Genomic DNA, 59,323 nt, shown 5'->3' on the forward strand with positions numbered 1-59,323 from the left:
GGCAGAAGTACCCTGTCTTGATGGGAGCAGAGGCTCCATTCATCCTTGGCATAGACTATCTCAGAGGATATTCAAGGATTCAAAAGGTTGTTGGTGGACATTCAGTATACCTGCCCTCTAGATGGAAGAAATTTCAGATGTCCCGTTTGTTCTGGGGATGAATAACAGCAGGTGCCAGTTGCCACCACAACAGTGCACCAGAAGCAGTGTCTCACAGTCTAGACTCTGTAATTCCAATTTATAAACTAGTTTGTCACCTAGAGAGCCAAGGAATGATCAGCAAGACCTGCTTACTGTTTAACAGCCCCATATGGCCAGTATAAAAGTCCAATGGAGACTGGAGGCTGACAGTAAACTATTGTGGCCTGAATGAAGTCATACCACCTCTGAGTCCTGGTGTGCTGGACATACTGAAACTTCCATATGAGCTGGAATCAAAGGCAGCCACATGCTGCCACATTCATCAGTCCGTGGCAGATGATACAGCTGTGTTTCCTTCCCACCAGTAGTAGATTCCAGGTACTATGGACACGGCTTTAAACAAAAGCAAACTGTGGCCTACACTCTATTGCCAAAGGAATTGATAAAAACAACAGCAGTATCATCTGCCATAGACTGATGAAGACTGGGACAAGGTAGAGCTCTGGAATACCTCTAATATATTAATGATACCACTTTGTGAGAAGATACAGCGGAAGTTTTTGAGCAAAGGAAGCAAATGATCCAATCCTTTTAAAAGCTGGTTTTGCCATAAAACAGAGTAAGATAAAGGGACCTACACACAGATCCAGCTTTTAGGAGTCAAATGGCAAGATGGACACTGTCAGAATCCTATGGTTGTTGTTAAGATAACAGATAACTCCACAAACAAACAAGGAAAAGACACAAGATTTTTTTTAGGTGTTGTGGGATTTTGGAGAATGAACATTCGAATTTACAGTCTGGTTGTAAGCCCACTCTATCAAATGACCTGGAAGAAGAATGGTTTCAAATAGCCACCTGAGCAGCAACAACTGAACAAGTCAAGTAGGAAATAGTTTATGCTGTAGCCCTCAGGCCAGTCTGTACAGGGCAGGATGTAAAACATTTTCTTTTCATTGCAACTGGAGAGAATGGACCTACCTGGAGCCTCAGGCAGAAATCACCAGAGGCTGACCTCTAGGTTTTTGGAGCTGAGCATACAGAGGATCTGAACACACTCTATTCTAACTGAAGGGGGGATATTGGCAGTTTCAAAGTGTCTGAGCCATTTCAGAGATGATTGGTGCTGAAATACAGCTTCTGACACCACGGTTACCTGCATTGAGTTGAATACTCAAAGGGAGGGTCTCCTCTACACATCATGCAGCAGATGCTACGTGGAGTAAGGGGGTTGCACTGATCTCGTAAAGAGTTTGGATAGGAAACTTAGAATTAATCATGGATTGGCCAGAAGGCAAAGATTTTTGGAATGGTACGAGGCTTGTACTGAAGAGACCCCACTACTCAATAAATTCCCAGAAACTGAGAAGCAATATGGCTTGTTTACTGATGAGTACTTCTGTCTTGTGGGAAAGCAGCTATATGGAATCCCCTATGACAAGTAACAGAAATTGCTGGAGGAGAACATGAATTGAATCAATATGCAGAGATGAAAGCCCTCCTAGTTGTCCTTGGACATTGCTGAAGGAGAGGAGTGGCCAATGCATTTTTTTTTTTTACCTTTGTGTGGTGGCAGCAATGGAAGCACAGTAACTGGCGGCCTAGGGGTAAGCCCAAATGGGCTGCTAAGTTGTGGCAAGACATCACTGTCTGGTTGGAAAGGCTATTACCAAGGGTGAAAGCCAAAGTCACAGAATGCATGGATTCAACAGTCATTTTTTTTTTGTGTGCATTTTATCAACATTTGACAGAGGTGTTCCACAGACTAGGGGATCATAATGATGTCTGTATATCTATCAAAACAGATAAGTAGGGAAGGTGGTGGGATATTGAGAAGCTTGAAACTTGGTGTGACTTAAGAGGGTATGGAATAAGTGGTAGATAAATGTTAGCTTTGGCTAGGGTAGAGTCAACCTTCTTCACAGTGACTGGTATGGGGCTGTGTTTTGGATTTGTGCTGAACATGGGGTTGATAATATGGAGATGTTTTTGTTGTTCCTGATCAGGGCTTACATGCAGTCAAGGCCTTTCATGTAGAAACTGCATGTATGTGGGATGTTGGGAAGAGACACAGCAGAGGCAGGTGACCCAAACTGTGCCCCAAAAGGATATTTCATACCATAAGACATCATGCTCCATATATAAAGTTGGGGGAAAAAGTGGAAGGAAGGGTGGACATTTGTAGTGATGGTGTTTGTCTTCTCAAGTTACTGTTACCTGTGATAGGGGCCCTTGCTATCCTGGAGATGGCTGAACACCCACCTGCCCATGGAAGCAGTGAAATAGTTCCTTGTTTTGCTCTGCTTGTGTGTGTGGCTTTTGCTTTCCCTATTAAACTGCCTTTATCTCAACCCATGAGTTTTCTACCTTATACCCTTCTGATTCTGTCCCTTATCCCTCTGGTGGGAGAGTGAGTGAGCAGCTGTGTGGGGCTTGGATGTCAGCTGGGGTTAAACAATGACACCAGGTTTAAAATCCATAGTAATATCACTGAAGTAGTGTTAATTTAATCTGCTCTGAGGCAAATTAAAGAATAAGCTCATCTAGTGTGGTAAAATGTATAAAGTTCTTGTCCATTCCAGGAAAACTATGTGGAGGTAGGGAAAAAAAAAGATAGAAGGCAAACAACATGAGTCAGAAAGAGAGTGAGAGTCAGTGTTACTGACTGAACTGTTAGTCAGTCTGGTAACTTGCAGTAGAAACTGGTTTGTGATGTTTTGAGAGTAGAAGAGGAAATGTGGTTATTCTGAGCCTCTGCATAGGAATGCCAGGAAAGATAGCCAAGTGGCTTCTGAGTCAGTGTGCTCCTTTCTTTTGATTATTCTGGTATCAAGTTACGATTGAGTTGAAATGCATCCTTCTGGTTAAGTTCCTCTGCTGCAGGATGTAGGAAAACAGCAGAAAACGTACAGGAAGAGTAATGAAACAGGAATGAGGAATTCACTGGTAGAGAAAGTGATTCACTTATCAGAAATAACAGTTTGAGAAAACTAGCTTGCCAAGTTTTATATCTGAAGTGGCAGGGTAACTTCATAAGCATGCTTGATGCAGGGAATAGTAAATACCCTAACTTAAGGAATACTGTTTGCATTGTCTGCAGACTTTGGTCATGTATAGACAGCATCACAGGAAATAGTCTGTAATAGAGGGGAAAAACATGATAGCCAGGTGCTGGAGTGATCTGCTGCTTACCCATTTAACAAAGAAAATGTAGTTTTGGCACGATACCAGGTTGCTTAGGGACCCTTGTATTTGGAATAATTTTGCAAATACTAATATGTACTGTGGTGAAATTTGAGTGGGTTGTATGATGGGATTTGGGAGCCTGATGGCATAGTGTCCACACATGCAGATGAAATACTATCTTGTCTGTCAGTGTGTTAAATGAAATATAGATTAGATTTTCTGTCCAGGGGAAGTTCCAGCAATTCCTGATTGCAGGGTAGCAAGTGTGCAGATTTGCAAAATGCAAGTACATACAAAAGTATTTTTATTCACTAACATGAGGCTTAGTAAAGCAGTTGGAAACAAAACATTGCCATCACACCTTGGTTTTTGCCTTCAGAAAAGTGCTACAGTGGTGGAGTACTGTAATACTGTTTCTCTGCTGTTGCTTCTCACATGAGAAGCATACTCTTTTAAGGCTGAACACAAGTACTTCAAAACAAAGTTTATAAAGCAGTCATCAGTTGTTAAATTACCTGTAGTTACAAGTGATCTGCCTTCCCTTAGATTGTGTTATGAACTGTGTGGTTATGCATGTCTTGCTTGCCATTCTCTTCAGTCTCTTAACTTCAGATGACTGTTCATATTTTCCTTGCTCTGTGAAGTATTGCCATTACAATACTTCCACATTGCATCACATGGGTTTTTCCTGTTCCCATAGTTGACAGACCTCTTGGCCCACCATCAAGTTATGCCTGCAAGGAGGAGAGGACCAAGAGGGCCATTTGTCCTCTGTAGTTTTGCAGATTGCACTCATGTTAGTATCAACCCTGACTTTTGTATGGGAAGAGACTTGGAATAGGCCACTGCTTCAGTGCTAGTCACAAAATAATTGTAGTGTGCAAGTATGAAAAAATAAAAAATAATTATTGGTGTCTAGTAGATGTGAACATTAGTTACTGATTTTTTTTTTATTTGGCCACTAAAGACAACCAGTGCCAGTTTGGTATTTAAGGGAACAAAAATTTCCTTCCCCCACTCTCCTCCCACCCTTTTTTTTTACCTTCCTGAAAAACTTTTGGAAGCAACTAACCCATCCTTCCTAGCAGGAAAGGCAGAGCAAATGGTATGAGTAATCTAACTAGGCATGGACCAACTGAAAGAGTTTTCTTAAACAGGAATGTGAAAAGAGGATTCAGAAGCATGGGAACACCTAGAGGGTAGGGATGGTGTGCTAAGGGACTAACTCAGGTCCTTGCTTGTGTACTAGGAAATAAAATCAGCCTTTACATCTAGCTAAAGATATTTATTTGGCATTTTTTCCCTAGCAGATGCTGTTCCTACAATTAACTAATAAAATTGAATGGTTTAAAAAAAAATTTGGCCTTTATAGGCAAGTATTTTTAAATTTTTTTAACACTTCTTCGGAGAGTGAAAAAATCCCCTGTCCACCTTTGTTTTGTGTGCATTACTGTTAGATTTAGAGCAGCTGCCCTCCTCTGTTGCTCTCTTCTTAAATTACTCCTTTAGAGTTCTTCTCTTCTGGTTAGTACTTAAATATTTATCTCATTGCCATGATCTGTTGCTTACCACCGCTAAACCTTACTTGGAGAAAGCCCATTATCTAGTTTAAACCTGTTGTTTTAAAGCTGTAGGGAGATTATCTTTTTGAGATCCAGCTGTGAACATTGGTGGCTGTGTAGCTTCCAGCTATACGTCACTACCATGATTGTCAGTTTGTCCCCAGTTCACCCTGTGGAATAATTTGTGAGTATATGCTTCTGAGTATTTCAGGCAGAACTAGCCAAATAATGGGTTTGTTGAGGTGGCTTCTGCTTAAGCAAGTGCAAGTGCTTGTACTTGAAGTGAATTAGAATGAACAAAAGCTATTGGCACATCTACAGATTTTTGACAGGACTATTTATAGTGTACCTGTTTGCTGAATTAATGTCTTATTTTCTGCATTTTTTGGATGAACATACTATCCTGTGACCTCTTTTGAGATTCTGATATGAATGCAGAGTCTGTAACAGCATTTCTACTGATGGGAAAGATTGAGAGCTTGGACACAGTGATAAGTTGAGAATTTCTCTGGTAAGAATAGGAGGACAAAACCATAAACATTGCTTAAATAAGCAGAGGGTACATCTGTGTAACATAGGTAAAATGCTAAGCGTATGATTTGGTTCTGAAAAGCTAAGTTTTGAAAACAGAATAAAACAAAATCACTATAAAAGACCTTCTGTGTTACATTAAGGAAAAGACTTCTTCAAATTTTTTGTTTATATTTGCAGTTTAAGTAAGCTAAGAATCTGTTTTTCAGGGCAGCCAAGATGGATCTCAAGTGTGCTCTTGAAGAATGTTCAATGGCACTGAACTTATTTCTAAACAATAAGTTCTCTGAAGCACTGGAACTACTTCGTCCATGGTAATATTCTGTTATTTCCTGAAGTTGTTGTACACGACAATATCTAGTACCTGAAGATTTATTTAAAGTCTCTGAAGATAGTATTTCTAATTTATTCTCTTTTGTCCAAGAGCATTTATCCATATTTGGGGTTTATTTATTTATTTATTTTTGTCATTAAAACCATCTCAAAACTGTTGATGAAGCACTGAATTGTTATGTTAGAGCTTGTCATTCAAACTATCTTCCTCATGCAGAGGGGAGAAGCTGTGAAGCAAGACCTTATTCATTGCATCTTTGATCAAATCATTTGTACAATGAAACTGCTTTTGACAACACTAGAAGAGCTGGAACAAAACTCCAGAGTACTCTTTTTGTTGTGTTTCATATTATGTTTGAGTCTGGTTTTTATCTTTAAGCTCATCTTCCGATTTTCTGAGTAGTTCTCCTTGTTACCTTGTTGCCTTTCTTCCGCTGAGAAGAAAAGCATGGCAGTGCAGATGTAGAGAATTAAAGAATATGGAGAGGTTCACAGGGGAAATCTGTCTTACCTGTGACTTTGTGGGAGGCGGTCTGGGTAGCTGATCTTCAGGCCTGGTATCTTAATCCCATGCACTGTTCTTCTCCTGTCTGTGTCTGAAAGGAGCGCATGGTATTAAGTGGTGTGTTGGCAAGAGGGGTATATGTAGCACCTGTTAATAGAGTGGAGTTAGGTTCCTGCCCTCCAGTTTGGTGCTTGTAAGAATGGATTAAGAGTGATGTGTTGGTGCTCTATGAACAAGTTCAAGGACAGCTTTAAATGAAACATAAAAAGGATGACACAGCTATCAAGTGTTTGCTTTTTGTCCTCTGGAGAGCTTGAGTGAGGAAGGCAGTAGGCCAGGGATATTATCTCTTAAAATCAGCTGTAGTTAAACTCAACCTCGATGTAAGATGATATTACAAGGTTATATTCTCAGATCTGTAGTTTTCCTGCTTAATTCTTCTGTCTTTTCACAAATTAATACAAGTGCCTCTCCATTTAATTTTGTATTGCTTTGTAAAGTGCTGCTTAAATGCACAAGATTCATGTTTTCCCTAGGTCCAAAGATAGTATGTACCATGCACTTGGATACAGCACTATCTTAGTTATGCAAGCTGCAATGACCTTTGAACAGCAGGATATACAAATGGGAATTTCTACAATGAAGGATGCTTTGCAAACCTGCCAAAGGTAAGTCCAAGCGAGCCCAACCATTATGAGGTACTAAACCCAATAAGCATTCTTTGTGAAATATCCCAGTTCTCTGTATGCTTTTAAAGCAGTCTCTTTCTCTAAGATAGTGGTCTAAATTTTAAAGGTGGAGTAAGTCTCACTACACAGTTACTACTGGTAAGGATATTTTTCCACATGATATTGTAGAAACAACAGACTTGTCCTGTATTCTGTATCTGGGTATTGATATCCACTGAAGTTGGGTAAATGGTTTGTCCAATGTGTAGACCTAAACATAAGTTGACTTTACATGATTGAACTATCTGAGCTATTGACAACTGTGACTTTGTTTTCCAACAGTTTAAAGGCCTCTATTTTGAATTGTTCCTCCCAGCATGAAAACAGTCTTCTTTAAAAAGTTATTTCCAAAAGTTGAACCAATAGTCTAATACAATTAGGCTTGTACTAAGGTTTCTTCTGAAAAACAAATAAGTTTTTTTAATTGTTGTTACAAATGTATTTAGCTTACCTTAAAATTAAAGAGCTATTATTTACATCAGAAATTAAGGGAACATTTTGCTTCTGGTCTTTCTTTGAATAGCAAAAAATCCTTAGAAAATGGGTTGTGGAAGCTAAAGTTTTAACAAACCTCTGACAAAAACAGAAAATATTTCTCTTTACTGGTTTCTCATAATATTGGTTAGGCTATATTTTATCACAATGATCTCCCAAGAAATGACTGCCAGATATTAGTTTAGACATTTAACAGCATCATCATTTTAGCCATGGCAAAAAAGAAAAGAAATGCGAAAACGCTATCAGATCCTGTCTGAAGAAGAGAAAGGCTCACCAGTTTCTGCATCTTTTTCAGTGTGCTTTCAATTTGCATTTTCATCTGAACAATGCTGTTTAGTGTGTAGAAAGATTAGATGTCCCTCTAGTCTAGACAGCTGCAGTACAGGATTTCATCTCTGCAGGATATAGACTTTAATTCATGAGTACTCTGGTCTAGTCTGTCATAAAACTCATAAAAATGCAAGAGAAAGTCAATTAAACGTTTGAAGGACCATAACTACGTGTACCCTGATTGATTCTTTTCTTGTGTGCATTGTATTAATGTGTAGTGTCATAATCTTGTTGTCAGGGTCCCACAGTTGTCACTGTGAAAAGTCGAGTAAACAAATGATAAGCTAATGCTTAGTATTTATAATCAGTGACTCCCTATCTTACAGTGCATTCATTTTCTGAATGTAGAATTGTTTCTCTAGCTTCTTCATAAAGCTGAATTGTTTGTAATTTTTTGTCAAAAATTACTTTTTGGAATTAAAATATGTACAGTTGAGATCTCTTGGAAGTTGAGTATGCTATTATTTTGGCATTTTATCTGGCCTAATCCACCCTAAAGTACTGAAGCATTCACGTTGAAAACAGAGCTTGTTTTCATTTTTTAATTCTAGTCCTGAGTGCAAGTTTAAGAAACAGAAAAAACCCATTCATAAAACTTCAAAGTCCAGTTCAAATGTCTTGCCCAGCATCAGAGACACCTCTGCAACTAGTGAGTGGCAGTGGGGTTGAAGCTGTCATACATTTAAAGTAGGTAAATTGAAGCTGCAAGCATGCATTTAATGGCTTGCATAGGCTTTTAGCCTAAACAAGCCTTTAGACTCGTGAAAGAATTGAAACAGTTGACAGATGATAATTTTGATAAGAATCTCTGTAAGTTTTGGTTGGAAATTATTATGAATTCCAGTAATGAAATTCAGGTTTGTGTTGAAATATATGGCTTTCTTTTCTTCCATACACGACTTATTCAGATTCAGGAAGAGAAGCACAGTGGTGGAATCCTTGTCCAATCTAGTGTCTAAACAGACAGTGGACCAGTTGAGTGAAGGTAAGTGGTAAAATAATGCAGTTAAAATTAAAAAGTGAAAAAAGCTCAAAACTCTCCCTACCAATGTGTACAAATACGCTTAACTCTGTGATTTGACTAGTGTCTTACAGTAATAAACATACAAACCACATATATAATCTTTTTTTTCTAATTTGAATGCAAAGCTTCAGTGGAGAATTCAGCCTAATTAATTTTTTTTATCTCTGAGCATGCATGAATTAAGAAAGGAATGCCCTTCACAACACATTATCGAACTGAAGGGAAATTTCCTTTTTTTTTTTTTTGACATAAGACAGCTCCCAAAAATGTAAGAGTCATTGATGTGGATGAGTACATCCTTGTCATTAGTTGCATTGGAATCTGAATATATTAACAAGTTTTGTGCTTGTCTGTTTTGCCTTAAGGTGTTTTGGGAAATGGTATCAGTACATTGTTCATGGCTCTGAAAATGCTGATCTCCTATTTCTGATTCAGGCAGACTCAAGTATGCATTTTTTTCTAACCTGGCACAAGAATCCTCTTTAATACTTGGACACATCAAACTCACCACGTATGCACTGTACATACAACAGCCTTGTGCATGTGGCTGGTCTTGCAGCATGGGTGCGGAGCAACTCGTGTCATGTGTGTTAAATCAAATGTACTTTAATGCATGAAGACAGAAAGTCTGCCTGGAGCTTTCAGTTTGTTAAGCATGTCTTGGTGAAAACCTGTACATAATGTCTCAGTGAATGTAGGAAAAGCCTGAACCTCTGGGAGAGTTACCATTCATTTACAGAAATTTCTTGTAAGACATGGAAGGAGGGCTGAAAGACTGACTTGCTGTGGGCTGTTAAGCTTAGAATCAACGAAAAGTACAGGAGACTATCTACTGGAATGTCAAGTAGCTTTTGCCATAAACTGAGGGTCAGCTCTGCCAATGTTTTGTCTGAGAAAAGGGGAAAGAGAAAAATTCTGTTGGGATTTGCGTGTTACAGCTATTACTCAGCAGTTATCAAAATGGCAACAGCAGAATTTTGCTTTTTTTTTTCTTGTCTTGGCAGCATTTTGTTTGTTCCATTGACCCCAAGAAGACAATATTGACAATGACTTTGCTGATAGTAAATAACTTTTCTTTCTTTTATAGAGGAAATGCATGCTGAAATCTGCTATGCTGAATGCTTATTACAAAAAGCGGCTCTCACCTTTGTACAGGTAAAGTCAACTTTTTTTGTGTGACAGTGTAATGGAGATTAGTACTTGTAAAACGTCATTCCAACAATAAGTGTGATATTTAAAACAAATTTTTGCTAGTGAATGTTATTTCATGGCAGCGATTCAAAGTGTGGTAAATCCTGTGCTGCTCAGCAAAATTCTCTCTTTGTGTGAATAACCAAAGGTGATATTAAGATACCCAGGTATATCACCCAAAGATACATTGCTATGTTATACGAGGTGGTATGTTTAAATGATTTGCATCACAAATCATTTTGTGATGCAAATATTGGACGGCATCCAGCGTATAAAAGTGTATTGTTTGAAAGTGCAAGTCATTTTGCGTGAACGACTAGAATGTTTTCCAGCTAACAAAACTTCAGCTGATACGCACATGTAATTTCCAGTTCAGTCTTGCTCTCTGTGCACATGGTGTCAGGAATAATACGGTGATGAATGTTTATAAAATGGGTATGCCTTAGGATTGCTGAGGTAACAATTCAGCTCAGAAATATTTGGTATTTTATGATGTTTGGTGCTATTGATTTAAGTTGTGGTTCAGGGACTTCATGCTACAGAGTTTTCAAGTTCAGTTTGAAATTTGATTGCTGAAAACAGGAGTAGTTATTAATACTTTTTTAACATATGTGAGTGTTTAACAGGTATTTATTGAATGTGTTTTAGATAATCTCTTCCAGTATAAAGAAAGAAGTGAGGCACATAGATACTAATGTCAGATTAAGTTCCTTTGGCAAATACTTACAAACTACTTGATCCAGTATTTGGCCAGAAGTATCAGGAAATACTATTTAGTGGAATGCTAGTCTCTCCTATAACAGGCTTGCTCCTTTACTAACTGTGTGGAACCAACTTTCTTTATTTTTGTTGGGTGAGTGTGGTCTGTTTTAAAGACCATGAAAAGAATTTTGAAATTGTTGTTGAAGGAGGTGAGTTAGGACTGTATAAAATAATAAAAAAATCCCTTAGATGTATGTTTTCTCTAAAACACCAATCTGCATTGTTTTTGACTATAATACCCCACTCTACTGATGGCCATGCTGCCCCATATTTTTCATCTTTGTCTGACCACAATTCATGTTAGGTTGGTTACTATAACAAAGATGTAACCACTCAGAGGGAAATAGTATTCTTGTACTGAAACACTTGCATTTGGGTGTCCAGACAAGACAGATGACGTCTTTTGAAATAGTGATCCTTTTATGGAAGCCAGAATTTCCTTTGGTTGATCGTTCTGAGGTCTTTTTTTTTGGTACTTTTTAATTTTTTGAATAGTATATACCGTCCCTAAGTATTTAAATGTGCATTTCTGAAATGCCAGCACATTTCTGAAATGTTCCCCTTTTGTATGAATTCTAGCAGGAAAAACAATTCTTTCTGTTGAACTGATAATGTCTTGCTTTTGAGGAATTTAGTTTTGGTGACAAGTACATTTTGGCTTTGTTTTGGTTTTTCTAGAGGTTAGTAAGCACATAAATTTAGTAATACATGTTGTTACTTTTGATCATCAATGGAATTTCATCTGTTCGTGGGATTCTTCAGTTTGTCTTCTGCCTGTTACTGTGGATTTCCTTGTGTGTGTCAGAGTCGCCATTCCCAAATATTCGAAACAGTTCCTGCAGCACCATCTGGTGGAGAGCTTTCTTGGTTCATTTATACACATTGCAAATTCTGCTGAAAGTAACACTTCGACTGTCTCTTTCACTCCTCTCTTCAGTTACGAAATTTGTAATATGCGCTGAACAAATGTTTCCCTGACAACTTAGAGCAAGTGTTAAGATCAGTCTTAGAGACAGATCTGGTAACTGAAAAACATTTTCAGTGTTTCCTATGACATTAACTTATAAATAAATGTAAATGTGGCTGGAGGCTTTTTATATATGTGCTATGTGCAATATGAATACACAATACTTTACAGTTAAATCTTTTTCTTCCAGGATGAAAATATGATCAACTTTATCAAAGGTGGCCTCAAAATTAGGACAAGTTACCAAATATACAAGTAAGCTATTAGATAACACTTGGCTTCAACATCAATATAAGCAGTTGGAGTGGCATTAATGCCTGCAAAATAGAAAGGAATGTTTTTGTATCAATCATAGTCATTAATATAATTTCTATGTCGTGTTTCCCCTTCTCTTCCTTTTGTCTCTGTCACAAGGGAATGTCATCAGGTGCTACAGATGACTCAGGGGAACAAAAGCAAAAATGAAACGTACTTCCAGTTTGAAGGAGGAGTAAAACTTGGAATTGGAGCATTCAACTTGGTATGACTTCTTGGAAGCCAAGACATTTCTTCTGTTACAGAAAGGCCATTGGGATAATTCTGTAGAACTGTCTTCCTTTGTATATACAGTACTGTAACTGATTTAATATTTAAACATTTGTAAAATAGAGATACCGGCTTTGTAGGTTTTATGCGGCATGAAATCAACAACTTCTGTCATGTATGCTTTCTGGGATGTTTCTACTAGTTTATTCTGAACTGTTTCATTCTCTGGGAGTAACTAACGTATGTGTTTCTGAAGAGAAAAAGCAGTTGCATGTACCTGTGTGTAGCAGGATTTTCAAAGGTGCTTACGCTGTGGTTACAGAATACCTGGAACAACCGTTTAGTTCTAACTGCCCCATGTATCCTGTTCTTTTGCTTCAGTGACATACTCTAGATTCACATAGATAATTATAGTTAGAAGATTAAGCAGTAGTTTACTGAGTTGGTGCAAAAGAAAATTGTTTTGTAAAAATGTTTTTTACAAGAAAGATATCTTTTGATACCTTTTCACATCTGTTATGGCAATGGTGAAAGCTGATTTCTGCCAGTGTGATAATTTCTGTATTGTTCTAGATTAGAGATAGCAAATTTTGAGTGTGGTTGGAAGAACTCGGGTCTACCTGCACCAAACTTTTAAAATTCAAGCAACTGTGTTCAGAAGTGCTCTGAACCCTCATATTCTTCATGGAGTCTTCTCAGTAGGAGGCTTAACAGAAAAAGTGTCTGATGGGCAGAATGTATTAGGGAACTTTCTAAAAACTGACCCTCAAGTAGATATGCTTCTTAATGCTCATTGAGAAGGTCATTATGGTGTTTGTATATTTTCTGTTGTGTAGGATGTGGAAGATGCAGTTACAGAGGGAACAAAAATGCCTATAAATTGAGGGCTAAAGTATGATGGCAACAACTAGTATCTCTAAAACCATTATACTCACTGATCTACTGATTCAGTGCTCCCACAGGAGGAACAAGTAGAGCTTCTGTGAGACTCCCAATAAAATGGAATAATAATAAAGGAAGATGTAAGGTTGTAAGTAATACCAAAATAGATAAGACTTTAATTCCAGAAGACCCACAACTTTTGAGCAGTTCTGACCAGCTGAAGATAGAACATCCAAAGAAACACAGCTGGACTCTATTTTCATGCTGGATGATCATCAGAATTCTGAGCATGAATGTTTGCTTTCAAGTTCTTCTGTGTTTTACTTTTTTACTAATGTGTAATAGCATTTAATATAGTAACATGCCTTTTTCCTTCATGTTTATATCAATTTAACTTTTTTTTTAAGTGTACATGTTTTTAATTGTCCTTTTATTTTTAATGTATTTCAGATGCTGTCACTTTTACCAGGAAGGATCCTCCGACTTTTAGAATTCATTGGATTTTCTGGCAATAGGGTATTTGATTTGATACTTGCTTTTTAAATTTATTTTTTTTCTCAGAAAAAAGACTGGATGGATTTCATTTCATATATTCCACACTAGAAGTATAATCTCGATTGTTTACCAGTATTTTAGTGTTGTTAAAGAGATAAATGGGTTAGATGATACAGGCATAAAAGCACATATGGTGATACCCTGCTCTTTAACAACCATGGGAAGTTACTAGTTTACTTAAGAGGAGATTTTGCCAATGCAGTTTCCTTTCTTTTTGCTGATCCTTAAGTAGAGAATATCAGCTTTCTTTTCTAGTTGATGTAGTCAGAAATTGACATTCCTCACCAGTAACTGAGGGAAGAATCACAGTTCTACATTCTTCCACCCAAAATCCCAGCCCATTTCTTTGGAAAAAAGAATCATGTATCACCCTGGAATCTAGGTACATCTTTTTTTCATGGATGAGAAAATTATTTGTACTGTAGCTTGTTTTGTAAGTATTTTACAGCTCTTTAGAACTCTTTGTGATGCCCATAGGAAATGAAAAAACCCAAACAAAACTGAAGCAAAAAACCCTAATGAAATAGCCCACAGAATTATACACAACTGAACCTCAAGTTATTAATACTACAGTCACCATATGGTCTTATTGCTGTTAGATTGGCCACAATTTGGTTCTCCTGTTGTAAAATTAGACTTCAGTAGAGACCTGTTCATTCAGTTTCTTCCTCTGAAAAACCTGGTTCATGCTGAAGCTCTTCCAAAATGCATGTTTTTCCCTGACTAAAAATAAAGTAAAGGCTGAACGAAAAGGAACTATTTTGAAATATCATCACAAGTTCGTTGTTTTTTTTTTTTTTTTTTTTGTCGTGCTTGAATTTTCCTATAATTCCTCAAGTTGGTATGCAATAAAACTGACCTATTAATATTTGTTTCGAGGCAAAATTATGTTTCTGAGAAGTCTCTGCTTTTGATCAGGGAGGCTCTGAGCTCATCTCAACGCCCCCCAAACAAGCTGTTATGTAATGGTCTGAACAGGAGCATAAGGGAAGTCTTATGTATTAAGAGCTGTGTAAGGCTCCATGCATCTGGATCTGTCTTTCGACCTTGATATATCAGCAGAGGTAATATTTTGGTCAGAACCTCAAAGTAATGGCTGACTTGATGGAAGAGAATTGAGTATAAACCAGAGTTTTCTGTGAAGGAAGACACACCAAGTATCACTGGAACAGTTGGGAGAGTTTCCCACTGAACGTAGGTTGAAGGATGTTATTCTGAAAGGCTCCTAGTCAAACATAATGGGGAAGGGTTGTAGACCTGTGTGTCTGCATGGTTCATGTGGTGTTCCCATTTCACCAGAGCACTGAAATGCATGATTTTAAGAGTTAGATTAGTCTTCTCCTTCCTGGGTGCTATGAGCTGTGACAGAAATGTTTTGATAGAGGGTTGTGTTGGATTTGAGATAAGTACTGAATTATGAAGTACTTACATCTGAAAGGAAAACTGAATTTGGTTAGCCAGAAGAAATTAGTAGTAACTCTGTATACTCATAGTTAATTCTGCATGTGTTTGTGATATCTCTTAGGAGTTGGGCCTCTGCCAACTACGGGAAGGCGCATCTGGCAACAGTTTGAGGGCCATTCTGTGTACTTTCACCCTGTTGGTTTATCATACTTACGTCTCCTTAATCCTTGGTGAGACCCACAGTGTAGCTTTTCAGTCATGCTGCACCTTACAGATATTGTGATTGATTTTTATAACTGAATTTCAAAATTGTGGCCAAATAGGAGTCTGTTGTGTACTTAATTATGATCTAAAATTAATATCCATGACAAAGCTGTGTCTGCAGAAACAGTGAGGGTAGATAGCATTATACTAACATCTTGCTCCATTTGCACGGCTGTCTCAACAGCAAAATGTTGAGAAACAGTATTAAGTTCAGAAAAGTCATTATCCATAAATTAACATCAGATGTTGTGAAAACTATCTCCAGAAAAAAAAAGCCTATACACCCAGAATTAATTGCTTTTGCCATTTAGAAGTAAAAGTCATAATTAATTCTATAAGCTTCTTTGCCACGTATTTTCGTATTCTTTAATATTTAAGTGTTTTAGTACTTGTCCCTCTGGCTCATCAGGAAATTAAGGAGAACTTCATTTCTTCCAGTATCACTTGTATTTCATTATGGAGTTCAAAATTAGGAGAAGAGGCAACTGAGCAATGTTTTCCTAACTTGCTAAAGCAATAAAAGGGATTTAAAAATATAACTAGGATCAATAATGGAGCAGTCTAAAAAATATTCCTACAATTCTAGTCTGTTTCTACTTACAGACATTTAGTATTTAAAAATTTAGTATTTTTAAAGTACTTTGTATCTTTGGGACAAGAGTTTAGTTTTATAGAAACACAGTTTGATGAAATAATATAAAGCAATCATCCATAGTTCTGTCAAATATGATTTGAAAACAAAGTCTTAATCTGTGAAACTTGGATTCTTTTAAGTACATTGAGGTTGGTTTGTTACGTTTTCTAGGTACAGGGGAAGCCAATCTTCATGAAGCAGACAGTCTCCTTGAACCCTACCTCCAGAAATTTCCAAATGTGTGTATTTTTAATAATTTTTATGACAGAAATATACTTCCCTAAGCTCAAACTCCTAACTGGTTATTTTTCTCATCTCTTTTCAAGGGTTCCATTATTCTCTTTTATGCTGCCAGAATAGATACATTGAAAGGAAATTTTGAAAAGGTAAGTTATTTTTTTCTTTCTAAGGTTTTTGTTTAGTGTTTGGCCTGAGGGAAAAAAATAACTAATTCATCTGTGTATCAGGTGGACTGATAAGTATGCTGTTACCCTGATCACATTCACTGTCAATGTTGATTCCAGTCCTCTCTAAGTGAAAGTGATGGGGAAGTTTATCTCATTGTACTTGACAGGTGTTCTCCACCTGGGTGTTAGGTAAGAATTTGCTCTGTAATTTGAGATTGCTCTCACATGGAGCTGTAATTGAGCCAGTTTTCATCATTCTTCTTTAACTACTCATAGGCACAATTGAGGTTCCAAGACTGTATAGCAGCCCAGCAAGAGTGGAAACAGATTCATCATCTCTGTTACTGGGAACTGATGTGGTGCTACACCTTCCAGCAGGACTGGCTTAAAGCATATCGGTATGCAGACCTGCTCAGCAAAGAGAGCAGGTGGTCTAAGGTAAATGGACAGGTGGACATTGTTCTGATATACCAGTGGTCTCTACAGTTAAAGTTACTTTTCATTTTGCATAATAGGTGTAATATTTGCCTTCCTGAGAAACTCATAGGCAAAGACACAATGGCACCAAAATGTTTTAACTGGGTGATTAGGGATGAATTTTTATTTCATGTTTTGAAGCAACAGAACCACAATCAACAATGCCTTGGGCCCTCCAAAAATGGAGGTACTTAACCTGAGCTAGGAGAAAGAAGAGGGATAGGAAAACTGTAAACTTGTCTCTCAAGTCAGCTTCTAACACTCACCAGTGAAACTTGGCTGAAGAAACTGTGTTTGGTGTTTATAAACAGGCACACCTGCTCAGCTGATGCTTTGTGACACAGAATGAGCAAGGCTGCTGGGAACTGGACCTCAAGAAAAGCTGGGCTATCAGATAATCTTTTCCTTGTAAAAAGGTTTTTCAGAGAATGAACCATGAACAATGTGTCAATAATCTTTCATGCATTATTGTCTGTTCCTCTATAGATTACTGTTTTATTATATCAATGAAAAAGGGTATATACCTCATTTTTGGCAGAAGAGGAAGAGGATAGTATATTCAACATGAGGTGCAAGTGTCTTTAATAGAATTATGTTTGGGGTTTTTTTCTTCAAAACGCAGTTATTAAACTTCATTTGAATCAGTACTCAGGTATTTCCTTCTGTTTTTTTCAAGCATGTATCTACATATAATAGATGATATAATAACAGTAATGGACTTTCAAACAGTTACTTCTAACTTTCTGACTAGTATAAAGTATTAACAAATACATTAAAGATAGAATTGCAGCATAAACTATATGACCAAGGAAATACTAAACTGTTACAGTTCTACCTGCTTGAGAATTATGGAAACACTGCTGCAGCAATTGGGGTGAAAGAGTTGAGTCTTTAATATATCGATTAAACATAGAAAATTAGATTAGAAAATTAGTAACCTGTTGCTGTTTCTTTTTGAAATAGGCGATATATGTATTCCAGAAGGCAGCAATTCTTTGCATGCTTCCAGAGGATGATTTGAAGAGTACTGGTGAGGACATAGTGTCTTTATTCAGGTAAACTTTTATAAGGCAGCTGAATGTGCACTCTTTCTTCCCCCATGTCTTTATCTTGTATGACTTACTTCTTGCTTATAACCATTACATCTTTTTGTTTTTTCTCTTTGCCTTTAGCATTGGAATTGCTTTTGTCAGCAAAGATATATCCTACAGCTCTGGTCTCTGTGGTGTAGAACAATTTTAAGATGCTATATTTCACAGGAAAACAGTATACCTAACTGAAATGAGATGAAAAAAATACCAATAAACAACTTCCGTTTTCCCTTCTTGTAGACAAGTGGATGGCCTAAAACAGAGAATTGCAGGAAAATCTATCCCAACTGAGAAGTTTGCAGTAAGGAAAGCTCGACGCTATGCATGTCCTCAACCAGTGAAGCTGATACTACCTGCCTTGGTATTTGTTTTTGCTTTGTTTTCATTCTTTTCAAAAAGAAAAAGAAATCAGTATACTTCATTATACAGGGAAGAAAGAGTATTGCCAGGTATTGTCTGTATTTTAATGTTTTTAAAGAACTACTGCATTCATGCAATGCGATTTTTGTGAAAAGTATTAGGGACTGGATCATGGTATCAACTAAGTGGCAGTCTGAAACAACACCAGATTTTTCATGTAGCAATTAAAGCATACAGAAAACTGCATTCATGTTCTTCAGGTTGGCATAATTTTAGTCCTTGTCTTCTAGACTCACTAGGAAGTTAAGGAGTGCTTTGGTACTTTGTTTTTCTGATGAAAATGAAGAGTGGTGGTTGTTTTTTGTTGTGGTTTTTTTTCCCTTGTATTGAGTCTGATTAAAATGTGCAGAAGTTAAAGATACTTTAAGAATGCTATTCTAATTTCCCATATTATAATGATGTCAGTGTCATTAGTATTGCACAGTCTGTTTATATGTGCACAGCAGTGATACTTTTCATATGTATATGCTAAAATTTTTGTACATGCATAATTTACCAACAACTGTACATGAAAAACCTAATTAGACAAGGAATTTTTTATGTTAAAGCTCATTGCTATAGAAATAGGAGTCCAAAGAAAATTAATCCACCTGTTCTAAAATTCATTCTATATTAAATTGCATGTAGAGGACTAAGTAAAATTTATCTTGGGCTTGTACAGCAGAGTGCTTGTAAATTGTGAGTATATATGTTTGGTCTTGCTGTCAAATCCAGTATCCTTTAATTTAGGAATTTTTTCATCATGGATTAGGCATAACCAAATATGGTGTATGGTTTATTTCAGTAGGTATAAATTAAACATGACTGCAGCATTGAAATAAATCTAGCATGATGTAGTTGATAATGTTAATAACACTGTTTCAGACTTCGATAGAGCAAGATTTTTTCTCTGTCTGAAAACCTACATATTTGAGGTACAAATACAAGTGGAATTACTTCACCAATGTATTGTATCACCCTCAGAATGACATTAGGCTTCATATTTCAGAGGTCCAATTTCAGCCATAGTAGAACAAATGATACTCTAGTTTGTGGTATCTGAGTAAAGATGTTGGCAAAGCTCCTTCTTGATTAGCATTAACCCTCATTCTCCTGAAGTTTTAGAATGTGATAATGTTTCAAAACAAGCTTATTGCTGTTGTACTGAGGCCTCTGAGAAGATTTGTTTCCAGGATTTGCCTTGGTTTTTCCAACATGATTTTGTGGAAATTATAGTAAAATCATGTGTTTGATATGCCTACTGGAATCACATTTGTATCCAGAAAGTTGTATCTACTTTCAGTTTTACTTTGTATATATATTTATGTATATAAAATCACACGAGTGTGTTTTTGTGTACATACTTACATAGGTATACTGTGTATACAAGCACACACTCAAATGCAGACCAAATTTACCTATCATCTTTTAGAAAGAAACTACTTGTAATTCATCCTTTAGTTCATGCAGCAGAAGCTACAAGGTGAACCTAATGCTTCAAGTTTTGCTGATATGTTATGTGGGTGGTAGTAAACTGTCCTGATAAAATCTTTTCAGTTTAATTTTTGAAGACCTGTGAAAATGCATGATGTATTAAAAGTTGGATCCATTAAAAAGGTGTCAAAACATTAAAAACATAGAAATCCAGGTCAAATTTAACACATGTTCAACGTAATTTTCTCTTTCCTATTCATAGATTTTTGTACCAAAACAAGCTTTGGTATATTTTTATGTACTCAAAAGCGTTTCACAACAGCATTTTCAGAGGGACTCTTTAGTTAAGTATTTTTGCAATTCTGTGAGCTTTTCTTACCTTTTTGTTTGTTTGGTTGGTTTGTTTGTTTGTTTTTTTAATCAGGAAATGATGTATGTCTGGAATGGATTTGCAATTGTGGGCAAAAGAGCAGATCTCACTGAAAACTTACTGGTTACAATTGAAAAAGAAGAAACTGCTCTACAAAATGAAACTAGTAAGTGATCGATCGAGGTGAAGTTAATAATCTTGTAAGAAATGCTGCCATTTTTATATACTTCTATCTTCGAATATTCTGCAAAGTGAGTGTTGGCTTTGACAATGTGCTAATTAAATCTAAGCGTGGAAGTTTTGGAGCCGCTGAAAGTTAGGAGTGGTTTTTCAATATGTTCTTTATGCAGCTCAATTGATGCTGCAGATGAATACAGGAAGCTCAAGGGCATGAGGTTGTTAATTACAGCATATGACTGGTCTAGCTTAGTTTTTCTTGTCTTTGAGAGTCTTCTTGGACAATAATCTGCTAATGTCTTATGTCTGAAAAGTACATTTTCTAAATCAATTTATATCACACTTTATTACAGAGGACATGTGATGCATAGAATATGAGAAAGTATAAAAGATACAATGAAATGCTGTGCACAAAATGAGTGTTTGTTTTACTTTCTGGCAAAATAAACATGTTTGCCAATTGTAAAATGAAACATACTTAACAAATAAACTTTACCCCAAGATGTAAAACCATGGTCAATGTTCAGAGAATCAGGCGATAACTTACCCCTTAAAGACTTGAAATTCAATTATTGCAACTGGTTTACTGCTCAAGTGCTTGATTTTTATCAGATTTTATCAGGGTGGTTCTGTCACCTGTCATGTTAATTTTTTGGTAAAATTCTCTTTTGAGTTTTTCTATAATAAGTATTACTGCTTTTCATGTGAAACTTTTAAAATTATAATTCACTAAAATAATTTATATTGAACCCAGACTTTAATCACACTTACAAACAATTTAGCAACTTAGTTTTACCAGTGGTTAAAACAGCAATCTAAAATGTAAGATATGTCTAAATATGATTTACAGTATAAATTGAGGCAATGCATAAGAAATTATTCAGGGATGTGGAAGAAATATAGAATATATAATGGTCAAATCTGGACTGTATAAACCAAATGAGAGTAAACTGTGTGGCCATGTTTGAGATGAGTTCCTTTATTTTCTGTGTTGCCCTTCTCTTTTCTGCAGAATCAGTAGTGTGCCTCTTAAATCAGAAGTGTTTTCCTCTTTTGTTGTTGTGGTATTAAAACAAAAGTGTAGTGTTATGCAAGATACTTGCAAATAAAGTAATTGCCATGAGCTCCACATGGAGGGTTCTGGCAGAACCTGTTGGGAATCCAGTGCTGTATTCTGCAGAGGTTTGTACAAGAAGTGCTCATCAGTTTTAACAGTGAAGTAAATTTCCTATCGAATCCCTAAGTAGAGATGTACAAGGTAGCAGAATAAAAGCAACAGAAATAAAACCACTGTGTTTTTCTTATGGAAATTCATTATTTGCAAATAGGATATAGCTGGAAGTGTATATCTTTTCTGTGTATTTTTATAGTAATAACATCAGTCAGATGTCATTTTATTCTGGACTTCACATATGTGATCTTGACCTGCTTTTAAAAATACAGAATCAGTGAAAATAAAAGCTCTGATTACCAGAGTTACTGCTGAGTCCCTAAAAAACAGTGATTAAGGCTTTTAGCAGAGCGTGACAAGTTTACAATACAATTTTAAGAGACAGTTTTTAGTTGTAGTAATGTCAAATGATTGCTAAGGTGCTGTGAAAAAAGGGTGTTGATTATACATGAAGGTCACTTAGGGATTGAGACTTCTTAGAACTGGTTTTGCTTCATTTGCTTCACATGAATAGGCACAGCATGGAATCTCTCAAGGACTGAAAGTAATTTTATATTGTATGGAGCTGAAAATAGAGATGGTAGGAGGAACAAATGAAAAACATTAGAGATGTGTTTTGGCTTTTTTTTTTCCCCCCCAAGATTTCTGGTGGTGATTTTTATTTTTTTTTCCTTTTTTTTGTTTGTTTTGTTTTGTTTGTTTTTTGTTTTGTTTTTTTTTCTTGGTAATGAGAATTCCTTTGCTATAGAGCACTGCGGCTGCAAAGATGGTTCTTCCACATTTATTGAAAGGTTGTCTGTGTTACATTGGCTTGTGCATTTGTTGTCATTTAGTGTCAATTTTTTGGCATAATAGCTTTCATTCTTCTGGGAAATAAGACTGCTAGTTAAAGTTGTTAAAAACTGGCTAGCCCTTACTGACATCAGTGCATGCCCCCATTAATTTCAATGAATGAGTCCTTCAGGAGACAGTCACAGAATCCAATACCTTAGTCTAGCAAAACAGGCTGGAGAGAATACAAAGTACTTGTGTGCTGCACTTCTACTGTCACTAAAAGCGCAGTCTGTCAGTTATGATCTGTCAAGACTTTGTGTTTAAACACAGACAGAAATAAGTCTGAGCATGGTGGCAGAGCACTTTGCAGAATCCTAAAATGCATTAGTCTTGCATGTTTCAGGACTGTTTACGTAGGATTTCTTTGGCAGACTATTAAGGAAAAATTAATGTGACCTTAGAGAGTTGGTAATTAGTTGTAAACAACATGATCTGAAGGGAGAGTGTTTTGCTTCCTGAATTGTTAATGTATGTGGTGCCATCTGTCTATCCATATGTGTTTTCTTTCCTTTCTTTGCCTTCCTTGTAGCCAGCAAATGCTACAAACTAAGGGAACTAACTTGTTAAGTAAATTTGGAATTGATTCAAGCACCCCCTCTTTCATCTGGTATTTTTAGTCCTATTGAACATAAAACTTCATTGAATTTTTCAAATATGATACACTACAACTGAGGCTTATCAAACTTCAGTGATGATAAAAATACCAGTAAACATGGTTTATTGAATTTGTACTGCAAAATGATTCATCTGAAGTGTTCTGTAAGAGTCATGGTGTGGTTTTGCAGGTATTTTTTTAAGTTGCTAGTGCTACTGGAGGTCTGCCAGTGCTCTGTAGCAGGGGGAGGTATTAAGATAATGTGATGGTTTCTGTCTCACTGATAGTTTTAACTACTGGAAGTAAGAATTCTTTAATTAATGGCTGTTTAATTAAGGCAATATATTTAATTAATGACTGTTTAATCTTCAATTAATTAAGTTTATGCCTCTTTGTTGGATGTTTCAGTTTCTTCTTATTTCTTCTTTGCATGTCTTTTAAGCGAAAGATACAGAAGTCATGGACACATCTTCTTTACTAGACAGTATTTTAAATCATGTCTGAAGGTTATGTACATTTTGAGGTATAGAACATGAGAAACAACATCCTGAGTCTGAATATTCCTGAGTATTCCCTACTGAAAATCTAATTTTCCTTTTCATTGTATTTTCAAATTGTTTGACCTGTCTCACTTTTACTGTTAGATCACAATGAATACTATGTGGATGATGCGTGCATGTTGCAGCTACTGAAAGGCCTCTGCCTGAAACACTTGGGAAGACTCATGCAAGCTGAATTATGTTTCAGTAAAGTAATTCAAAGGTAAAAAAAAATAACAGAAATAGATTTCCTAGCTTTTGGTGACATTTCTGATACTGCTGTTGCAGCTGTTATGTTCAAATTTTGAGTAATTAAACACTGTGTTTAGATAAAATACATCTGAAAGTAGTTAGAGAATCAGAAAACTTTGCTTGTATTTTTCTGTAGCAATTTAACACTTATTATTGCTTGATATATGTGGTGTCTGAGGTTAAATAAATCAAACTGCCAGCTAACATACCAAAATACATTTGGATTTGTATTTGCAGAGCTACCTGTAATTAAAAACAATTCATATAGGTTTCCTGTTTGTTTTTAGTTTTAATTTATTACTCAGTACTTCAGTAGTTAATGCTTACCTATGCAGATGAGAAGTTGTTGTTACTTGTTTTAGTTGAAGTCTGGTGTTTCCTGTGCTATGGATTTCCAGGTGTCAGATCCGTATCAGCTGTAATAGCTTTTCTATATAAAACATGAGTCAGGTACAGGTTGCAGTTGAAAACTTCTTATAAGTTTTTAGGTGTTTGGGCTGAAGAAGCACATTTACATATGCAGTGTTTCTAACAAGTGATTTAGAATAATGAACAATGGAATTCGTTATTGAGAATATATTTTAATTCCCTTGCCATCTTGTTTTCTCTTTCTCTTTTCTAAGATCCTATGTGAGTTTAGTCAAGCACATTGCAAGTTATAGGGCAGAGGGGTTTGAGTGGTTGCAAGTTAAAAGAAAACTATTCCTGAAACATCTTTTTTCCAAAGATACTTGGCAATGGCTAGGCTTTTATAGCTGAGATACTTTTAAAAATCTAAAGACAACAGTTCTTCATAAATTGTATGTTTTGCATGGATGAGAGGATAAGTTTTCTGGTGAATTGAGTACCTATATTTAATTAAGCTTTATTTTCTACATGTTTAGAGCTGTTTAGCCCTTTAAGACTGTTTATCAGTATGTACAGAATTAACCAGTAAACATGGCTTCAGAATGTTTTTTCTGGCTGTGTGCTGTTATAGATAGTGATTGCTTTTAAAAGTTAACTGGTCACTCGAGACAGGGCTGTAAGTAACTATTTCTGTATTTTTCTGGTTTTCTAGTGAGAAGCAAATAAAATATGACAGTTACTTGGTGCCATTCACACTGTATGAATTGGGTCTGCTGTACAAACAACAGGACGAGAGAGAAAAAGCAATAAGATACATAGAAACTGCAAAGTAGGTGGATTTTTTTATCACCTTGTACATTATGAATAGGTGTGTATTTGTAGCAATGAAAGCAAGTGTTTTTTCTTCCTTGCAAAATACAAGTAATTTAAAATCTCTGTTTGTGATTTGCAGAACTTCTCTAGTATAGCTGAATTTTGCAGTTTCATGAGACTTCAGACACAGTGGAGTAGACAGATTCGAATAAGATGCGTTATGAAGGGAAAATGTTTCCTTCTTGTATGGGCTACAGAGATGCTGAGGGTCCATTGCATGCATGGGATGAAGCTGGAGAGTCCAGGGAAGGGATATGTACCATTCTGTCCCAGAGGGCAGCTGTGGGAAGTAAATCAGCTCCACTAAAGGTGTTAATAAAAGGAGCTTAAAAGCTGGTATACCAGTGTGACCACGCCCCTTTTTCCTTTCACATATGTTTACAGACCAGCTGAGGTTTAATTTACTCTAGAGCAGCATATTTGCATCATCTGTGGATTGTAGTATGAGAGAGAATCTCCCTTGTGTTTACAGAGGAGTAGCCCAGTCTTGTAGTAGTGTCCCCTCATGGGTTTTTGTTTATTTGTTTGTTTTGGGGGCAATGTGATTTACAGAATACAATTTCTGCAAATACTTTTAGTACTCCAGCTGAATTGTGTTCTGAGTCAGAAACATACATTTTCTACTAAAACCCTTTTCTGTAGTATTTTGGCTTGTCTTTTCATAGCAAATTTTAGTAATAAGGAGGGCTAATGAAAGAATCAAAATAAGTGAAAGAGATTCTGAGACATGGGTTCAGTTTATCAGGACATTTAATTTTAGTACCAGTCTAAGTCTTTGCTCAATTTGTGGATGTAGCTTTAAATGTCTCATAACTCATCTTTGTGTCCATCTCAGTTTCCTGTTGAAAGAATAAGGACTGTTAACTTAAAAACATAGGAAGTAGAAACAATCCAGTCCTAAATGTATTTTGCTTAAAATAAGTTTTCTGTTTTGCAGAAACAACTACAAGGAATACTCTATGGAGTCCAGGTTGCATTTCAGAATTCATGCAGCACTTGACAGCTTGAAGGTGTCACCTGCTTCAACACCTTGAATGAGGAGAAATGCTTTTCATGCATACAATAAATAGCCTACACAATCTTTTTACAATCTTCTTTTAATCATAGAGAACATAATGATTGTTTTCTGTCACTTCTGATTTGATGTATGTCATTCTTTTAGATGTTTTCTGTATAGCGCCTGTACTGTATCTACATGCTATTTTAAAGAAGACCTTATATTTTGTTTGATAAAAGTAATTTAATATTTGACTTGAATGGGGGATATTTAAAAAAAAAGGTGATGGTGCAATAAAGTTTAATGAAAATGCTCTATTTTTTTAATATAAGAATAGATGCAGGTGACACAGTGGAACTGGTGATAATTTCTGCATTTTTCGAAAGTTTGATTTTCTGTAGTACACTTGAGACTATTTTTCTCTCTGGAACAAAAATGCAATGGCTGCAGATAACTTTACCCACATATATTGGCATACTATACTCAGAAATTAGTGTTCCAGAGGAAAAATTAGCAATCTTTGACTTAGTTTCATTTTGGGAACAAAATGAACCTGTCGGAAGTGCAATATTTTTACTCTGTCAGATGAAACTAAGCAGGGTTTCAGACGAAGCTAAGCAGGGCTACAGTTATGATGTCTTTGCAGGTATATTTCACTCAAAAGAAGTGCTTACAGGGGATATTTTTCACTTGTAGCATAGTAGTGCTACAAAGGATATTATGTTCTTGTTCTAAAGTAGAATCAGCAGTCTTAAGTTAATCCTGACAGATTTATATCACCTGTTTAACAAAAATAAAAAAGCACTGAGAACAGTTATTTTGGAACTTACATAGAATGTCTTTCCCAATGAGAAAATACTGGGAAATTTTGCCTGATGTCTACCCCAACTAATTCTTGGCACAACTGAAACTGATTGTTTCCCATTTTCCCTGTCATGGATCTGGGGAAAGGATTGTTCTTTTCCTTCTTGAAGCAATCATTTAATATTTGTAGACTAGTACCCTGGTTGGTATTCCCTGTTCTTGGATCCCAACCAAAGTAAATAAAAAATTGGTGGATTTATGTCGGTTCTTAATAATGAGTTATAATTCATATTAACAGAAGTTGATTGTGCATCAAAAGGTGAATCCATTTTTAAACTTTCAGCTAAGAAAATGTGCATATTCTACTCTAATTTCTACCAAAAATGTGCAGTAAAATTGAGATACTTACAAGTACATGCATTTTTCTTTTCATGCCTATATGCAAACAGCAATATCAAATTAAATTTCACATTTATTTAGATAAACAGATTCTAGCTGTCTGTCCTTAAGAATATATTCAATTTTTATTTAAATATACACCAAATGACTTTCATTCACTAGCTATTGCAAAACTTGCCATTTCTGTATTTTCTCCAGTATATTTACTTCTGCACATGTAAATTCATAGTACGTATGCTCAGGTATGTGATTTGCTGCCCTTAACTACTACCCAGGCAAAATCAGGACAAAAGAAATAGGTGAAAAATGTCCTCAGTAAATGAGTATAACTTAAGTTTCTAATTGAACAGTCAGTGTAATCTAAATGCCATAGCAATTCTCAGGTTACTGAGAACACAGCTTTCTTTTATAACTTATAAATAACGGAGTCATTCAATTACTTATAATTCTGTAATACAGTGGTATATTTACAGGAGACGTAACAGTTTAAAAATATTAGCTAAATAAACATAACGAGTCTTTCAAAATGGAAACCTGATCCAAAGTCTTTCATTGTTGATTTGGATTTGAACCCATTGTATATGGGTAACTAAGTTATTGTGTAAAATTATACACATGTAAGTTTGAAGCTTAGATACCTGAGGCACTGAATTACTGATAAAATAAGCATGCTTATTTTCAAATATATTCAGTTGACTGTAGCTAAACTTCAAAACAGTTTAGCATAGCTGTCAGCTGACTTCTCTAAAGATTTGCCCATATATAAGTGTAAACTGTAGTGAGCATAAACTCATGTGTTTTCAGAATACTTTTAATGCATCTGTGGGCATTCTATGTTCAGTTTAGGATTATTTTGGTTAATCTGATTATTGAGTTAAGTTCTGCTTCTTATTCTGTGGGAGGTGTTGGGAACAATTGCCAGTAAAACTTCTGTAATTTGTGTTCCAAATAGTACTTGGAACTATTTGTAGTTCCAAGAACAGTACACTCTAGAAGAGTTATAACTGGGACTACAGACTCCCAAGGTGGAGCATGATGTAGTCTCTCATCTCTTGTTGTTGTGGGGAGTGTTTTGCAGCTAATATTTTATGGGTGATTTGAGATAGATAGAAATCAAAATTAACAAAACATGAACAATGAAACTGATTTTTTCAAAATTTAGTACAAAGCATCAAGAAGCAGTGTACTTTTTTCCATGGGTGATGTTACTGACTGAAGAGAGAGTAAGAAGAAATATTTTCATCAGTTCAGCCTTTGAAAGGTAGTACTTAGTTCCCTGTATATGTTATACTGCTTTTCTTTTGGGGTCAGTCTTTTTGCACTTCTGCAGAAAACAGGCTCATTGACACAAATTTACAGTACCATCTGTAGTGTTTTGAGGACCCAATATTAAGTGCTATTTAGAACTTGTCTCCTTTTTGTGCTGCTGTTCCAAACTTTGCTAGAAAGATTGATTGATCAGGATTCTTAGCTTTAAGTTTTATTCTGGATGCTTTTTTTCAAGTTGTTAACAGTGGAAATACAAATGTGTGAGAGTGATTTGTAACCCTTCAGTTAAGGTGGGTCTCCACACAGCTGCAAGAGATGTTTAGTTTTCCAAATGCTGCAGAAAAGTGCATGTCTCCTTGACACAATGCATTAGTGATGCAGTATTATTTAAGACATTATGTCTGAACTAAGTGATTTTTGTTCAAGAGTTCAGACAAAGGGTCTGTGGCTTTTTTAAAATTTTATTTTATTTTATTTTTTAATCTGCTGTATTCTGTTTTGGGCCTTAAATACAGCTCTGATTTAGTCTTAACTGCTGTTTCTAATATTCACCGCACATGCTCATCCTCCATGGGAATTTTGAATATTGTGCTGAGACTTAACTAAGCAAAGCTGATCATTTACCTATAGCCTCTCTTGATAATAGTAGAAATTATAATGTATGCAAGAGCAAATTTAATTTGCTAGTTTAAGCAAGCAAGGCTAAGCTTACAGTTACATTATGACCAAAGGTCATTCAGTTCTTTCTGATAATAGATGTATTTTTTTTTAAGGAAAGCAATAATAAATTAGCCTGGTTATAGGACAAAGCTTCCTTTTGATTAAGGATTGCCTATTTAGAAGCTATTACAAAAGCTTCCTGTCTGTGCATATCAATCAAATATTTAATCCGTTGAAAGATCATTATACTACAGTTTGTAAGTCTTTATTAATCACTTTTTAACAGAAATTGAAAGCAAATATATGTTAAAAAGAAAGTGGATGCAAGATTGTTACATATCTGTTCTAATACACATGGAGTAGCAGCTGTATGTAGCACTTTATGGCCAGAGAAATGTACAATAATCAGATCTTGTTACATTTCTAAAACACCTTGGAAAGTAATGTGTGAAACAAGTAAGTTCTTTTAACAAATTGAACTGAGATGTCACTGTTATTTTATTACTAATCTTAATGTTTCATGTCTTTTGTTTCTGTGTATTCTTACACTGCCTAGTTCAACAAAGAATGTTTATATTTGCCCTGGTGCTGCATTCTTTTTGCTTCTAATTACTGAGGTTTGCACGTGTCCTTATCTGGTATTTGATGAGTAAACAGTGTGGACAGAAAACCAGAAGATGAGGAATGAAGTATGTTCTGGTTTAAAGAGGATGTAGAAATGTTCATTGTGATGCACTGGAGTGGATTTTCACTTCAGAGGAATAAATCACACATGCTGTGCTACCAAGTGCTGAATTTGGCACTGTATTCTAAGTGTACATCAAGAACCTTCTGCTGAGATTTACCAAAGCATTAGCATCAAAAAAGGCCTGATCTCTAGTTTAAAAATGCTGCCTTAGGCTTAGAGTTCTTATACAACCTGTCCAGACTGAAAGGCTGGACAAAGCTGTCAAGGTCTATTGAGTGAATAAAGGGTCTTTTGAATGTGGATAGGAAATATATAATAAAATACAGGGAGTTTTTGTTTGTTGGGGGGGGGGGGGGGGGGGGGGCGTGTTTGTTGTGCTGCTGGGATTTTTTTTAATTGTATTTTGGGTTTTAGTTTGATTTTCATTTCTTTAATCTGGTAATAAATGCTATAGGACAGCTTCGTAAAGAAGCAGTGTGACTCTTAACTTTGCAATTGATAGACAAATACCTTCTGGGAAAAAAAAGTCAAGAGCCCATGGTTAGCATAACAAATTTAGTGCTTAGTGATGGCAAGATTAAGCACTTTAATTTTTGTAGTAGTGTAAGCATGTACTTGCAGTTCATAGAGAAGTACATGTCAGCTAGTAATCCCAGGCAGGAACACCTTCCCAGATTTAGTCACTTATCTAAAGAGAGAACTTCTTCAAACAGATAAGCAGCAGGAGATGTTTTTGTTTCCTGTGTCAGGTCTTCTGTTCCATGAAAATTACAGACTCAATATCTGTGCCACTGAAGCATGCAGAATACTCAATGTTCATGTAATGTGACTGTGGCAAAAGTTAAGGTTTTACTAAAATCCCTCCTGAGATTAATGGTCTCACCTGCTTGAGCATGTAAATGTGGACCTCAATACTCAATTTTCTTATTGTAAAGTGGATATAAGAGTATATAAGGATAATTTTATTGGCATACTTTAATAACATGTTATTTCAGTATTTACAGTCAGGGTGGAGGGATATGTAAAATTAGGTTAATGCTACTTAGTTTATGTTAGGCTTAACTTGTTCAGAACGCTAAGTAATCTTCAGAATTATACTTGGTTGTAGAAAAGAAGTTGTATGAATCTAAGTATGATTTTATTTTCATTACAGTTTTGCTCAAGGTTATAGAACTTACATCCAGGCAAAATACAGTGCCTAAATACTCTCATGTACAGATATAAAACTTTCATTTCGAACACCTGGCCCACGTTGATTATATAGTTTCTCTCTCTTTTAAGAGAGGTTCTGTATTGCATGCATTGATGAACCTACATAAGCAGTATTCTACAAAGGAATCTCCCTGTAGTTTAAAATTTGGTGTGGTATAGAATATGCACACTCAAGCTTTACTTGGAAAAGATTGCATGGCTTAAATCCCCAAATTCTAGTCATACCAGTAAAGTTGCTTCAAATCCATCTGTATTAGTTTTTATATAGGAGCATTGAAAAGTTGTTGACAATGAGAGAATGTCATATGTTCCTTCACCTACTACACTTTGAAGAAAGTTTAGACGTTTTTTTTCTATAATGCACATGAAATTCAAGATCAGTTCATTTCCACCACCCAAATGGAAAGTATTCCTCCTATAGCTTACATGAATTTTAGTAGACTGTTAATATGCTGTGGAAGCAACTTCATTTATTGCAATCAGTAATACTAATCAACTTACAGGCTGTTTTTCTACAAGCTGAGATTTTAGTAGTTTAGGCAGAAAAAAAAATTAATAAACCTTGTCTGAAAAATAAAACCTACAACCCAAAATACTGTATGCTGTGGAGTAATAACAGTTCTTCTTACTGAACAAGTCAGTCTTTTAAGGAAATCTGTGAAAGAGCCAGATAAGCTAAATTAAGGTGTTGGATGTGTGCTGTATGTGAGAAGTTACTTATAGAATGTTATGTGTTGGAAGGGACTTTAAAGATAGTCTGGTCCCAACCCTATTCCCCACTGTGGGCAGGGGCACCTCACCCTAAATCAAATTGCTCAAGGCTTTGTCGCACCCAGCCTTCAGCACTATGAGGATGGGGTATCCACAGCTTCTCTGGGCAACCTTTTCCAGTGCCTCACCACTCTCACAGTAAAGAATTTCTTCCTAATCTCTAACCTAAATTTCCCCACCTTCAATTTGTTCCTCCTTGTTGTATAACTACAGGTCCTGAATCCCCTCCCTTGCCCTGCTGGCCAGGCAGCTTTTTTTGATGCAGCCCAGGGTTGGTTTGCTTTCTGGTCTAGCAATACATGCTGCCAGCTTTTTTGTCAACCATCCCCTCATGTCTTTCTCACTAGGAGATACATCTCTCCATTGATACCTTTGGGAGTTTGCAGTCAAGCAATCTACTTAAAATCAAGTTACATAGTTTCTTGTCTAAACAGTCCTGGTTTTCAATGGTTGGTAAATTGGTGGGCCTTACATTATGAATGTTCTATTTTCTATCTTTTTTTTTTCTTTTTGTTGTTAATTTTTGTTAAAGTTTCTGTGTTATTTGATATGTTACCCAAAGAGTATGTTGCAATAAAGATACTAGTTTTAGGATTGGGTTCACTGAAAAATTGCATTTAAATTTTACTTATTGACATTGGCAGGACAAAAAATGGAATTCTGGTTTCTGAAACAAACAAGTTTCCTTAACTTCAGGAATCTTACCTGTGCACCTAAATGAGATTAGGTCTGCCAATCTAAATATCCTCTAGTGTGTTATCTCAAAATTTTATCTTAGGGACTTTGGAAACTGTTACATGGCCAGTGTTTCTTGTGTGTTAAACCCCATTGCAGCAGTGAGAATTTGTCAGCAGCTGCTTTTCTTCTGGAGAATTTTGGAGCTGAAAAAGGAGCTTTGCTTTATTTTTTTTTTCCCTTGGATTTTTTGCTGCTTTCTAGGGCAGCAAAGTTGGACTCATCATCTCTTTGCTAGACTGTCTGAAATTGGTAGGAGTCTTCAAAGAAAAAATGCTCCATGCTTCCCTAGAACAATGTGCAGCTGAGATACCTACTTGTCTTTGCTGGCTGTGGCAGTTGCCCCCACTCAGATGGGAAAGAGGATACCCACTAGGAGAAAATGCAAGAGAAATTAATATGTGAAGGATAGGAAGTAAGAATATGTTGGATAGGAGTTCCTGTAGCACAGGAGCAATTGATGTCACCTTAGACTGGGGGACCAAATAGAATAATATGATAGGATAAAACAAAGACTTCTGTCAGAAGTATTGACAGAAAGATGTCTAGAAAGAAAAATTATAGTGCAGAGTACTCACTTGCTAACTAATTGGAGGCAATGTAATCCAGAGGTGATAGTGTCCTAAACAAAACAATACAAAAAAACCCCACAAACAAAAAGAAAACCAAACCAACCAAACAAAAAGACCCCAAACTGCTCAGTTTGAAACAGGGAGAAGTTGCAGGGATATTACACAATTTCAAAAATAGTTCTTCTATCTGGAAGTTCTTAAGTTACAATGTTGTTTGTGTAGGGTGGCTCTGACAGCTCTGGTAATAGGTGAAAATTTACAGCAATGGCAGTTCATTGTATTGTTAACTTCTATCAGAAACATTGCTTGTCAGAAAATAGGTCAGTGTAGCTGTAGGCTCTGTCTCCTAGCTATTGGGGAACGTTTAAGGAATACTTACATTGTCCTAACTAGATAATTGGCAGCTGCTACCCAAATTGCATGGTAGTAGCCTGGTTCAGTAGCCCTGCTGGATCTCACAGAAAAGACTGCATTGTAACTCCCAGTCTATATGTGCCAAACAATCCTCCATTATCTACCCAGTGTGTCCATACAGATTCCACCATGCTTGGAGCAACTTGACTATCTGATCCTGGTAACTGGTCTTCCCTGACTAGCAGTACTGTATCACTGGAAAGCACACATGTGGTTTTGGTTACTGAAGAGGCCTTGGAAATACCTTGCAATGTCTTATGAAGTAACCAGGAGCTTCTGTTGCAGTAGTGGCATCATACAGATTTCCAGAGTGCCCTGCTGTGCCATTTTGCAGTTTCTTGGTGTAGGATTTTTTTCTCTTCCCCAAGTACTCTGCTGGCAGTCAGGCCCTAGGAAACAGTATACCATCAGTAAAAGCTTGCTTATATTGGATTAACTCCCAACAGTGTTTGTGGAAACAGATGTTTATTAACAATCATGATGCTGTGTCTGAGCCTTTTCAGGGCCAAATTAGGACTTTTAAGGACCAAATTCAAGTCTCAGCTATATGCATTTTGATTCCTTCGAAACCACTAAAATTAGCTCTCATGGATGCAAATAAGGCATGTGTGTTCTAAACAAATAAAGATAAAACAGCAATGAAAGTGGTGTTCATTGCTTCTTAGTTATTTACAAAGTGAAGATACCCTAGTGGTAGCTGACCACGAGCACATGCCACATAAAATCCCTTCTTTTTGAGACTTGAGGCAAGAGTTTGAGCACTATGCTATTCAATCCAACCAGAATGCACAGAGTATATAAGCTTTTGATAGGAAAATAATAGTTACAGAACAAAACTTTGTTTACTCAATCTTATTTTGTAGCCATCTTGTTCAACTTCTCTAGCAAAAAACAGGCTTGGAGGTTTCACCCTCCTTTGTGACTGGTGCCTTCTTTGGATCTTTCAGAGTTCAGATCCAGAAAAGAGAAGCTGGGAGGGGTGGTGGTCTTGTGGAAAGAAAATTTCCTACTCCCCTGCTTCAGTCTTTTCCCACCCTTTTCAAGACCTAGTTCATCTTCTCTCTCTCCTCCCAACTCCATGGAAACTCAAACCTACATCAGCTGCTTTCTGCCTAGCTCTCCCTCTTTGCCAGGTAGATGGAGGAGCAGACAGAATGGCAGTCCAGCATCTCGCAGAGCAGGGAAATGTCGCTCTGTTTTGAAGACAGACACACACCAGGAGTACAGTGTACAGCCACGGGAGCAGCCCAGGTCCTGGGCCCCTGGCTTTCCCTGCTGTTGGCTTGCATTCCCTCTGGCTTAGCTATGTGTGGAAGTGAGCCTGGTTAACAGCAGCCATACGTGGCAAACATGACAGGGACAAATGAGAGAACAAAGATGCCAAACTCTGCAAGGTGCCCTTGTTAAAGACAAAAAAAAAACCCCAGCAAACAAATACCCTAGTACTCCATCACAGCTATGTTATTGGCAGCAACATGTGCAGGAGACTGGAGGCTCACCAGCCTTGGGCTGATCTGTTAGGGAGGTTGCTGTGCACCTTAGTATGGAGTGTGCCTTCTGGCAGCTAGGACATTCCAGTCACCTCTGCTGGCCAGGAAGTGCACATTAGGAGCTGGGCTAAGTGGTTTCTACAGTGAAACTTTCCTTTAAGCAGAGCACCCCAGACTTGAACTGCTGCTTTGGCGCCTGCCTGGATGTGAGGTGCATCACATAAGCCATTTCTCACACTCAGAGCATTGAAAATGAGACTGCAGTAGCAAAAAATGGACAGAACCATAGGTCAGCAGGGAAAAGCAGCTTTTCTGCTGGCTGTGAGACAAGCCACCATCATTGAGAATAATCTAGTCACATTCCCCCACCTCTGTGTCCAGGACAGTGAGACATAGCAGCAGAGCCTTGGATGTCCCAGTGCCAAAGAGTCCTCAAAACTAAAATGTTCCTCCCTGCTGATCTCTGCTCACAATTTGCAGGCGGAGCTGGTTGTAATCAGGATACTTACTGATGTTCACGTGAAAGTAATAAGCACGTTCATGTGTGTAGAAACAGAGGCTTGAACTTGAACTGCAGAACTGTTAACATGGTGCTCAATATGAGTACAACAGAAACTGCAGGCTTATTGTGCTGCCCCAGACTTGCAGACTGAGCAGGGACTCTGGAACAACACCTGTCATGGGATCTGGCAACCTCTTGATTTTTTCTTCCCCTCTACTATCTTTACCTTGTTCCAAGAAAATAACTTAAATGACCTGATCAACACTTTTTGGAAAGGAAAAACTCTATTCCTAGGGAGGCCATTGACTGCAAGAAGCTAACCTCACCCTTGACAAAACAAACAGCAAAGGAGTCTGAAATTACAGAAAGAAAAGGGATTGCTCTTTACAGGAGCTAATTGAAATTGGGAATACAAAATGATGTGGGAGTTATTTTCCAGGCTATGAAAGAAATAGCTGTAACTGTAGTAAGATTAGCAGCAGCTGAGAAATATGTGCAGTGTAACTGAGGACAACCTAATTGCTGGAGAATCAGTTGAAGGACTGAATACGGACATTTGAAGGTTATAAAGAAAGGTTACTCAAAGAGGAAATGAAGTCTCAAAGGCAAAAACCAAGATTTGGAGACTAAAAAAAATGCTATTGAGATCACCAAGGTAAAACTTGTTTAAAAACTGGTGTAATGGGTTTATGATTCCAGAAACTGGTAAACTGGTCATTGCCTTTTTGAGTGCATTGCCTGCAGGTGTGTGACAGGGCAGACTGCCAAAATACCATCTGAGTGGACACGTTGGTGCAGTGTCTGTAGGTACAGTACATGACAGATCCAAAGCTGCTATGGAGGGGCTGGGCAGCCGCCTTTGGACATCTAGGATGGGAAGGGTAAAGAAGTACCTGAAATAACACTGGAGGGGGTGGTTGAGACAGATGGATGTTAATTGTTTTCAGACCTGAGTCTTGTACATTGCCCGTTTGGATCTCAGGTAATTCACACTTGGGATCTGTTCCAAAGAGGAACAAGTACTCCACTAAAAGAACTGTGGTGAGATACATCAAAGCTTCTAGTTAAAGTTTCTTTTGCTAGCTTTAATACATAATTGCTTTAATATTGTGCATTTTGCCATTTTATGTCATAGATGATTAGGTTTTAGCTTTTGTACTGTAAGTAGTTCTGATACAGTTCTTCTGTCTGATAATTTCTCTTAGTAAATAACTCATATTTTATAAATATATCTGATTTGCCATCTTTAAAACTTGTGGGACATAGTTGTGAAAACTTAAACTGTTGACTGTCTATGGCTAAAATAAGATCCAGCTGCCCCAAGACTCCTGTCTCTGAGGAGGAGTTTGGAAAGCAAGGGGGTTTTCTTGGCAGCTTGTGACTCAGTGGCAGGGCTTCTTAATCAGATAATTTCTGAAGCTCCCACTTCACCCACAACACCCACCTGTGAGCAGCCAGGGCCCACGATTTTTGCTCCAGCAGGAGGCAGATGAAATCTGCTGTGGAGCTGTTGTTCTCTGCTGTGCCAGGCAGCAAACTGGGGAGGTAATAATCTGGTGAGGGTTTATTTGTACACTCATGACCACGCGTTAAGAAAAACAAAGATGGACTCTTGAGTTTTCTGCACCTTTTGCGCTCTGATTTTTTTTTTCTGTAGCTCCATTGGGTTATTAATGGCATTTTTGTGCTTATTTGTATTTTACCTAAGAGAATGTGACATGAAAGCAACCCTGTCATGCTCAGCAATATCTCCACATCCTGTTAGAGCACCCCTGTGTTGCTCCAGGGCTGTGTTATATTCTATGCATTTCACACTAAAGCATGCTGACAGGTCTTTCCAAACCACAACAGATCTTTCCAAACTTCAACAGGTAAGATTTCTCAATGCTTCTGCTGTAAAACCAGACTCTGAGTTAACAGTACTTCTAATGGGCCTGTGAGGTAAACAGAAATTACCAATACAATTCTAGAAATGGCTACAACATGACTTTTTGTTGCCTAGCAGTTTGTGACTTATGACATCTCAACACCTCAGATTGCTGAGAAATTATGTTCCTTGCTGAAGCTGGGAGTAACTTTTTCAGTCATTTCTAGGTTTGTAAGGCAAAATCGAGGACTGATTGAGGGTAAAACACTATATTTAAGGTATATGTATCAAGGAGGAGGAAGAGGAGAAGTATTTCTGCTGCTATTTTGGTCCTTTAGAAGCTGTGTAGAGTTGTCCAGAAGGTTTTAAGAAGAGTCTATAGGAGCAAATATGTCTATAACATCTAATAGCTTCAGCACAATTTAAATCTTATTTTTTTCACCTAGTTTTTTTCTGGTATTGCTGTGCTGTGCTTTCTTCAGTAGGTGGCAAACTTCACAAGCTGTAGCTGGGTGGATATTTTTGTTTTTTGTAGGCCTTTAACCTCAGATAAAATAACATGTGCTGGGAAAGCTTTGCTTGGACCTAATCCAAATAATATTTGCCTTCTTTCACTTGCCAAAAAGGAGCCATTATTGCTCCTAATTAAAACATTTTCTTTTCTGAACTGCTCTGTGAAAAAGCGTATAGCTGCTGCAACAGAGTATTTGCTCCCTGTGTCTACTGCTCTTTGAGATAAGTGAATAAGCAACAGGAAAAATGTCCCCTTTCTGCTATTTAAAAAGAAAAACAATGTATCCATGAAACACAGGCCTGGTTTGTTGATATGATAGATCAAGCATTAGTTAAAATAAGAAAAAAACGCTGCCATTAAAAAAAGAATTATAGATATCATGTGGTGATACTACCTTTTTTTTAGTATCATTGAATGTGAAGGAACACATGGCATTCTTCATATTACAGAAACTAGGATCATCTTCAAGAAATTTGAGAGTATATAAACACTGGCACATAACGAAAATGACTCCTGTATTTCAGGACCTGTGCATCCAATTCTAGCAGTGACACAGAGTAAGCAGGCAGGTGAAACAGAGAGCAGGACATGACTAGGGATGGACCAGTGACTAACATTTCTGCTGGCTATCTATGGCCTTTGCAGATGAGCTTATGCGTCAGGACCACTTAGGAAGAAAAAAGTGGATATCTGATGCCAAGGGCACTAAGAAAAGAGCTGAAGGCATAAGGGGCTGTGACTTGGCTTTTTTCAAAAACCTTGGAAATATTTGTGATCACATTCACAGCATAAGATATTGTGCAAGTAATGTGTATATTTTTTTCTGTGGATATTTTTTCTGTGGTGTTTCTTCACTGGGAAGAGGCAGAAAGAAACAAGAAGTAATAGAGATATTTTAACCAAGACTTGAAAGGAACCAGGGAGGTTCAGTCCCTGGGATGACTGCTTGGGTGAAACTGTGAAACTGTTGTTGCAGCTGTTCGGCTTGTTTTTAACGGCATTGAATTTAGACAAAGAACAAAGGCCCTCTATTCCACTGCAAGCAAGTCCTCTGTGGGAATGTTTCTGGGTCTGTGAAAAGAGATTGCTTCCTCATTAGCAAGAATGAAGTGTGTTGGGGGGGAGAAAACTGAAACCAGTCAAACTGGAAAGGAACTGTGTCCTGAACTGGAATTTGCTCTTCTGAGTGGTAATGATGACAAGCTATGTATCCAGTGGCAGATCATTTCCTTACTCTGTGCCTGTTTATTTGCATTTCCAACCATGAGATCTTGAAACAATGATGGGAGTTTTAAAACCTAACATCTGCTTCTTGAACTGGAGGACCCAAAACTACAGCATCCATTTAAACTGAGGAAAACATATTGGCTTTCTGTGGGAGAACTTTGTTAATACTTTTCTCATTCTTGGATCAAGTCTTTACTCCCCTTTTCAGCCCTTTCATGCCCCCTTCTTCTCCCCCACCATGTATTTCTTCATCCTTTAACCAGCAGGCTCAGTTGATCTATTAATATAATCACCTGGTGTGACTGTATTCACAGTACAATACCCTGTTTTCTATCTCCTCGTTTGTACTGTGTCTGTACACTGCATATTCCCTGTTGATCCTGTCTGAATTTGTGTTCATCTTAATCAAGTTATCTCCCAAGGTTTAAGGTGAAATTTTCTCACCACATTCTGGCCCTATTGTTTCCTTCTCTTTCTCCCCCCTGTGTACTTTCTGCATGTAACCAACTCCTCATTTTTTCATCTATGCCCTCAACTTAGCATGTAGCACTTATATATCCTGGGGGCAAACCGGTCCCTAACAAAGCAAAGCAAAATAATAGGAGTTCATATCCTTCCTGAGGAGGCACAGAGATCTTTACACTAACTCTGCTGGGGCTAAAATGGAAGACTAAGATGCATTCCAGAAAGGAAGAAAAGAGTACTGTATGTGAAATACAAGTGCACCATACTACTGCAAGGAAAATGTTCCTCTCCTAAACAATAAGAGAGGCTCAAAGCACAGAAATGGGAAAAGGTTTTGCAATCAGGGTCCTTAAGGTCTGCCTCTGACTGTATTTAGGAGAAGAATGGGAAAGCTTGAGCTTTAAAACCCACTATCTGGGGAAAAAACAAGAAAGCAGATATGATGCCTGGATATCAAGGTTTGATATGTCCACCAGCTTCTGGGACACCAAGCCAGATAGGAGACTCTATCCTTTCAGAGCAATCCCTTGCAGCCAGCTCTAGAAGAATGAAGGAGGGCCATCTGGTTCCAACTAAGCTCATGAAGTTTGTCAGGCAAGACAAAGTAGATGGTTAGAGATGTGAGAAAAAATGGACATCAAAGCCAAAGTGTTGCAAAAATATTTGTGGTACATTTCAGTGAAGGATGGAAGAAGATTGAGGTACATGTATCAAACTGAACACTGAGAAAGATGATGGTGAGGAGGCACATCCATTGTGGAGCTCAGGCTGAAGAGAGCCATGTCCCATGGGAAGCCCAGCTGTGTTGGGAAATACAGTATGATTTATAGGGTGGAAGGATATGGTGGGGACCATGGGAGGTAGAGAAGACTGAACATAAAACATTTACCTGAGGATTTAGTTGAAGCATACTCACCTGCCCATTGGTATCAAACCAAAAGTAATTGGGTTTCTTCCCTCTCTGGTCACTTCAGGCACAATCCTAAGAGGGCTGGGCTGAGGACTGTGCTGACCAGAGCTTTACCCAAACTCAGCCACTGTCACCACATGTGCCTACACTAAGCTGCACCCATGCCAGTTGTGGGGCAGTGGTGGGAGCAAGGGGAGGTGCACAGTGCCTCGTGGCATAGTCCTGTGGCTACAGGAGCCATCAGCCCTCCCAGTGGTGAAGTCCCATGTTCCCTGCCATGAGAAGCTGTATCAGGCTTCAGCGGTCTAGCTGTGTCTCCTGCCACTCTGACTGTGATCTGCTTTACTGGTCAAGACAACCAGAGCTTTGCAAGGGCCTGGCTTGACTGGCACAGGCTTTGGGCTGATTTATACAGCTGACTTCAACAGAGTGGTTCCTGCCCATGAAACCTGTGCCTGTTGATGGAAGAAATTGAAGCAATATACAGTGTTCTCATGGGCCAGGATCTCCTTCCTCTGCATGCTGTCCTGGTGCAGCCAATGTGTTTACTGAAGGAGGGAATGTTTGAGAAATGCTGATGGGTGTTTACTGGCATCCTGTGCAATCTGATGAGCTCCATACTGGAGAAGGGGAATGCTTAGCCCTGGCTCCATGGGGATTGAACACAGAAAATGCAACAAGCAGCATGGTGAGGACTTATGCTTTCTTATTCTTGCCATGTGATTTGCAGTGTGCAATGTCACACACAGCTGAATGAAGTTTGACTCTGATGCATTCTTTTCATGTATGTCTCAGTGGTATGTCAGGTATATATACTTAAATACATACTGTGTGTTACTCTGTGAGAGAAACACTGGAAATTATTATCCTCATATATCTGTGACTGTCTTTCACCATCTGTGGTGTTTGATTAAATATATTTGAAAGTAATATTCTTAATATAGACGACTTTCAGAAGCTCTGATGTATTTTATTTGGCTTATTGTGCTTGGTGTTATTTGTTTGTTTGTTTTTAATAGTTAATCTTCATCCTTGAATTTATCTATTAGCTGTGCAGTCTCTGCAAATTCAGAGTAGCAAGGAAGTGAGTGCCAATTTTTCTTCTGAATATCAGGCATGCCTCCTGTCCTTTGCTGAGACATTCTTGGGATTTCATGATCCTGTTTCCTCTCCCATATGGATGCCTGATCTGGCTATGTTGTTGAAATTTAAAGCATGAAAGCACTATTGTCAGTAACTTATTGCAAGTCTGGTTGTAATTTCTCTTGTGACTTGTAGTTATTATCCATGGTTCAATTGACTGCTCTTCATCCATTAGTATTAGAGATGCATTATTCAAGTAATGAAACTATTCACAAGGCACCTGGCTGGCTGTTTGCAAGGCAGAAGGCTCATAAGCAACATTTTTAGTTGTCTGTGGGATTTCATTACTTCATTCTCTCATACAAAGATTAAAAAATGTCACTTTTCAGAAAATATGTAGAGGAATTAGGAATTTCATATAATTTCAGAAAGAATGAAATCTCTTCTCATCCATGAATACCAATAATTTCTCCAGTGGGAAGAGGTGTTCTAGCAACTGTTTTTAATTTCTCTGGAATGGCTTTGTTCAGCACACATCCTGTAAAAAGCAAGTTTTCCACTGTGTTGCACTCTTTGCTGTTAATCTTTGTGTGATTTCTCTACATCAGTTCTTGTGACCCTTCCTAGGATTATTTAGATAATTTGAAAAATTATTTTATAATCAGTAATTATTCAAAATATATGTGGGTTTGAATGGAAAGACCTGGGAAATAGAGTCAATATTACACTTATAACTAGAAGAATACTTGGGGTGAAGTATATTAGGGATCACTACTCAAAAGGCAGATTTGTACAGGTGTTTTTTAGGGACCAAATGCTAAACTAGTGTTGGTGCATTATGGCATTCATTTGATTGACCTAGCTGCACTTTCCATTTGGGAAGTTATTGCAAGAAATAACTTCACAATCATACACTTCATAAATTAGCACTTAATATGTGAACACTTTTTAGGAGCTTTCAACCTATGCTCATGGGTGTGATATGATGTTTCAGTGTTATTCACCTTTCTGATTTTGACCAGTTTATTTTACTTGAAATTTGCTATGAGGAAAAATCATCCATGAAGTTTGCCATAGTAAAATGCAGGATAATGACTTTGTAAGGTTTGACAACTTATGGTATTCTGACCTCCTGCCATTGCACATGCCTTAACACTTCCTGGTAGAAGACAACATGTATAGCCAAGAAGCCTTGTGTTCAGCCAGAGTTTAACTTGTTTACACATAAGTCTTTAATTCCTTTTCAACAGAATTCCATTTTCTATTAAGCAGTCAAGCTCAGTCATCCAGGAAAGCTGGCAATGTAATTTTGCAGCTTTTACTCCCTCAGCTCCCACAGGCTGGAGGTCTTGCTGATTAGCTAATTAAGTGTTTTCTGGTCTGCAGAGTGGAGGAGGAAGTCTTGTTGGCACTGTTCTTTCATTACAACCAGGAGATGTTACTTTCTCACACATTTTCCCAATTCCAGTGTAAGGTGGGAATCACTGCCCTCTCTGCTGGAGTTCTTGCTTTGTTCACTGCATGTCTCTAGGAAGTGCTGCAACTGCACTGTAATTTTGTTTGGATTTGTTCATTAGTTGAGGAAATCTGTTTAGTGAGCTTAGCTTTCCAATAATGTGATTTTAGAGAAATTGCTATTGGGCCTATCAAAATTTATGGTATGAAGTAAAAGACATTCATTCCAAGGTCTGTCTCGGGTGATTGGTTTTTGTTATGACAGATATTTCACTGCTTACCTATGACTTCAGAAAATAAAGTCACAATTGGAGTTTTCATGCAGAATTTTTCAGGACTACAAGATTTTCAGTGGCAATTTCTTAGTTGTCTCTGAGCAAGCTTGAGATTGGAGTTTTCAAGGTATTTGCACAATACCTGTTATTCAGATATGATATCCATCTGGAAAAGCTCAGAAATAATTAAGGCAATAACAATGAATCTTATTACACACATTTGGGTTGTTTGGATGTATTACAGTAAAAAATGTTAACCTTAACAACTACTGGAATCTATTTACCACTGAGTCTGGCCGTGTCCACAAAACAGAGAATAAGAGTGGTGGAGCGGGGTTGAGATTCCAAGACTCTTCTCTTGCATTTTCTTCCTTCCTCCTTCATGTTTAGGAGCAGTTTTAGTCAAATGTCACCAGCTCTGGCAAATCTACATGTCCTCATAGTGGTCAAATAATGGTGAGAGACAACAAATAGTACTCAGGGTGGTGTGCAAAAGTGTATCTTTCTGTAGTTACAGTTTACTGATCTTCTGTCAGTTCGATTTTGCTTGTGATTACCCTCAGTAAATATTTTTTTTAAAACCAGATAGGACTTGGAGAGTGAAGGCAAGTAGATTAACAAGAAATTGAGAAAAAAAATGGTTGTTTTTTTCTAAAAGCATCTTGAAAATTAGCATAATCAGTTAAACACTGCCAAGACCAGGGTTTTAAATAACACAGTTGGCATTTACTTGAGTTGTGTGGATTTTTTGGGTGGTGGTGTTGGTTTTTTCAGATTTTTTTTTTTGTTTGTTTGGTTTTGGTTCAGTTTTGTAGTTGTTTTTGTTTTGTTTTTATTTTTTTTTTTTTGGTTGGGTTTTTTTGGTTGGTTGGTTGGTTGGTTGGTTGGATTTTTTGTTTGTTTTTGTTTCATTTGTTTGTTTGTTTTAATTATTTTTGCTTCAGAGAGTAAAAATGTTCCATATTGGATAAATACTGCAACTGGATAATATTTATATGAATTTGCAGTTACATCTCCAGATGTAAAATATCTCCATAAAAATGAGAAGACTTATTCAGAACGGACATTGGCTGAAGTTCCTCTTTCTACAACAGAACAAACAGCGACCCTAATAAAAAAGCAACTGAATTGCTCTTATATATTGCTATTTTTATTCTCATTCTCATCTTAAAACTGTGTTTTCCAAAGGATTCCAAAATTATAATGAATCTGCATTGGATCTGTGAAGGGTTTCCATCCTCAGCTGCACTTCTCGCAGTGCCAAAAGCAGATGCTGAGGAAAAAGGGTAGAAAAGAGAGGCAGCTATACATTTCAGCCCTTTTTTGTTCCTCTTCCTGCCCTCTCTTCTGTCCAAGCTACCCATGGACAATTGACATCTGCAAATTCTGTCTTATATTTAGCAGCTCCCGAAGGCATTCTGGCCCTGTACTTTTTCTAAACAGACAATCATTTTATACCGGGGTCCACCAGCTTGGGAAGGTGTGGAAACCCACCACAGGGTTAGAGATTTTTTTTCTGCCAACTCCATAGCTCTTGGAATAACTTCTCCCGGGGTGGGAATGCATGGCCCACTGCAATAACATTTTATTTCCATTATCTGTAATTTTCAGTTTCCAGATCCACTAAGAATTTTTGGTGTTGTTTTAGCTCTTGCCAGGTAAGACATTGTTCTTGCCTCCCTTTGCCTTTCACCAAATGTAGGTGCTTAACGTTTAATATTCCCTTCTCTGAGGTGCCTTTTCAAAAACTTTTTTTAAGTGTGCAAGCCATATGTTCCTTGTCACACAGAAGACCATTAACCAATCCAAACCTTTAGCCAAGTGCCCTGGAGCCTGTGAGGTACTGTGTCTCTGGAGATGCTATCCTTTTTCATCTTTTCAGGATCTCCCTGCCTTTTGCAGGGATCTGGTTGTAATTTACAGCTGGTTTAACTAAGAGAATGTAACACAGCTGGAATTTCATCTTCAGCTGCTCTAGGAATATATCACCTCCTAGGCTACCTTATCAGCCTTGAATGCTGTTACTGACAGAGAACAAATTGTTTTACCACTGCACCAGACAAGTTATGGGAAGAGATGTGAACCTGATATGCTCTTGTACAGTCCATGCTTGAAATATCTCATGTATGTATGTAGATTCACATGAAAGGGAATGAAAAGACAACTCCCTAAGACAATTTACAACTATTAAGTTTGGGTCACTCTGGTATTCCTAAGGTTGTTTTTTGATTATAAATGTGGACAAAAGATACCAAATGCATCAGTTCACAGGATTTATTTAGTGGCCTTCAGAATCATTAAACACAGAATGTGTCAGGGCCCTTACTAAGGATTTTTTGTTATTAATGAGAAGACTGTGTCAATTTTTTTTTTTTTTAGCAGAAAGTAATTTTGGGTCAGAATGAACTGGACTACCAAAACTAGCAACATTCCATCTAGTTTCTTTAAATAAAAATTGAATATCTGTACAACCATAAAGTCTGTAAGAAATCTATGTAGCACTTCATAAAACACTTGAATAAGAGATCCAATGAAGACACTGAGATTCCACATGAGCAAAGTAGTTTAGTAACTTTTAATGGTGGAATATACCCTTGTGCTTGCCCCTATGTGGTGATGTCCTCAGGGCAGGAACATATCAGTGACTTGAAAACAGCTCAGGTACTGGTGTAGCCACATTTTACAAATACATTTCCCAGTGATAAGTAAGAGGTTCCCGTTGTATTTCTTTCCTCCCATTTTAAGCTTCAATGGACTAAAAATGGAGGTAAATAGCAAATCTTTGCATGTGAATGGATTCTCTGTTGGCATGGAAAGCAGCTTCTCTTCTGGAACTGATATGAAGCTCCCAAGGACAGAAGAGCAGACAATTGCTTCTCTGTTCAGCTGCCTTTCTGAAGTTCTGCCCTGTAAGTCAAGGACTGCTGAAGATCACAGGAACTTTTCATTTCTTCAGGAGCTTTGCATTTTTCCAAGACTAGACCCAGATCCAAACTCCTTGATTTGGGTCTGTCATTTCCAGTAGCCTCTACCACCTCCATGGAGGCAAATTTCTAAGATCTCAAAAATAATCCTACATACTAAAAATTCTAATGTTTCAGAAAGAAGACAGCAACAATTTTGTAGAATTCCCTTCAGCCATTGTGCCATAATTGTGTTTAACCATGAGAGAGGTTTGGGAAGAGGTAGAATTGCTCATGCAGGCTAATGAAGTCTAAGGATCCTCTTGCTGAGCAGGTCTAAGCACTGATATGACCACGCCATGTATTGAACAGTACTTGTATTGGCAGCTTCTGGCAACTTTAAGGTTGCAGCTTTGTCTGTCTCTTACCTGTGGATTACTTTTAATAGATAATTGTTTACAGAGGTATATGTTCTGTATTAGCATACATGTGTCCCTAATTGTCTTCTGTAAGTCTGCTAAACGTTAGTTTGTAATTATATTATTCACTGTTGGCTTTTTCTTTCTTTCAGTACTTCATTAATATAAGATTAAGGTTCAAACTAATTCTGCCAGATTATTGTCTAGATGAGAAACCCTATTTTAATTCCTGTTAGGCACAAAGCTCTGAACAAATATTGTTAAGTCTTAGAGAATGTGGAATATTTTTTTTTCAACACTTAAGTACTTGCCTGGGACAAAACTTTATTAATAAAATGCAGTGCACTGAAAAAGATTAATGGAGCCTTTACTTGTCATGTTTTCTGGCCATTTTGGGACTTTTAGTATCTGTCAGAAGAAACAAAATATTTGAACTTTTTCCATTCTCTTCAGACTCAGTATGCTGAGTTACCCCAGAAATCATAATACTTCTTTGTCACTCTTACCAAACACACACCTTGGCTTCTTCCAGTGGGGAAAATGGTGAATGAGCAGCATGTTAAAAACAAAGGAGGGAAATCATATGTGTTCAATCACATTGTTTTCACTAAAACAATTAAAGTAGATTAAGGTATGTTCTACGCAAGGTGAGCCTGATGTTTCATGGTTATCTGTCTTTCATGAAATTGTCTGGAGCACAATAAAATTATGCTTGAATGGCTGTCTATTGTGAGAGTAGGTCTTGGTGCAGTTTGTTCAGCTCTAGTATCTCTGGCTATGCTATTCACAGAAAAGTTTTAGTAGCTCAGGGCACATAAGGCGACTTTTCACAGCTTCATCTTTGGGCAAGGTATGGGTAATGGAGTAACTTTAGACTTCTAAAACATGCTAAGACTTTCTAGGAAGACATTTCTCTTGATGTGGATATTGCAACAAGTACAACGTCCTGAGAGACAGGCAGGTCCTGGGGACGACCAGCTACATCCATCACAAAAACTGGGGATGATTTGGAAAAATGGGAGCAGCCTTTTTCTTCAACAGGAACTGAAAGTTCCAGGCACACTAAGTGAATCAAGATGAAAAAATTAATAGCATTCTGGGAGTGAAATACAAGTGTTTTTTCCACCTACATTTAGGTTTGTCCTCCTGCTTATTCTGCTCAAACTTCCAGGACTCACATAGAATTAATGAATTGAACATGGTGACTCTTTCAACTTACTAATGATTTTGGGAAAAGAAACACATGTGCCATGCAGGTACAACACTTAAATGGGATATCTTATAAGCAAGTGTGGGGGTGTTTTTTGTTGTTTTTTTTGTTTGTTTGTTTGTTTTTTTTTTATGGTTGCTGTTGTTTGATTTTTTTTTTCTCTTTCCAAAAGGATGCACTACACATTTTACACATTTGTGTTGAATTAAAACAACTATTCTTCCTATTCTATGGGAGAAGAGATCCATCCACTGCTCAGGAACAAAAAGGAGACATGCCTACTTTATCATGCCATGTTACCTATATGTTACTTTATGAACCTACATTCTTCTTGTTCCAAAACAAACATCTTCCAGTCAAGTGAATTTTTGTGTGTTTAAACACAAAATGCACTGAAATGAGTCTATAACAGTGAAATCTGACTAGTAAATATTCAATTGTTTAGAACAGGAAACATAAGATTTGATACTATAATTATTATATTATTTTGCAGTGGACCAAAAAATATAACACATGCAAGAGCTTTTAAATCTACTTTTTAAACTTTCCTGGCTGTTAGAAAGAGTTGACCTTTTCTCCTGAACCTTAGAATCTCTAATTTTAAGAAGAGTCTCTTCATTTTTGTTTTTTCTTAATAAGTATCAGAAATAGCTGCTCTGCTCAGTGCTGGTTCAGGTGAAGGATCTCCTGACACAGAAGAAGGCTCACATATGTTTTTATTGCTTGTATTCTTTGACTGACAGGAAGATATTTCAAAGTACTATTAAAATCAGGATAAAAAGCTTAAACAAACAAAAGCTTAAGCCCCCCCCCCCCCCCCCAATCTTATACATTCACCCGTCTCTTTTTACCATTATTTTTTGCCTGGGTTTCCTATTTCCTGACTCCAGTGAGAAAACAATTTTCCCAGCTTCCCCTATACCTTAAATTTAAAGTGGTCAAGAGTTAATGTCTGACCTAAGTAGAAAAGAGTTTCTGCTGCAATAGATTTACTTCTCTCTGTCGTACACTTGCATCTGTGCAGCATTAGTTAAAGGATATCCAAAAAACTTCTGGTTTTTTAAAACTTCTTATTTTTTTTTCCACATTCCCCTAAAGGTAATTTGAGTGTAAAGATGAGAACAAAAAGACATGGAAAACAAGGTTGTAAGCTAGCAGGCAAAATACTACTTGGCTTTTCCTACAAAAATGTTCTGGATGGGCCCCTGACCCCTGAGGTCCCTTTGGTCATGGCGAAAATTATGGGAAACACATTTCTCAAGGGGAAGGAAGCAAACTTCTTCCAAAGTAAGCAAAACTTCAGCAATGTAACCAGCAGAAGATTATAAAGCAGCATAAGCAAAGAAATGTGCTAGCAGTGAGTAACATTATGTTTAATTTCCTAAACAAACAGTTACTTTTGCTGTTAAACTGTAAAGGATATAACAGGTTTCAACTTTGTTGACTCTTGCCAGTATTAACAGTCTGTTATTTTTGGGAACATTCCTGTACAGCTCCTTCCACCTCCCATCTTTCAGAAGTATGCTTTCCATTATCCTAGTATCCTGTGTTAGTAAGGCTGAGAACAGCATGCTGAGTAGTCATATGGATGTAACACAGGCCTCCTGATTTTAAGGATATTTGGTATAGGTAGTGAAGAGAGATTGTTCTCATTACAGAATCAAATTATATAGTGCAAAGTCAGTATGAATAGTAACTTTGTTTATGAAGGATGATAAACTTGCTCCATATCCTGTTGTCTCCAGTATTTGGCAGCATACTTAGCAAGAACTGGTTTGACTAATACAGCAGAACACAAACTTGGGGCCCTTTGGACTGTGGATATTCAAGAAGTCATGGTCCTGGTTTCAGAGGGGAGTGCTGAAATAGAGGTAGTCCCTTTAAATGCATTTAAAAACATTTCTTATATGCAATTTACTTCTGTTTACATTAGATGTTATCTAGAGGATGCTAAGAATTTAAACATCATTCTTCATTTGTGCATACTGGGAAAAGCTGATTGTAACCATCTGTTGTGAAACAGACTCAGGAAGGGATGTCCTTCCCAGTTTCAAGTTCTTGCCTGCCTGAGCTCAGCCTAGCAAAATGAGAGTGCAGTGAATATACTGTTGCATTGCTGGGACCTGGCTGAGTGCTAGGTAGGTTAGAGGGGATTCTTCAACATTGTGAAAATGAAAGTAGACATTTCTGTTTGACAGCAATGTGTGGTTGCATCCAATTTTTAAATGCAATCAACAATGCATTTGGTGGTGGTTTTGGCTCTGGCAGGATTTCTGCTTTGTTTGCTAATAGTGCTTCTACTGAATTGTTGACAAATGATAAATGATAAATTTTGTCTGGAGAACAAGATTTATTTCAGCGGGGCTCCACGGGAGTGTGAAGATCCAGCTGGACAATAATTCATTGCAGGAATACAAGTTGGACTCTTGGCCAGCAGGGTAAGCAGGTCTTTGACTAGTATTTAAAATCAAGATAACTGAAGTTTTCTGGTTTTGAAACACGTTTATATAACATAGTTTGAAACTAATATACTGTTAAAAATACTACATCTGATCTTACTGTCAGGCCTCTGATGATGTGATGTTATCACCTGAAATCCTTAACATCTGGCATCAGCAAGGTGGGGGATGCCAGATGCTCAGCACCTCTGCAAGTCAGTATGCTGCAGGAGGACATCCAAACACAGGGCTGCCAAATGCCATATACATGGGAATTTCCTAGCCCTGGCTGGTGCTGACACAACGGGGTGGGATTCACTATGACAGACTCCTGCAAAGAGGAAGATTTTAAAAATTGGCAGGACACAGATTCAGGATTGAGAGGAATGATGCTCCAGAGGGTTTCATCTATGACTTGAATGAAGATTGGGAAGGAGAAAACATGGGTGAACATACAAATACAGAAGAGACAGATCATCAATTTGGGTTAAGAATTTTTAATTTTTTAAAATTATAACTTCAGTAAGACTTTGCCCTTTTCTTTTTGGCTTGAAACACACTTTCTGATTTTTTGGTAAAACATGTTTGGGCTACTCAAATAAATACTTTAAAAATAGAGGTATAAAATGTGTTTTGGCTAAGACTGTTGGCTTATACAGAGACTTAAAAAACATTGGTTGAGGTTAAAAGGTCTTTCTTCTATTTGCACAATTGTCTTCTCTATGCTCAGTAAAAGTCTGTGGATCCTAAGGAGTAAAGCCTCCTCCTAAAGGTAAAAATCACTCATATAATTGTCACAGGTCTTACTTATTTTAGCAGTCATGGTCTTCCATTTCAAAGCTGTACAGAATTCTGTGCTTAAGTAGCTTTCCTTCACCCCTGTTTACAACATTCCTGATAAAGTCAGCTTTGGGAATAAAGGCACAGTACTAGAGGCAAAAGAATATTTTCTCTCAGATGGACAATTTCTTTTGTCAATTGTTTTGTTGGTCAGTATCCTGCATAATGCTGGAGAAAAGAGGGGGAAGGCAGGAAAAAGGAAAAGGCATGTCGGGAAGTGAGGGGTATCTGCTGGCCAACACTAGCTAACTTTGAATACTGAATTGACATAGAGTTTGCATTAAACACTGAGGTCTGGTCAAGAACTTGCCCTTAAACTTCAGACATTACTTATAAATGTCATTAGCTGTACTTCCCTGAAGGCTAGAAAAGCTTGACTAAGCAATCCCTGCTTCTGCAAGTCCCTCTTTAGGGAAGGAAGTCAACTATATTAGGAAGATGCAGTAGAGAGAGATCAAAGATGTAAAGAATAATTTTTTGTTAAAAATATGAAAACCCTCCAAAATTTTGTAATGTACGGTAATTACCAATTTATCATAGCATCCATCAGTTATACTAATGACCCTCCTCTCCATCCAGTAGTTTTGGTTTTGGTTCTAAATACCACTCTGTTTTACACTATTTTTTTCAGACTATAACACAAACTAGTTAACAGCATATGTAAGACATTGCCGTTTTGGCCACAAACAAAACATCATTTCACGGCTTGTACATCTGAGCTAAGTGTCTGTAGGATGAGGTTTTGCTGACACTTCAATTTTCTGTAAAAGCGCTAGGGCAGGGTTGTGAATGGAGGGTATAGGTTTGGTGAAAGAGAGGAAGTGTGCACTGTTAGTTGTTTCCTCATACTCCACTCTCATCCCAATCACACCTGTCAGTTCACAAGAGAATGGTTTCTTGTCATACTGGGGAGACAGACCAGCCCAAGCCATGCATGAGGAAGGAATGCTGTTTGCAGTCATTCACAAGAGCTAGGTCTGCCACAGCTGGAATTTCTGCTAGCATCCTGCTCCTCTGTCTTGAGCTCCCTCAGGTCCTGCCCAGCTGACGCTGTGTCTGTATTTATCACCAGGCTCCAGGTCTCGCTGTGCCCAAGCTGGTGATCACTTTGGTCTGGAGCCATTGCAGCACATGTTGAAAGAGTGTTTCTGTCTGATTTATTTTAAGTGTTGCCCTAACAGCCATGTTCTGGGCTTTCCAGGATATAAGCAGTACACAAAGTGTCTTCCAACAGTGGGACCCAACTGCGTTACTTTCTTCTGAAGTCATTGTTGGAGGATATACACTATGGATGCACACATGTGGTCTCAACAGTCATTAAGAGAAGGATCCTTGAGTAGTGCTTGCATAGTTTGTCCTGTAAACTTTAAGGCCATTCAAGTGACTTCTACTGAGGAATCCCCTCACTTAGGAACATCTCTCCCCAGCACAGCAGCCAGGCTCAAATTTCTCCTGTTGCATGTATGGGAAGAGAGATAAGAGGTTGTTTGTTTACTTTAAAAATAGGGCAACCTTCTCTTATATTATGCTTTAAAACTCTTTTATATCAGTAAGTCTTTTCAAAACCATTCTTTCTACATTTTTTTATGATGAAAGAGCAATTAGCAGAATACAATATCCTCAACGTAATGAAATTCATTGTATCATAAAGATTATGAGTGAAGATCTTATCTTTCACCACAGGTAAGAGGTCTTTGATACTGACTGTATAATTCCCTTCTGCATAATTACAGATGTGACCTGAGTATATGTCATTAAAAGGATCAAGCTAACATTTTTGGCTTGGTTCTTAATAGGGTTTTAGTTGATATCTAAATTGGCTTGTTTTAATAAAGCTATTTGCTGCAAGGCTGAATAGCTCAGTAAGTGCACCTGGTGAGTCTTTCGGCTTGTCCTGGTTCAAATTTTGAACATTAGTGAAGAGTAGTTTGGTACACTTTATAATGGTGACCCTGTGATGCACATTTAAATATGTCCGTTTGCAATTTAAAATTGTCTATTCCCAGACAATTTAAAGTGCAGTTTATATATTTGGGACTTTTTTTTTTTTTAAACCAAGGTGTATTTTAAGAAAATTGTATATTTAGGTCTTGAAGTCTCCTTAAATGTTGCTGCAGGTAGCCATGGGCTAAACTGCCAGGAAGTACGGCCTGTCAGTTCTTACATCTGCAGAGGAAAGCACTGTCTCTCTTCAAAAGCTATAAAAAATTCAGTTCAGAAGCTCCATCTTACTGGAAAATGAACCAAGATTCACCCACTGAAAAACTCTGTATATTCTCATAATACTACTTTTTGGTAGAGGTTAAATCAGTCAGGTCAAAATCCTGTTTTTGTAGATTTGAGTAGAGTTACCTGCCTTGAATAAAAACTTAATTTGTGTCTCTTTACAGTTCTAAACCCTCAGCTGTTTTGTCTGGTGGGTGAAAACAGTCTGGTGGCTATCTCAGTACTTGTGCTGAAGTTGCTGACGAGCTCTGAGCCCATCTCCTCTGCTGATCCTACTTCAGATCCATTGAGCTCTGGGCAAAGATAATTACAATCTACTGGAGCTGGGGCCAAACAGCCAGGCAGCGTTTTCTCAGCATAGTGGTGTCCCACAGGATAAGCTTCCTTTGGGCTTGCAATCACATGTCTCCAAAGCATTCTTGGATTTAAGGTAGATTATTTTTTTCAGATCATTCAGTGTGACATTGAATTCAGTCTGGAAAATGCCATTTTCCAAAACTGTGAGCTAATGAGACATGGAATCCAAATTTAGGTGCACACATCCCTTATTTTCCTAGTTACAGCCATGTACACTGTAATGCAGTTAAGGCTCAGTATGTCTCTAATCATTCTGCCCAGGTTCCTTTTGGATTTTCTCTTCCATCTGCACTAGAAAAGTAATTGCATTTTTCAGTCTAACAACACTTGAGATGTCCCCCAACTCATCCTATGAAATGAGGCTTAATGAGACTTTGAGCACCCTGATCTTGTAAAAGACACATGGCAGGGGGGTTAGGGATGATCTTTAAGGTCCCTTCCAAACCAGAGCACTCTATCATTTTTTGATTCCATGAGGTTTCTTGGTGGCCTGGATATACTGCAGCTGGTTCAATTTATGAGTTAGTGCTCTCACAGTTTGGATCTAACCTTGGGTACCTTTGGCTTGAGAAAGCTGGAAAATGGGACAACTTTCTGTGTCCCTCATTCATATTTCTATTCTTCCACAGTATCCCAGCTCCGTCTGTAATTATCTTTTTTTCTGGCCAACACCCTACACTCCTCAAGAGATTTTATGCTTTTTCACTCAGACCTAGGCTGGCTAATTTAAAATTCAGTTTAGACAAATTGTAAAGAGAAAAGATACCTCTCATTATCATTCACTGTTACTCTGCTAAGAACTGCTGGAAAGAGGTTTTAAATGAAGTATATTTACTTCTTTTATTTTATTTTTTTACGGGGCTCATTGCCTGGCCAGTGCAGGGAGGAGGTTCAAGTAAGAAACTGAAATTGTGAATAAAAACTAGGCACTTCCAGGTGAAACTGAAATGGAGATACATCTGGTCATCTGAAGACTTAGAAAGGAAAGACTGGAAAAAATAGTGAAAATAAAGAAAGAGGAGAGAAGGAAAAATTGCCTTTTTTTAAAAGAAGAATCTACCAACTACAGTGACGATGTGATGAATTTTTAGAAAGTCTATGTTCTTCATAGCATGTTTTGTGATGTGTCTTCTGCCATTTAACTTTTCAGATATGGAAGATCATTAAGTTAACACAAATCAGAACACTTATTCAAGATTCTCAGATATTTAGAGATTCTTGCTTAATAATTTTCTCCTTCACTTGTATTATCTACTGTAATCCTAAGCATGGTTCTTGAAAAGAAAATGAAAATATGTTTCTTTGCTTCCAATGACCAAACTTGATTGCATAACTTGCATTATTTCTTATAAAATTCTTGTGGAGTCATATCTGCTTGTGCACATAAAGATACAGATCTGTATTTGGCTGGGGAAGCATTTATTTGGTATCAACAGACCATGCCTTAACACTAATGTGCTGTTCAGTGAGAATGTTGAAACAAAGGTGTGCCTTGGGCTGTGTGAGATGAAACTGTTGGCCGTAGCTGGTGTCTGGGTTTCAGGCTCCCCTTTCCAAGACAGTCTTTGTTCTGCCCTCCTCTTCTTTTCTTTTTGGTTTTATCTCTCAAACCGCTCATGTTGCCCATTCAGTTCTACCTTCCATAGGTCTGCATCTGCCCAGACAACAGCTGGGCTTTGATATTAAAGTAGAAAAATCACAGGAACACCCAAATGTACAGTGGGGATATTCTGAAAAAGTCTTCATTTTTCCAGTTGCTATGTTTCATTCATTACAAACAAGAATCAGATTTGGTGCTGTTAGAGCTAACATAACACATCTTCCTAGAATTCTCTAAGCTGTCCTTAGAAGGCGTAAACTAGTGCAGCTTATTTTAGTCTTCTATCTCAGAAGGCTCCTTCAATTTTCCTTAATTAACCTCTCATCTTAATAATACCTTAGCTGAATGCCAAGGTATGAAAGTTTTTCAGAAGTAATCTTTTTAGAGGATTATAGCTTATTAAAGCACTATTCTGTGCTTAAAGACTTCTGCATACCTTCTGAGCAATGAGGGATTGCAATGGTTTTGGGAATATGTCGTCACAACTAAAGCACTGCTGTAGGTAAAAATGTACCTACATTCAGAGGCAAGGGAGGTTACTTATGAGGATCAGCAGCATTCCTGGTTTTCAGTCTGCATGCTCTGCATAGCTTGTGCAAGGATAAGCATAGGATGATTTCGATGTTCTAAAAAGTATGGGTTTTCTGGAACTAGTGCTTAAGGTCAGGAGCAGTGTCTGCTATGTGTTAGACCTATCATATTATGCTTCTGAGAAGTATTCTGCCTTTGCAGAACTTACACCCTTCTGTAGAATACAAAAATAAAATCTGTGACATTGTTTGAAAAACTCTTTTTGAAGATCTTTCATAGACAGTGGCAGAGCTAAATAAGGAAAGTCAGTGAAACTTTAGAAACATTAACTGAGATGAAAATCCATCTGTACCAGCTGTGGTATAAATATGTGGTCTAAAGCCAAAATAAGGGCCCTGCTGCACAAAAGGCTCAATTTTCAAAGACTTGGGATAAAAATCTCCAGAGTCTCATTAAATTTACTTTGATTGATCTCAATTAAAACAACTAAGGAACCTTTCCCGAGCACGAATTACTTTCATGGCAACAAGGTAATATTCCTAAAAGTCTTTCAGTTTGAAGTAAATTGGATAGTAGTTATATTACAAGAACAATTCCCCCTTCACATTAATGGGGACACGTGGTCTGTGGGTTTTGGTGGAAAGATTGGACATGGAACAACAGACTTTAAAGAAAGAGAGGGAAAACACAGGTATTTTGAATATGCATTTTGAAGCCCAGTTGTGAGCACTGTTACAAGAAGTGGGCAGACTGCCAGCATGAGACAATCCTTCGTGTGTTTTGGAATAATTTCTAGCCTTTTTTAGCCTACATTTTAAATACACAGTGTTTAGCCTTTCTCTCCTATGCTTCTTGATTGTGAAAAATTCCTTTTTCTCTCCCTTGTTACTTATATTAAAGAAAAGGCCAGCTCTTTGAAAATAGAAATATAATTATTTCCTCTACCATAAGGACCTTGCCATTCCTCCAAGATCTTCATTAAGTTCTGCTCTCCAGTGGTGCCAAATTGATGATTTTTTTGGTGCTCAACCTGTCTAGGATCTCTGTGACCAGGAAGAGTTGGAGCTCTTCCTGGAAAGGGCTCATCCTATGATGCCTCTGTGACAGACCAGACCTTAGCCACCCTCAAACACTAGAAATGTTGATGGTCATCTTAGCTGCCCATTTCATACCATGCTGCCTGAAGATTTGAAAAGCCTAACCTTTATCTTTTTACTGCAGATGTGGAAAGGTGTGGCAGCAATTTCGAAGACAAGGAATCTATACCTTTACAGGTGCTGGGAGCAGAAGTACAAATACTCATAATTCCTAGAATTTAAATTTTGTGATGAAGCTTACACACACAAACATGACTTTTAATGCTGCAGAAGGTGTGCTGCAGAATGGTGGTAGCTGAGTTTCTCTTCCTATGAAATTGTTATGTATCTACTATCCTGGTGAGGGACAAGCCTCTCAGGTCACATAGTCCCACAGCCCCAGTGGCTGTGGAGCTGCAGAGAGGCTCCCCTGGAGGGCATGAAGGGAAGACTTTGCTGCTTTGTATCCAGCTATGCCTAGTCCCTCTCACTTCTCTGAATAGAGCACCATGGCCGTGAAGAGGTGTTTTAATAATTTACAGCATGTATGCCAATCCCTATGGATGTATAATTTGAAGAAACCTTATTAGAGATTATGTGCTCCAGATACATTCAGGCAAAACGCTGCAGGGGTTGCTAAGATGCCAAAATCTTTGAAGATGTCCCTTCCCTGTCCTCTGCAACATCTGAGAGTCTAGCACAAGATACAAAGTCTTCTGGGGAAATATAAAAATCTTTAAAATTAGTGATAATAGAGCTAAATACAGATTTCTCAAAGAAACTACCCATTTTACTGGAAATGCCATTCACATTTGTCTCAAACATTCAGGCAACATTTTGATCTTTTGATATGCTTGACACAAACCAAATATTTTTGTGCTGCTTTGTTGTTTTTTCAGTAATGCCATTCTCTGTGTCTAATGCCCCTTTCTGCAGTCTAAATTTTGAATAATTTGTTTTCAGTCAAGAACTTTGCAATTACAGATTTTCTGCATGTATTTGCCAATGAAGCAGCTGGAAATGACCTAGTGCATTTGATCTTCTGATAGCTGTGTTACATGTAAGACATTGATGAATTAGAATATTTTCTTTAAAAGTTGTATGAAGAGTGGACTATTGCTACCAGGTATTGTTGCTCACACAATAAAATTTATGTCATGTAGTAAATACCTGAAAAATAATTGTATCTTTTTTCCCTCACAATGCAGAAGACCTTCCTCTTGTGCCACCTCCAGTTTAGGACAGGACAAGCCTTTTGCTCCTTTGAGGACCTCATCCTTCTTACAGGAGTGCTGACTGAATGTGCAGATGTCAGACAATGTGGGTTTAGGCCATTGTTTATCAATGTAAGTGAAAATGAAAGAGGAGAGATGGGGCTGTGTGTGAGGTGTCTCTGTGTGTGTGTGTGTGTGTGCACTTGTGCCTGTGTGTGTATTCTTGCCTGCTTTGTGCCTCAAGCATGGTGGTTTTTTTTATTTTTCAAATAAAAGCCTGTAAAGAAAGAGGATGATTTTGACTATCTTGTTAACAAAAGCTTGCAGAAAATTTTTAAATTATTGCTTTGATATCAGCAGTCTGGACTGCATGATTTTACTAGTAATTAATTTAAAAATACGCTGTGCTTATGTTTCATCTATAGGAAACAGAACTACTCTCTTTCCGGTGTGGGCAAACATTGTAATGGAAAAACTGAGTGTTGCACAAAAGGCATGTTTTCTCTTCAGTGCTCTGGCATTTATCAAGGAGAGCTTAGGTAATTTTGCTCTATCCTTTAGATAATGTGACCTTGATAGATTGCAAAAATTAACTGTAGTTGAGGAGTACAATAAGAAATGAGATGCTGAGTTCATTGCTGCAGTAATAAAACTGGTTTGAAGACAGCTTCCACAATGACATTATTGATAGCTGTGTCAAACAGTTCAAAATAAGATGCCACTATTTTAATCAGCCTGTAAGGACAGTTATGCTGATGCTGCTAATCAGATTACTGTACAAAACAGGCAGGCACATCACAGTGAATTAGAAACTATGTTTAAGCAAGCAAAACCAGAGACACACAGGCTAACCTACAGCCATCTACACAACCTAGAGGGGATGAATATTTACTGAAAGTTTTTCTGAAACCTGATAGAAGTGTGGTCTGAAATCCAGGATAGCACACTACGAGTAATGTACCTCAAGGAAATGCCTTTTTTTTTTCTTTTTTCCTTCCTTTAGGGAAACATTAGCCAGATTGTATCATATTACACATTGTGTAGCTTTGAGTTAATTTTTATTCTTAACAGTCATCTCTTTTCTTCATCTGTACATAAGTCATGCCACAGGAACATCTGCATCTGCTGGTTCTTTTCTTTCTTCCTATTGACTTCAGTTTTTAATTTTTATATTGTGGTTTTATTTCCACTTGAGGGTCAAAGTCAGCTTG

General features: G+C 37.5%; 1 protein-coding gene across 1 annotated transcript; it reads left to right on the forward strand.

The window, feature by feature from the left end:
* The first annotated feature begins 6,794 nt into the window (after nt 1-6,794).
* Nucleotides 6,795-26,023, forward strand: TTC39B (tetratricopeptide repeat domain 39B). The gene is made up of 16 exons (XM_062512883.1): nt 6,795-6,926; nt 8,723-8,799; nt 9,926-9,993; nt 11,949-12,013; nt 12,173-12,278; nt 13,616-13,681; nt 15,246-15,354; nt 16,194-16,261; nt 16,349-16,408; nt 16,706-16,867; nt 17,870-17,961; nt 18,238-18,358; nt 20,255-20,366; nt 23,622-23,739; nt 24,829-24,945; nt 25,927-26,023. Exons 1-16 carry the CDS (start codon nt 6,808-6,810, stop codon nt 26,021-26,023), a joined length of 1,557 nt encoding a protein of 518 aa, XP_062368867.1. The 5' UTR covers nt 6,795-6,807.
* The last annotated feature ends 33,300 nt before the right edge of the window (nt 26,024-59,323 follow it).

Source organism: Cinclus cinclus, chromosome Z, assembly GCF_963662255.1.
Source record: "Cinclus cinclus chromosome Z, bCinCin1.1, whole genome shotgun sequence".
NCBI classification, from domain to species: Eukaryota; Metazoa; Chordata; class Aves; order Passeriformes; family Cinclidae; genus Cinclus; species Cinclus cinclus.

Coding starts and splice junctions, on each gene's coding strand:
- TTC39B (XM_062512883.1), top strand. CDS start 6,808: ATGTACCATGCACTTGGATACAGCACTATCTTAGTTATGCAAGCTGCA. Junction 9,994..11,948: donor CGGCTCTCACCTTTGTACAG/GTAAAGTCAACT, acceptor TTTTTCTTCCAG/GATGAAAATATGATCAACTT. Junction 13,682..15,245: donor TTGGATTTTCTGGCAATAGG/GTATTTGATTTG, acceptor GATATCTCTTAG/GAGTTGGGCCTCTGCCAACT.